General features: G+C 44.4%; 1 protein-coding gene across 1 annotated transcript; it reads right to left on the reverse strand.

The window, feature by feature from the left end:
• Nucleotides 1–44,511: 44,511 nt before the first annotated feature.
• On the reverse strand, nucleotides 44,512–45,645 carry LOC136472454 (expansin-A6-like). Its single transcript, XM_066470156.1, has 2 exons — nucleotides 45,444–45,645; nucleotides 44,512–45,322 (listed from the first exon to the last, which is right to left on the reverse strand). The coding sequence occupies exons 1-2, from the start codon at nucleotides 45,610–45,612 to the stop codon at nucleotides 44,694–44,696; spliced, it is 798 nt and encodes a 265-aa protein (XP_066326253.1). The 5' UTR covers nucleotides 45,613–45,645; the 3' UTR covers nucleotides 44,512–44,693.
• Between the last annotated feature and the right edge of the window lie 26,444 nt (nucleotides 45,646–72,089).

Here is a 72,089-nt window from a genome sequence, read left to right on the forward strand (position 1 = left end):
GGGAACCCTGAATCATCCACGATTTCCGAGCAGGATCCCATTATAGAGTTATTGCAGTATTACAACATTTATTCAAATATCTACATCAGAGTAAAATAGTGGAAGTCTTACAATAACTTAGTTTACAAAACAGTAGTTTCAAACCTTACAAACTAAGTTCAATAATTATTACAAACCATAATAGAGGAGTGGCATTAGTAACATAATACAAACACACAATATAAGTACCCTGCCCAAGGGTCACACATTTACTCGGCATCATCGATCTGACAACAGTCATGCAACATGGTCCAAGACAGACCTGTGCATGAGGCTCACCTGCAATAAGGGTCAACGAACCTTGAGTACAAAAGTACTCAACAAGACTTAACCAGAATAAAAACTGATAAGACTCAGGAATGTAGGCTCAGGGATTCAAGGTATGGCTTTAGCAATAAACAAGGTTCTTTTGTGTAAAAGCTTTCTAACAAGATTCTTTTATTCAACATGTAAATCTATCTCAAAATCATATATGAATCTGCCATGATCCGTAATGAGATCATGAACTTCATATCAAACCTTTCTCAAAACTTCCTCAAGTTCCAGTTATTAACTACGATGATGAATAGTGAGTTGAGTCTCCATAACCAAGGAGCAATGACGATTCAAACTGATTATAACCCAGCTAGGGATTCCCAACCACACGACATATGCAGGTCCTCGACCTACATATACCAACCTGCCCTCAGATCCTCTAAAACAAGAATGGGTCTGCACCACCCGAGAATACAGTACTCCACCAATCCAGCCCATTGCCACGTGGGTACATGCTACTCTCGCCATCTCTCCACTCCCAGTGCGTGAGTAGCCATTCTCGTAATAGAATAGCCAAGTTAAGGCTTACCGGAGTATGTGATCGGTACTACAAAGTCTCACCTCATGCAATTCAACAACGGACATGTCTTAATCGACATAGGCGGAAAGAACCTACTCACAAGACCTCCATGTCTTGTGGCTCCCATACACCAAGTCCGCCCGGTCTAGATTTATTACTCCACATGCTCATATCTCATGACCACATAAATAACTAGTCATATCCAAGAAACCATTTATATCTCGCAGGTGACCGGTAATCACCCGACTTTTATCGTTCTAAGCATGGCTAAGCATAAATAAGCATTCTCGGATTGAAACAGGTAACAAGGTTGATATTGAAAAATAAGGTTGGTAATGCACCAATTAGGTTTTCACTCAACTCCTAATCACTTAATGCAGTATTGAAAAGCAAAAGCGATATAAATTTTTAAAACACAAGGTAGGTTTAAATGCATCCGGGGCTTGCCTTGGTTGACGGAAAGGTCAGGTTTCGGAGACGTTCCACAATTATCAAACCCGACCTCAACAGACGGATTAACCTCCTCCTCAACTTGATTGACTACTACGTGCTCACTTTTGTTCACTACACATAGTAACAATGCTATGTTTAATATGATGCGAGATATAAAATATGATGCTTGATGATGGGTACAAAATTAATAACTCGAATACAACTTTTCTTCGCGGTACAGTTATAAGCCAACAACTACTTAAACCATTTTGTAAATTCACACACATACTATAAGTACCAAGGATCATCTTATACTAATGACCCAAGGTCATCACTCAATCAAAAAATTCAAACAAAAACCTAAATTATTAAGGTTTACTATTTGCTTTTATGAATTAATTATTTAATTAAAAGATATGAAATAAATCAACTTTCTCCAAATGAGCTGAAAATTTTTATGAAGGCTTATCACATGATAACTAAGTGGTAAAACAATTTTCATAATTCTTGGATAAATAATAAAGCCTAGAAAAATCATGGAAGCTCATTTATTAATTAATTAGAGAAATTTTTATCACATTCAAAATATACTGGAAATCAACATTTAATATTTTTCCTAAATATTTTACTTCACAGAGAGGTCACACAAAAAAATTCATAATTTTAGGAGGTCTAATTAATTTTATACAAAAATAACAAATCACAACACTATTCATTCAATTCAGCAAAATAGAAAAATCCATTTTCAAACATAGAGTCACTGACAAGGTGACCCCATCTGTCAGCGTCTTCCTCCTATGCTCATCAGCGACGACCGTGCTTTGACCGGCGATTTCTCACCGTCGGTGAGGTCTTCGACCATGGCCAATGCACTACTACGTTCCCCACATCACAGCGCGTCGATTGGTGGCACTAACAAGACTAATCACGGCGAGGTTTGAGCTTGACGCCGGCCATGGTGACCATGACGGTGCGGCTACACTATGTCGGTGAAACAAGGCTGGTAGAGGTTAATTGAAAGGTCCAGAAAGCACCAGGAGCTCACCTCGAACGCGTTGGAGTCGATGGCCGAGCCGGAGGAGCAACAGAAAGGCGGGTCGGCGAGCAGAGCAGACACGGCGGAGCAGGCTGTCGTCGACGGTGATGTTCCGATGGCTGCGGTGGATGAAATGATCAAGCAACGAGGCACAAAGCACCATGGTAACATGGAGAAAATGGAACACCATTATGCAAGGACAGAGGCTCACCATGGAGCTCCGGCCACGGTGGAGCGGGATCACCAGTGACGCTACCGGCCGCGAGGAAGAAAGGCACCGAGCAACGTTTCCCGGTGAAGTCAAGCTACAAGGGTGGGTTAGCTGGGTGTGTGAGGAGCAAGCAGAGCTATGACGGCTTTGCTGCGACTGGAACGGCGCTACGGCGACGGCACGAGCTCGATGGAGCTATGGCGGCGGCGTCGGGAAAAATAGAGGAGAGGAAAAGCGAAGAACGGCGACGGCACAAGCTTTGTAGAGCGACCAGGAAGCAAGGAGATGACACGCAGCAGCTTGCTCATGCCAGCACGAAGCCGGAGAAGGCCACGAGCGCAACTGGAAGCCAGAAGAAGGTCGCCGGCGGTGAGGTGTCGCCCGCGGGTACTGTTCACCAAAATTACAGAATTGCCACTCACCTAATTTTCCAAATTACTCCCAAATTTGTATGGTAACTCAAAAATATCCAAAAATAAAAGTTGTTCCAAATTCAAAGTTCTACAACTTTGCTTTAATAACCATACTCTAATTCGGCTTACATTTTGAAATGCAAGTTTAAATTCAAAAGGGGACACTTTAAGTACAACCTTTTCAAATTACTTCAAATTTTATATAACAACTTTAAAAACTCCAAAAACAAACTTTGTACAACTAGACAAGCTCTACACTTTTGCTTTTAGGCTCAACCCCAAAATGTGCTTAGATTTTGAATTAGGTTTTTAGGGTAGAATTTAAATACTAAAAATCAGGGTTTTTCGGAAATTCCAAAGCAATACAAAGATTTTTAACTTGATTCAAACCATACAAGTCAACACATATACATAAAGGTAAACTTGTTTTAGTGTATGCATATCAAAATTTTTACTAACACCAAAATGATGTGCAATGCATATGATGACATGGCAAGTTTTAGTATTTAAACACACGAGGTGTTACAATCCTTCCCTCTAAAAGAAATCTCGTCCCGAGATTTAAAGTCCAAGGGTAAGTAATAGAAAAGGAAATATGTCGAGCGAACACATACAAAACCTGTCCATAAAACAGTTAGGGTCCTTTTACAAAACACGATTTGTAACGACAGAGCACAACTAACATTATTCTATATTGACACAAGAAACTCCAAAAACTTTTCTAGCAAGTAATCTTCGGATTCCCAAGTAGCTCCTTCTTCGGAATGTTGATTCCATTGTATCTTGTAGAACTTGATTGTTCTCCTTTGTGTGACATGGTCTCTCTGATCCAAAACTCAGATAGGATATTCAGAATAGGTCAAATCAGGTTCAAGTTCCACTCCTTCAACCTCAACATTTTGTTCAGGCACTCGAAGACACTTCTTTAATTGAGAAACATGGAACACATCATGTATAGCTGAGAGATGTTCTGGTAACTTCAAGCGATATGCCACCTTTCCATACCTCTCTAAAATTTGAAATGGTCCAATATAACGAGGTGCCAACTTGCCTTTAACACCAAAACAAGTAACTCCCTTCATTGGTGATACCTTCAGATATACAAAATCTCCTTTGTTAAACACCAATGACCTACGTCATCTATCTGCATAACTCTTTTATCGGGACTGAGCTATCTTCAAATTACTTTGTATCTGCCTAACCTTCTCTTCTGTTTCTTTCATAAGGTCAACTCCAAAGAACCATCTTTCCCCGGGTTCAGACCAATTTTGCGATGTTCTGCATCTATGACCATAGAGTGCTTCAAACGGAGCCATTCTAATGCTCTCTTGATAACTATTATTATATGAGAACTCAGCCAAAGGCAAATATCCATCCCACTTATTGGAATAGTTAAGAACACAACATTTTAACATATCTTCAAGTACTTGATTTACCCTTTCTATCTGACCATCAGTCTGTGGATGATAAGCTATACTATACAGAAGTTTGGTACCCAATGAAGCATGTAATTGTTTCCAAAAGTTGGAGACAAACTGTGTACCCCTATCTGACACTATGGTCTTTGGTACTCCATGTAGGCTCACGATTCTTGCTAAATACATCTTGGCATATTGGATAGTAGGATATATACTCTTGACTAGAAGAAAATGCGCTGACTTAGCTAGTCGATCTACAATAACCCATATTGAGTCAAAACCTTTAGATGTCTTAGGTAGACCAACTATAAAATCCATACTGATATCCTCCCACTTCCAAGCTAGAATAGGCAATGGCTGTAACTCTCCAGTGGACCTCAAATGTTTGGCTTTTACCTTTTGACAAGTATCACACTTTGCTATATTTTGAGCAATCTCTATCTTCATCTTGGTCCACCAAAATCTCTGTTTCAAGTCATGGTACATTTTATTACTTCCAGGATGAATAGATAACCTGGTGGTATGTACCTCTTCAAGAATTGACTATCTCAACTCAGAAACCTTTGGTACCACAAGGCGATCCTTGAACCATAACACATCTGCATCATCTATCCTAAAGCATACTGCTTTTCCCTTCCTGACTCTTTCTTTGATATATGCTATACCCTTGTTTTCTTTTTTAGCGGCAATAATCTGGTTTCGAATAGTTGATTCAACAGTTATATTGGTCAAACTACCTTGTTGAATTATCTCTACATTCAACTTCTCCATCTCTTGACTTAAAGTCAGATCCATTGTTTTTACTGCTAGACAATTGCAATGACTCTTACGACTGAGGGCATCTACAACCACATTTGCCTTACCAGGATGGTAATGCACCTCCAAGTCATAATCTTTAATCAATTCTAACCATCTTCTTTGGCGCATATTCAACTCTGATTGAGTAAAGATATATTTTAAACTTTTGTGATCTGTATAAATATGGCATGTATTATCAAGCAGGTAATGCCGCCAAATTTTCAAAGCATGGACAACTGCTGCTAACTCTAGATCATGAGTTGGATAATGTTCTTCATGTTGCTTAAGTTGTCTAGAAGCATAGGCAATGACTTGGCCTTCCTGCATCAATACACATCCAATACCAATACCCGAAGCATCACAATAAATGTCGAACGACTTCTCAATACCTAGTTGTGCTAACACTGGTGCAGTAGTTAACAATCTCTTCAAAGTCTGGAAAGCTTCTTCACAATCAGATGACCAGACAAACTTGGCTTGGTTCTTCAACAATCCAGTGATGGACTTGGATATTCTAGAGAAATCTAGAATAAAGCGACGGTAATAACCCGCCATTCCCAGAAAACTCTGAACCTGATGAACAGTAGTTGGTGGTTTCCAATCTAGTACATCCTTAATTTTGCTTGGATCCACAGCAACTCCTTCAGCTGACAACACATGTCCTAAAAACTATACTTCCTTTAGTCAAAAGTCACACTTACTGAACTTGGCATACAACTGATGTTCTCTTAGGCGTGTCAGAACAATTCTAAGATGTTTTGCATGTTCTTTCTTGTTCTTAGAATATACTAAGATGTCATCAATAAACACCACTACAAACTTATCTAGCTCAGGCATGAATACTGAATTCATCAGATACATGAAATGAGCTGGGGCATTCGTCAAACCAAAAGACATTACTAGGTATTCATATAATCCATATCTGGTGGTAAATGCCGTTTTGGGAATATCTTCAGGCTTAATTTTGATTTGGTGGTAATCTGACCTCAAATCAATCTTGGAGAAAACTTTAGCTCCAGCCAACTGATCAAAAAGTAAATCTATCTGAGGTAAGGGATATTTATTCTTAATGGTTACTTCATTCAATGGACGATAGTCGACACATAACCTTAGAGTCTCATCTTTCTTCTTCACAAAAATTACAGGACATCCCCAAGGTGATGAACTAGGTTGGATAAATCCTTTATCAATCAACTCTTGCAACTGAGTCTTCAATTCAGCTAATTCCTTGGGAGGCATCCTATAAGCTCTCTGAGAGATCGGAGCTGTTCTAGGCTTTAGATCTATGTTGAACTGAACATCCCTATTAGGTGGTAGATCGGGTAAATCTTCAGGAAAAACATCAGGGAATTCACAAACTACTAGGATATCTCTAACCTCCTTGACAAAAATTGCACAAACTTTTTCCACTGATCTCCTTAAGGTTGGAAGTTGGATAAGAAGCTAAGAATTACTATCTGGCAAACTCAACCTTATAGTCCTATTCAAAACATCTATAACAGCCTTATGCTGATACATCCAATTCATTCCCAAGATCACATCTATATCCTGATCCTTGAGAATAATCATGGTAGTGGGAAAAATATGCCCACCTAGGTTTATGGGTACCTGGTACACCATTTTCTTAGTACACAGACATCCCTCATGTGACTGTATAAAGAAATTTTCCTTTGTTGCCCTAATTGGAATTTCATACTTTATGACAAAGGTTCTATTGATGAATGTATGAGATGCACCAGAATCAAAAAGCATAACTGCAGGATGATCGGCGATAGGAAACATACCTAGCATCATGGGCTCCCCTTTTGGAATCTCCCCGGCCTAAATATAGAAAACCCATCCTGTCTTCTTTTCATCTTTGCCCTTTTGAGCATTTTGGTTGTTGTTCTTATTCTGGGCTTGACCTTGTTGTTGATTTCTAGGAGCCTTTTGAAAATTTGGATTATATTGCTTAGGATATGGACATTCCCTGGAGAAATGACTAGACTTCCCACAATTGAAACATGGGTAATAGTGGCCTTAGGGTGTTGGAGCACGAACACTAGGAACATTTGACTGTTGAGAGTTCTGGTTAGTTGTAGCAGGACTAACATTTTGTCTTTGACCAGCTTGGAACTGTGGCGGATGATAAGGAGGATGATAGTGATTCACTGGATGATAGATTATTTTCTATCTCTTTTGATTACCATCGAAAGATCCAGATGGCACACTCTTTTTCTTTTTAATCTCCTTATGCTGCCGATGTTTCTCCTCGGACACAATGGCAATGTTGACTGCCTCATGATATGTGACATTGGTGCAGGTAGTCATCATTGTTTGAAGTTTGGTATTTAGACCTCGCATGAACCACTTCTTCTTCTTGACATCTGTGTTAACATGTTCAGGTGCGTACTGTGAAAGGTGATTGAACTTGCCCACATACTGCATGACTATTTGATCACCTTGCTTCAAAGTAAGAAACTCATCAAGCTTCATGGCCATAACTCTCTTTGGAATATAATGGGCACGGAAAGCAGTGCAGAATTCTGCCCAAGTTAACTGAACACCGGTTGGTTGCATAGCCACAAGATTTTCCCACCAAGCACCTGCTGCACCTCTAAGCTATTGAGCAACAAAAACAGGCTTCTAGAACTCCGTGCATGGAATGAGGTCAAACTTCTACTCCATGGTACGAAGCCAATCATGAGCTTCTAGTGGTTCATCAGCCTTGGTGAACACTGGTGGTCTTGTATCGGTGAAATCAACATACGTAACTTCTTGCCTGTGATGATTGCAACCATGGTTCCCTTGCATCATGTTCTGATTACTTTGAGCTAACTCCCGAAGTAATCGAGCATTCTCCATAGTCACATTGACTAGTGCTGTGATAGCATCAGCCAAATTTAGTGGAACTAGTGGTGGATCAAAAATACCATCCTCATCTTGTGAAGAACCAGGATTAGTCGAACCCCGAGTACAACGCATCTGTTCATGACAAACCAAACTTTACTCACAAGTCTTTATTGAACTTATTAAAAGAGCTGACTACAAACACATTACACTGGTAACACTTATTTAAACACAAGTTCGAACTTAAGCTAGACTACCCAACTAAACTAGAACTCAATATATTACAACTCTACTCTTCTCCTCGATCACCTCAAACCTCGTGATCGGTGTCCATTCTGGAAACATCTTTTGCCTTCATTATCACTTTCATCGACCATCACTAATTCTTCTGGGTCCTCTTCTTCTTCCTCTTCAAGTTCATCATCATCTGCAATGATGACACCTGGGTCCATTGCATCTGCTTGAGGCTCATGATTTGGATCCAAAAGATTGTTCAACCTATGGACTTCTTCATGCAGATTGGTAGAATATTCTTCTAAGTCTTCTACATAGAACTCTAACTCATGAGCTCGGGCTCTAGCTACATCTTCTCTATGCCAAGCTTCATTTCTTCCTTCCACCATATGAACTAACATACGCTCGTAGTTCTTATGAGCAGTGGTGCAACACTTCAGTTGATCCTTTAACTTGCCCACCTGTATGGCATCCAAGGCCCTATCTCTAGTAGCCTGTGCTAACTCTGCTAAAAGCCTTTGTATCTCTACTTGGGGATCAGGCCTAAAGCTGCTACTGCTAGCACCATCACTCCTAGGGGCAAGCTAGTGACGAGGAACTCCTTTGGGTCCAACGGACTTATAGGGTGTTACCTTGGTACGAGCCATACTGTAGAAAGCAAGATTTCCAAAATAGTAAGATGATCTCATAACAGTCTCAAGAGCAGTAAGGATGGATTACACAACTCACCTAGACTCACTACCCAACCTAGACTCAGAGGTAAAGGAAGTAACAAGTGGATTAATCATGATGCATGAATCGTTCTTACGAACAAAAACATCAAAACTTATAAACAATAGTTGTTATTATATAGGGCATAATAAGATTACTACTCCACCACATAAAGCCTTTTTAATCAAATAAGGAATGGCGAGAATGAAATAAGATAAGTCAGAAGCAATTTGGACCAAATTAATAGGTTAAATTTATTTGTCCCAAATCATTTTGAAGTTTTTGTACAACAATACAACAAAGACTTTGTAACGATCGCTCTGATAACACGGTCCAAGACAGACCTATGCATGAGTCTCACCTATAATGACGATTCAAACCGATTATAACCCAGCTGGGGATTCTCAACCACACAACATATGTAGGTCCTCGACCTACATATACCAACCTGCCCTCAGATCCTCTAAAACAAGAACGGGTCCGCGCCACCCGAGAATACAGTACTCCACCAATCCAGCCCATTGCCACATGGGTACACGCTACTCTCGCCATCTCTCCATTCCTAGTGCGCGAGTAGCCATTCTCATACTAGAAGAGCCAAGTTAAGGCTTACCGGAGTATGTGATCGGTACTACAAAGTCTCACCTCATGCAATTCAACAACGGACATGTCTTAATCAACACAGGCGGAAAGAACCCGCTGACAAGACCTCCATGTCTTGTGGCTCCCATACACCGAGTCCCCCTGGTCTAGATTTATTACTCCACATGCTCATATCTCATGACCACATAAATAACCAGTCGTATCCAAGAAACCATTTATATCTCGCAGGTGATCGGTAATCACCCGACTTTTATCGTTCTAAGCATGGCTAAGCATAAATAAGCATTCTCGGATTGAAACGGGTAACAAGGTTGATATTGAAAAACAAGGTTGGTAATGCACCAATTAGGTTTTTACTCAACTCCTAATCACTTAATGCAGTACTAAAAAGCAAAAGCGATATAAATTTATAAAACACAAGGTAGGTTTAAATGCATCCGGGGCTTGCCTTGGTTGACGGAAAGGTCAGGTTCCGAAGACGTTCCACAATTATCAAACCCGACCTCAACAGACGGATTAACCTCCTCCTCAACTTGATTGACTACTATGTGCTCACTTTCATTCACTACACATAGTAACAATGCCATGTTTAATATGATGCGAGACATAAAACATGATGCTTCATGATGGGTACAAAATTAATAACTCGAATACAACTTTCCTTCGCGGTACAGTTATAAGCCAACAACTACTTAAACCATTTCATAAATTCACACACATACTTTAAGTACCAAGGATCATCATATACTAATGATCCAAGGTCATCACTCAATCCAAAAATTCAAACAAAAACCTAAATTATTAAGGTTTACTATTTGCTTTTATGAATTAATTATTTAATTAAAAGATATGAAATAAATCAGCTTTCTCCAAATGAGCTCAAAATTTTTATGAAGGCTTATCACATGATATCTAAGTGTCAAAACAATTTTCATAATTTTTGGATAAATAATAAAGCCTAGAAAAATCATGGAATCTCATTTATTAATTAATTAGACCAATTTTATCACATTCAAAATGTACTAAAAATCAACATTTAATATTTTTCCTAAATAGTTTACATCACAGAGAGGTCACACAAAAAATGTCATAATTTTTGGAGCTCTAATTAATTTTATACAAAAATAACAAACCACAACACTATTCATTCAATTCAGCAAAATAGAAACATCCATTTTCAAACACAGAGTCACTGACAAGGTGACCCCACCTGTCAGCGTCTTCCTCCCGCGCTCATCAGCGATGACCGTGCTTTGACCAGCAATTTCTCGCCACTGGTGAGGTCTTCGACCATGGCCAATGCACTACTACGTTCCCCACATCATAGCGCGTCGATTGGTGGCACTAACGAGACTAATCACGACGAGGTTCGAGCTTGACGCCGGCCATGGTGGCCATGAGGGCGCTGCTATGCTACGCTGGCGAAACAAGGCCGATAAAGGTTAATTGAAAGGTCTAGGAAGCACCAGGAGCTCACCCCGAACGCGTTGGAGTCGATGGCCGAGCCGGAGGAGCAACAGAAAGGCGGGTTGGTGAGCAGAGCAGACACGGCGGAGCATGCTGTCGTCGACGGCGATGTTCTAGTGGCTGTGGTGGATGAAATGATCAAGCAACGAGGCACAAAGCACCATGGCAACATGGAGAAAATGGAACAACACTACGCAAGGACAGAGGCTCACCATGGAGCTCCGACCACGGCGAAGCGGGATCACTAGTGACGCTGCCGGTCGCGAGGAAGAAAGGCACCGAGCGATGTTTCCCGGCGAAGTCAAGCTACAAGGGTGGGTTAGCTAGGTGCGCGAGGAGCAAGCGGAGCTATGACGGCTTTGCTATGACTGGAACGGCGCTACGGCGACGGCGCGAGCTCGACGGAGCAATGGCGGCGGCGGCGGGAAAAACAGAGGAGAGGAAAAGAGAAGAACGGCGACGGCACAAGCTTTGTAGAGCGACCAGGAAGCAAGGAGATGACACGCAGCAGCTTGCTCGTGCTAGCGCGAAGCCGAAGAAGGCCACGAGCACGACTGGAAGCCAGAAGAAGGTCACCGGCGGTGAGGTGTCGTCTGTGGATACTGTTCACCAAAATTACAGAATTGCCACTCACCTAATTTCACAAATTACTCCCAAATTTGTATGGTAACTCAAAAATCTCCAAAAATAAAAGTTGTTCCAAATTCAAAGTTCTACAACTTTTCTTTAATAACCATACTCTAATTCGGCCTACATTTTGAAATGCAAGTTTAAATTCAAAAGGGGATACTTTAAGTACATTTCGCCTTTTCAAATTACTTCAAATTTTATATAACAACTTTGAAAACTCCAAAAACAAACTTTGTAGAACTAGACAAGCTATACAGTTTTGCTTTTAGGCTCAACCCCAAAATGTGCTTAGATTTTGAATTAGGTTTTCAGGGTAGAATTTAAATACTAAAAATCAGGGTTTTTCGGAAATTCCAAAGCAATACAAAGATTTTTAACTTGATTCAAACCATACAAGTCAACACATATACATAAAGGTAAACTTGTTTTAGTGTATGCATATCAAAATTTTTACTAACACCAAAATGATGTGCAATGCATATGATGACATGGTAGGTTTTAGTATTTAAACACCTGAGGTGTTACAATCCGCTGCCGTGTCTCGGTGTCCTTCTAGAGCAGCTCATCCAGCTCCTTCCTGACCTTGGTGGCCTCCTCATCATCCCTCCATGACATCACCAATAGGGCCTTGAACACCTTCTTGGCCTCATCAAGGTCCCAATGGGCCTCGGCCACCCGCGACCAAAGACTGTCTTCTTCCTCAGTGAGGGGAGTCAGCTCAGCCACCCTCTACTGGGTGTCAACAAGCTTTGCGATCACCTCCCCTCATAGCTGCACCTCCTCAATGAGGCGGTCCTAGGTTTCCTTCTATTCACAAAGGAACCGAGACTTCCCCTGGCTGTGAGCGATGAGGGACTGAAGGGAGACGATGGCCAGGATACAAAAAATATATAGAGAAAGAAAAGGGTGAGAGGCAGGATCAAGCAAATACCTGGCCGGAGGGTACGACAACGTCACGTAAGGCACCCCTGGCATGGTCCAGGGCTTCCAGCATGGATGCAATCCCCACATCGAGGCTCTCCCGCTCCATGCTCTCGGCAGCATCATCGAGGGTGAAGAGCATCGATGTCGGATCCTACGGATTCATCCACCGGAGTAGGGGCTCACCCCACGTAGGTGAGTTGCTGCCTATCGAAGTCAACGCCAAGGATGGCTCCCCGCCGGCTCCAAGCGCCGCCAACCCTTCTCGCCGTGACATCCACGCCAGGACACTCCCTCCGGCGACGGAAGGGGTCAACGGTATGGACACCGACCCCTCTCCTAGCACCATGACATCCGGGGACCCCTCGGCCACGTCCCCCTCCATCCGGTCCATGCCAGGCGCCGTCGCTTGGGCCACCGATGGTGCGGGTCGTGCCGGTGCCTCCGGCACTGCCATGGTTGCGTCCAGTTGTGGCCCACCTATCACAGCCATGGCTATGTCATGCCCACCACGGTCAGCGCCATGAGCATGGTCGGTAGCCCCATCTGCCCCATCGTCGGCTACGGTATCGCCGCCATCGCCGACTGCTCTATGACCTCCAAAGGTGCCCCTTGAGCCCCTGCACCCGCCCATCTCGCCTAGGGTATGGGTGTCACCGTGGGCGGTGCCTGTCCAGCCAAAGACGTAGTCGCACTGGCACTGCTCCCGCCCAAAATAGGCGTGGCGCTAGCCGACAGCTGCCGCCTCGCCTGAAGGGCGATGTTTTTCTTTGGTGCCAGTGCCAAAGGATTCCGCTACCTGCCGACGCTGCAAGGGACCAAAAACATAAGTCGCGATGAAATCTGACCCGAACAGGGAAAAACAGAGGAGCTGATAACTCACCTCCGCGCTGTCAGGTGGCAGATATGTTTGGGGGGCGAACCCCCTGACCTCTGCTCTACCTCATTGGGGCGAGCCCATTTTGAGCCCTCCCTGCTCCTGGACAGAGGGGCTCGCTTCCCTTGACTCTTGGGGCATGATGGTGGAGTCGCTCGCCTCCATCGACATCTCAGGCATGGTAGAAGAGCCACCCGCCCCCATTGACTCCTAAGGGAGGCCGACAGTACGTCCCACCTCCATTGGCTCCCCGGACATACCTGACTCCTGCAAGGACGAACCGATACCTGTTAGCGCATTCTCTTTCTCTAGGATGTCCCACTCAACATCGTCAGCTACCTCATCATCATCGCAATCATCATCATCTTCGTCGCTGTCGGTGTCCACCCCCTGTTCCCATGCCTATAGCTCCACTGCCTCTTCCTCTTCTTGTCCTCCTTTGCCTTCCTCAGCCGCTCACCCTTGGCGTGATTCACCACCCTCATGGAAGAATCCCTCAACAACAGCGCCGGGTGATCCATGAAGATGAGGTCCCTCAGCTAGTCCCACCCCTCTCAAAGTTAGTATCAAGAGGTTGGGAAATCAATTGAAGAGAAGGCAAGAGAAGGGGAAACTTACGAAGACAACGTGGCCTAGTTCCGGCCGCATCGGAGGATGTCCTGGCACCGAGAAGACAAAATCAAGGGGGGCACCCGCATCCTCCCACGTGGGCTCCATGGCCTCCTTAATGCGTTGCATGATCTCGGAGTTGGGGAGCACCCCTTGGCGAGCGCCGTTCCATCAAACGACGCCTCGGATGCCATCGCGTATAGCAGGAGCGCACGCGTCATCAACGGTGCCACCCTCCTTGCGTGGTAGGTCCCAATGACGACTGACCCCTTTAGACCGTTCTCCTTGAGGATGTGAGTGGCGGCCATATGGTCCTGGATCTTCTTCTTGTCCTTCTCCGGGATGCCCCACTTCCTCCACAACTCTGGGGCCTCTTCGATCAGGCGCTCGGTAAACTTCGGCAGAGGGGCGGTGGTGTTGTTCTTGAGGTAGAACCACTACGAGTGCCACCCCTTGTTGGACATCGAGAGACGCATGGGCAGGTACTCGCCGACTGATTGTTCTAGAGCTAGATGTCGGTGCACCCCATCGGCATATGCAGCTCCTGCCTACTGCTCTTCACCCTCTTCTTCTAGAGGGTGACAGTGAAGAAGTACCTCCACAGATTGAAGTGGGGGCTGATACTTAGGAACCCCTCACACAGGGCAACAAATGCCGCCATGTGCTAGATCCCATTGGGGTTGAGATGCGGCAGCTCGATCTTGTAATAATGCAGCAGCCCCTGAAGAAATTTGTGGGCTGGGGTCATGAACCAACGCTCATGGAAGTGGGTGAATGACACCACATAGCCATTGGGCGGCGACGACAAATCCTCCTCGCCGGGCAGCAGCCACTCCTCGATCGAGGTCCGCGCGTGCAGAAGACCACGACAGACGAGGCCTTCCATGCGTTGGAAGGTGATATCAGAGCGGCACCACGGATCCATTAGAGGTGGGGGCAGACAGATGCGAGCTCGACAATGATGGGGATGCAGAGGTAGGAAGCCTAAGTGATTGGCGGCGGTGATCGTGGTTGTGGAGGCAAGGATGCAAGGTATGGAATTCTAGGGGTGAACCCTTTGGTTTTATAGGGGCGATGGGTGCGAGGAAACCAACCTTCCACCTAGATCTCCGTGGCTGCCATGATCTGCCACCACATCTCGCCGCGGGACGCGCGCATGCAATCTCCGTCTGTTCCCTCAGAAAAATCGTCGAACGTTTCGCCTCTCCGGATGGGCCACGACTCATCACGAGTAAGAGAAATACAGATCTAAAAGCACCTCTACGGCCCGACTAGGCCCAAGAGTTCGCAGGTTGGCCCATCGCCGGGTTTGACAAACCGCTCTAGGCACCTTTAGGTTAAGAGGTGGAAAGGGATGGGCCCGCTAGCGGCTAGTACCCGGGCGCACGAGCGCCATGGGCATCCCGGCCCACGTTTGAGTCTCGGTCGGTTACGATCCATGGTTTTTTTCGAAGAAAGGTACTTTGCCCTCGGGATCGGTCGAACGGACCCGAGAACTATATGGATTGACCCATTAACAGCTCACCGCGTGCCATAATTCGTCCTTAAAGGAAAATCGTGGCACGGCTCAGCCCTCCATTTTTATAGGAAAAAATGCTTGAGGGAAGACAGTCACAAAGATGAACCAATCCTTGACCGGTCCCCTGCTACGGGAGAGGGCTCGAGGAAAGGAAATCACCGCCCCCAGGTCATGCCATGAGCAACAAATGAAGGTTGAGGCCTTCAGAGTCCTCCCATTTGGAAATGCCTCTGAAGGAGTATTCTACTCCTCCGTAGGCTCGGGGGCTAATGTTGGGTGCAATACTAGGGTACCCGAAGAGGAGGAACTAATAACCATCAACATTGATTCATCTGAGTAGACAAGAGCGCGACTACAGCTCCAACCGACCCCAAGGTACGCAAACTCTGCCTCGCTCGACCTCTGGGAGCGGGCTCTGCCTCGCCCGACCTCTGAGGGTGGGCTCTGCCTCGCCCAACACCGAGGTCGTGGGCTCCGCCTCTCTCGACCTCTGAGGACGGGTTTCGCCTCGCCCGACACCGAGGTTGTGGGCTCTGCCTCGCTCGACCTCTAAGGACTGGCTCCGCCTCGCCTGGCCTCTAGGGGCGGGCTCCGCCTTGCCCAACACCGGGGCCGTGAGGTTCGCCTCACCCGGCATCTAGGGGCGGGCTCCGCCTCGCCTGACCCTTAGGGTTTGCGCTCCGCCTCGCCCAGCCTCTAGGGGGACTTTGCCTCGACCGACCCCATGGCCGAGGGATCCGTCTCGCCCTACGGAGACCCATACCACCGCCAACCACTCTAGATCCAGGAGAATGGGTCTGGGTCAAAGCTCTGACACAAGGGAGGTGACCGACACGCCCTAATATAAACCGAGGCCGTGATAGGCCATACCTGGGGATTCACATCAGGAACAGCGTCGGGCATATCGGTGCTGTTCTACCTAACCCTCGTACGAGGACTGACAGGCGCGTCAGTTCACCACGACGTCCGCCAGGATGGAGTGGAGCGCCACGATCGGGAGACGACGCCTGCACATGGCGCCAGTGACGGATAGGACCGCGACGTGGAGCTGTCCCTGTTGACGTCTATAGGGTCGGCGGAACCCGCGTGAAGGAAAAGAAGGACCCGACAATCCGAGAGAGCTTCTTCTCCTTCTCCTTCTCCTCTTTTCCCTCCACTGTAACCCGTGCTTTCCCATAGCCTATAAAAGGAAAGTAGGGCGTCCCATAAGGGGCATCGCAAGACATCACATCAATTGGGGCTCGAATCCATCGAACCCGAACCAACCAGAACACACAAGCACACAGCCGGGAAGCGACCGAGCTCTCAGCACCCGTTCGCTCCTCTCACCAGAGTCTTGGGACTTGTTCTTCTCTCGACCGTTTATAACCCCTACTATGAACTTTCAGTGCTAGTAACACGAGCAGCAGCAATGAACTGGACGTAGGGATATTTTGCCCAAAACAGTGTAAACCTCATGTCCTCTTAGCACGTCATCAGAGCCAGACACACAATATTAGAAATTTACTAGTCGGTGACAACTTAAAACACCGACACCCAATAAAAAGCCCATTTTACTTCATACCTGTTGTACCAACCTCTATTTTTCATTAGTGGTTTAAACAAGATTCACTGTCTTTCTTATTCTACCCTTTCACAAACGGATCCAAACTTACTTGTTTATATCTTATATCCCATTCATTCAAATGAACATATTATTATAGTATAGGCAAGTAATCCCTATTATTAAGTAAGCCATTCACAATCCATATCATTATCCTGACATTTACTAAGTCCAATTTTAGAAGACTTTTTCCTTTTTTGATCCCTTTAATTGACATAGATATACATACTCTACGTTGCTTCAGCTCCTCACTACGGCGACGCAGACCGTCGACTGGAAGTTCGTCCGCGACCAGAAGCTGGCCTGGGACGGACATCCTGCTGGACTTCGTGGTTTCTCTGCTGAAGGCCGACCCTACCAGCTCAGTCGGGGGGCGCCTGCTCACCCACTATAGCTGGTCCCTCCGCAGGTTGGGACGCAAGGTGGACGGGGTCAACAGCCCCTTCACCGTCGCCGCAAAGGATTCGAACTTCCTCCGCCGCCACGCTAGCCACCTTGACCATGAGACCAAAGGGCTACAGTGCTGATCGACAACGTCGATAAAATCGAGAAGCGGAGCGTACGGTGGTGAAGATCCCCGAGGTCGGCGAGCCGGGTGGCGCTGACGCGGACGTCGTCGACGACGACGACGGCGGCGGCGGCTGCGATGGCATGTAAGCGCCGATCGGCCTGGCAACACCCGTCTTGGGATCGAATCGAAAGCTATGTTCGCGTTTCCTCTCCCTTCTGTTGAATATTGATAGGAGTACCCGTACCAGTAATATGCATCAGTTTTAGTATACATACAGTAGTAGCGGAGGAGGTGTCGCCGGAATCAGAACCGTTGTGATCATCAGTAGTATCAGTATAAGTAGCAGTATATACTTATGATTTTGTCCAATTAGAATCAGTATGGATACGAGGTAATGGTTGGACTGACAACGAATACAGTAGTTACTGGAGAGAAGGGGAATAGTGATCGGTGGGTGAAGGGGAGTATAGAAAAGTTTGGACTTTGTGTAAGAAGAATGCTCTTCCTGTTCGGCTCTTAAGCTTGTTCTCAACTTGGAATAAATCAAATCAATCAGGATCTATGTGGTTTGTTATTGTTGCCTGCCTTTGTTCACGAGATTGCTCATGATTACCTGCTAATCTCGCTGGTGGACACAGATTTGGTTTTGCATCTGCCAGAGTGAATGATTTTGTTCGTTACGATATGAGATTGAGTTTGTCTGACAATAATGTCTTGGTATATTCAGTCAATCTCATCATTTTTTCCCCATTAGGTGTAAGTAGTTGCAGCCTTTGTTACTGTATGTGCTGTGTGGTTTCAGTACAGGTCTGGATGGAATTGGCCTGACGCCTTTGCACAAATTTGGATCTACTTGACGCGTCACCATCCGCTGCGCAGGTCTGAATCTAAAAGAACTCGGCGCATCGCCGTCAGACACACATCACGGTTTCAGAGTGAATGATTTTGTTCATTGGGATTATTATGAAGTAGAACTTATGGGTCACATGGAAACATTTTTTTTTGTTTGGTTCAATCAATCTGGAGCCGGCATAACTAACCATGGTTGCTTCTAAAATCTGCCTTATTAATTAAATTGATAGCATGTCAGCGTTGGTCTGAAAGTGTTACAGTTAAAACACTTTAGCACAAAACATAAGCACATAAGTACAACTTGTACAACCAGATAGTTCACCACCACATAGTGCGAAGATAGACATGTCACTTAAACACTAATCCATATAGTAGTAGTGTAGTACTATTCGAAGAACACCCTGCAAAAAATATAGAGTAAACCATCAATTAGATGTAAAAGCAACAGTAAGAACACCAAAACCTTACTGATGAATGTGCATTGTCAGAGTATAGCCGTAAATTGCTGGAATGGAATAATGTGATTGCATCTACTGCGAATGTAAATCTACAAGCAGGGAAGGATACTATCACATGGACCTTAAGTACAAGTGGTAATTTTACGGTTAGGTCGATGTATAGATAACTAATCACTAATGACATCAAGGTAACACAGGAAATTTGGCGTGTAAAGCCGCCACTTAAAATTAAGATATTTCTTTCGTTCCTAAAAAAGGGTGTAATACTAACTAAAGACAACCTAGCTAAAAGAAATTGGCAAGGAAGCAAATATTGCTGCTTTTGCAGTAATTTTGAGACTATTCAACATCTGTCTTCTGAGTATAAATATGCTAAATTTCTTTGGTGTGCATTGCATATGGTGTTTTGTATTACCCCACCATGAACTGTAGCAAACCTTTTTGGGAATTGGTATAAGCAATGTGGAAAAAATCAAGCTTGTTATTACTAGCATGGGCGCGGCTGCCTTCTGTTGGACCTTATGGTTCACTAGAAATGATAGCGTTTTTGACAAATGTGTCATAAAACATTTTTGCAGGTCTTATTCAGAGGAATGCATTGGTTCCGGTTTTGGGGTCAGTTGCAGCTAAGTGAAGAAAAGAAAGAATGTATCTACAAGGCTTGTCAAACCCTGGAGACATCGGCTTTAGCATTTTTTCCTCTTATGGGGGAGGATTGCGAACTGATTTTTGTCTTTTTTGTGAGTATACTTTAAACATAAGTGTGAGAGTTTCTTTGTAATAATGTGGTCTGATTCCTCACTTATGAGCGAGGATGCAGCCGGATGTTTATTCCATTATCTAAAAAAAAGCAGAAAGTCCCGCAAAGTAGACGTAGAAAATTCAGTGCAAAGATATCGAATGGCCTGTGCAGAAAATTGGGAGCAAAGATCCTAGGTAGCCCGAAAACTCAAACCCATCCTCTATGTAATCAGACCATCAGAGTGGGTAGTTCTAAGTTCTAATTACCATATCTTAACTTGCAGTACCCAAGTACCCAACCACAAATTTGTAGGTTCACAACGAAGATAAGCAGAGAATGGGTGAAGTCACAGAGCCGGCAATGAGTGTTGTCTCGCTGATAGAGATGAAGCGTCGCCGGGATGGGGACCAACAACTCGTCGTCCTCGCAGTCAGTCCCGAGACGATGGAATGGGCCCTAAGGATTACGCCTCCCCTGCTTCCCATCACCTGTAATTAGACCCCACGTAACCTCATAAAGGCCACAAGCGACATGGTGAATTCGTAAGTATGAGCAAGTGGAGAGCCCTCCTCACCTGTAAGGCCGAGCATATGGACCTTGCTAGTGGCAATGGCGGGAACCTTGGCCCTGTTTTGGAACGTGGGAATTTTTTTTCTTCCTGTTACTGTAAAAATGAACTGATTCGTACGAAATTCGTGCGTTCGAAACAGACGGTGGTCAGAGTGGGACGGGGGAGCGCCTGGCCCGTGCTTCTTCGTGCCGTGCCAGTGCCGGGCCAAATATACCGCAGGTAGCGACTGGATGGGAATGGGAGGTTGCTGGCCAGGCTGCAGAGAGGGAAGGCTGCAGTAAAGACGGATAGCACGGCGAGGAGCAAATCATTTTTCAGTTTCATGATAATGAACGGACGATGGAAGCTGCGGGAAGCGCCAGCTGCGAGCTTGTGACGGTGGCAAGCGGAGCTAGAGAAGGTGACGGTGAAGTGGGCCAGAGCGGAGAAGAGGAGACGAGACGTGGGAACTGGGAAGGTGTGATGACGCCGTTGTATTCGGGAGTGACGGGTGAAGCCCCGTCTCCATGTAAACAAACAACGCGTAGGGCCAACGCGGAAGACCCTGATGACCTGTTTTCCACCCGTGTAACACACAAACGCAAAAAGCTACAGCGTTCCCTGGGCGCGTATTCTCCCGCCGGTAGAGATCGCTGAATTGCGTATTATTCTTAACCAATGACAAAAAGAAATAATATAAGCCCGGTTAGGTCATGTAGTAGGAGTACTAGTGTAGCTGAAAAAAATATCATAGTACTTACTACTAGTACAACATTCCTACGTGAATAAAGGTGGTTCTTGTCTTTTATCACAAATTAAAGTAGTAAATACGGCACAATCGTGCTTGGGAAATTGCGCTGTCATCTCATCCATTATAAAAAAAAAGGATGGTACACAGCGTGAACATCCGTCGGTCAATCACTTAACATCAGTATTGCCAGTGTAATTTTGGAGAGAATAATTCAGTTTGAAAATGGCACCTATGTATGCAACAGTACCACTACCCTATCCATCGTCTTTGTAATTTCGGAGAGAATAATTTCAGTTAAAAAATGGCACGTCATGCATGCAACAGTACCCCCTACCCCTTTCATTCATCTCCTGAAACCAGGTTATCTATATCATACAGTAGAAAGTAGAATTAGATGTGAAAATTAGTTAAGGATTAAAAGCGTATATTACCTTAGGCAACGGCGAGCAACGGAAGGGCATGGACTCCTTGTTTGCACTTGTGTCTTGGCAGATTTGGAAAAGAACGCAGTGCAAGATGCTTCAGAGGAGCGGAAACCGGAATCAGTGACCTCTCGCGGCTCATCGAAGCGGAAGCAGACAGATGGATCGAGGCGGCGGGGGCAAGAGGGCTGGGAGCGCTAGCTGGCAGGGCAGCAGGCTGAGCTGATGCAGTGCTGGGCTCACTTCCGATCCGTTGTTCAGTTTAAAAAATGTAGCACAAGTAGGCTCCCGGCAAGGCCGGCATTTTCTGTAATATGAAAACTCTCTTAATGAAGATGAATCGCAATTCTCTTACGTTTTTGAGAAAAAAAAGCGTATATTACCTTGCCAAGTGTAGACTTGGTTTTCTTGAAATCCGCTTTAGATTAGCTTCCTTTACATACGATGCGCATTTCGGCTTTCATTCCATCATCACACAACTTAATTGGTGGTGCGCTCGTCACACAGCTGTTTCAAAAAAAAAAAAAAAAAAAAAAAAAAAAAAAAAAAAAACTCGTCACACAGCTCATCGTTGGACGAATCGGACGGAAGGCCCTTGGGCTGCTACTGCCTCCAGTTACCATTGCGAAACAAGTAGCTTCCACTACTCTGGGAGCACTTGGGTCCGCGCCCCATGATGTGTCCTCCTGTGACGATACAGGCACGCTGTTCATCGTCATGGCCATAACACACCACGTTTCCCTCATGTGGCCATGTACTCGGACGGACGATGAATCCATGTCTCTGAACTGAATTTCATTGAGAGCAAACAAGGATTTTTGAATGAATTCCATGTTCATGTATTTTGCCATATATATATAAGGGTAAAGTCCAATTTACACCCTCCAACTTTCGCCAAAGTCCGGATTTCAACCTCGAACTTCAAAACCGGATAACTTTGGCCCTCCAACTCTTGAAAAAGTTCAACTTTCAACCTTCTGTGCGGTTTCGTTCATGAACAGTAACTTTTGATATTTTTGGAGGCACCGAAATTTTATATTATTTTTTAAGCATCTTAACGTCCTCAAATGAAAAAACTCAAAACTACAAAGTTGTAGATCTCATTGAGAGCTACAACTTTGGTATAAAAAGTATTTTCATTTAACTCCATACAAATAATATATTAGTGCTCTAATGCGGCAAGCGCTATTATGATGCTGAAATTTTATATTATTTTTTCGAGCATCTTACTGTCCTCAAATGAAAAAAAAATTAAAACTATAAAGTTGTAGATCTCATCGAGGTCTACAATTTACATATAAAAATTATCTTCATCCGACATCGTATTGAAGGGTTTTCTATTTTTTGAAATTTGAGTCTCATCAATTTTATCGCGTGATGAGACTCAAATTTCAAAAAATAGAAAACCCTTCAATACGATGTCGGATGAAGATAATTTTTATATGTAAATTGTAGACCTCGATAAGATCTACAACGTTATAATTTTATTTTTTTTATTTGAGGACAGTAAGATGCTCGAAAAAATAATATAAAATTTCAGCACCATAATAGCGCTTGCCGCATTAGAGCACTAATATATTATTTGTATGAAGTTAAATGAAAATACTTTTTATACAAAAGTTGTAGCTCTCAATGAGATCTACAACTTTGTAGTTTTGAGTTTTTTCATTTGAGGACGTTAAGATGCTTAAAAAATAATATAAAATTTCGGCACCTCCAAAAAAATCAAAAGTTACTGTTCACTGACGAAACCGCTCAAAAGATTGAAAGTCGAACTTTTTCAAGAGTTGGAGGACCAAAGTTATCCGGTTTTGAAATTCGAGGTTAAAATCTGAACTTTGGCGAAAGTTGGAGGGTGTAAATTAGACTTTACCCTATATATAATAGCTTTCTTGTTCTTCTGCCACGCGCTCCTTGCCGTCACCTCGTCTACATCCAGGACCGCGTACGTCAGCCGGAGGGCCTATAGCATCGTCTCCGTCGGTGCCCCGGGAACCCCGATCGTGCACAGCTGCACATCATGCAGGTCTGTTTCCTCAAAAAAAAAAAAAAAAAAAAAAAAAACCTGCAGGTCCTCGTTGCTGCCACCCTGAAGGGAAACATCAAGCAGCCGCTCACGAGTCACGACCTCTGCGCTCTACGAGGACCACGTCTGTCTCCTTCAACGTAAAAACGGAGCAGCCTTAAAAGAGAAGGAAGAGTTCGCTACGAGGACCACGTCTGTCTCCTTCAACGTAAAAACGGAGCAGCCTTAAAAGAGAAGGAAGAGTTCGCTACGCCAGATTTATATATCACTGTCGACATTATCACCATTGGATTTATGAGAACCGACAGTGATATATTTTCACTGTCGGTTATGAGCTTAAAAATAAAATAATGATTGGAGCTGTGCTAAAATCAACAGTGAAGGACCACATCACTGTCGGTTTGTGGCTTGAACTGGCAGTATTTTGACGGCCACACATCACTGTCGGTTTAAGCCAAGAGCCGACAGTGATTGGGCTCTATCACTGTCGGTTCTCACTAAGAGTCAACGGTGATAAGCCGACAACACAAAAATGTTGTAGCCGTCCTCTCCTTCCTCCTCTCTTCCATCCCGAGAACAGAGGCCCGCGTTTGGATCTTTCCCTCTATTGTTGTGGCTGCTCTTTACCATGAAGCTAATGCTTGGATTTTAAATAATGGCTTGACCTTTTTGCTTTAAGGTTAGTAACAAACATCCACTCCTTTGATTTTGTTGCTTAATTAGTTTCGTTTTGATGGCTACATTGCTTGATTCTTATTTTAGTTCTTTCTCCATTCTAGAGAGCACTTTTCCAATTGAATGTTTGTGCAAGGCTCAAATTATGGTGAATCTATCGTCCAAACGGTTGGTGTCTATGAACACATTTAAATTCCTAGCTAATTATTCCATGGTGGTCAAGATCATCATTGTTAGTATGTGATGCTATAATTAGTTCTTAGAAGTATAGTAGAATATATGTTCTTCATTATTGCGCAATAATTGTTTTTTACTACGATTTTCAATTTACAGGGCCGGGAACACCAATTTCAATTTTCCAATAATTAGTGTACAATAATATTTTCGAAAAATGGTACTTTCGAGCTACAATTGTTGTTCATGAAGCTCGATTTCTTATTAATTCTTTGTAATTATTGTCTCAGTATTTTTGTGCAGAGATGGATCAAGAGTGGATGCGTCTATCTTGAACGGACAAGCGGTACATGTATGGCGTCAGCAAGTTTATATGAACTTTCGTCAAATTGAGTCTATACGATCGCACTTGATTACCAGAGAGTTCATGCCAAACTATACGATATAAACTATGCATGGTGAGGTTGGTGTGAATGTTTTGCAGGAAAACGATGCCTAACGTGGACATGCCTGACGTAGCCATCCACATGCTAACAAGGAACCCGATGTCAATCCGGAACCTATGGCCACAATTAATAATATGTTTAGGAACATGCTAGCTGACGACACCGAGGATAACGGTGGCATTTCTCAGCTGCTACGTAATGTAGAGACCGGATGTCTTAGTGAAAGACAACTGAGAAAGCTAGAGAAAATAAGACAAGATGGCAAAACACCATTATATAGGAATTATCCAATGAGCAAACTAGACGCCGACATCATGTTGTTAGAGTTCAAATCAACAAACGGATTGAGCGATAAAGGCTTCAATCAGTTGTTAGGTATAATAAGGAAAATGCTCCTAGAAAAAAATGAGTTGTCAGAAAAGACATACTTGGCTAAGCAAATGATCTGCCCCATCGGCCTTGAGGTTGAAAAAATCCACGCGTGTTCCAATGATTGTATATTATACCGTGAAGAAAAATACAAAGACTTGGACAAGTGCCCCAAGTGTGAAGCTCCATGGTACAAGGAAGGGTTGTCAGATGAGGGTACCAAGACCAGAGGAGGTCCCGTAAAGGTCATTTGGTATTTCCCTATAGCTCCCCAGGTGCATAGGTTGTTTGTATGTGCAAAGTCAGCCATGCTATTGCGCTGGCATGGCGAAGAGCGTAAGAAAGATACAATAATGAGGCACCCTGTCGATGGGCATGACTGGAGGACTATCAATATTATATTCTATAAGGACATCGGTGGAGAGGTAAGACACCTTTGGTTTGCTTTGAGCATAGATGGGATGAATCCTTTCGACCTGGTTAGAAGCAATCATAGCACCTAACCAGTGACGCTCTATATATACAACCTTCCACCTTAGGTCTGTATGAAGCGGTCGTACATCCAGATGCCACTACTGATCCAAGGGCCAAGACAACCTGAGAATGACATCGATGTGTTTCTAGAACCAGTGATCGATGAACTAGTGGAGATATTTGAAAATGGTGTGCTGGATGTTTGAGATGAGTACAAAAAGGAGAATGTCACAATCAAGGGAGTACTTATCGCTACAATCACTGACCTGTCAGGTCGAGGTTCATTGTCCGAAGAGAAGACAAAAGGCTATACCGGGTGTGTCGAGTGCTTGGACGACACCAATACGGTAAATCTGCCAAATAACTCAAAGATAGTTTATATGGGACACCGTAGGTTCCTATCTAAGGATCACCCTTACCGCAGGAACAGAAAAGATTTCAATGGTACTATTGAGAAACGCTTAGCTCCAAAATATCGAGACAGGCCTACGATACTTCGAGAACTCAACAAACTGGAGGTTGTCCTTGGGAAGGGGAACAATACAGTAGTAGCGCCTGATGGGAGCGTTTGGAAGAAAAAATCGGTTTTCTGAAAACTACCTTACTGGGCATTTCTGAGTATACGCCACTGTCTTGATCCCATGCACATCACTAAAATCATGTGCGCTAACACTCTTAACACCTTGATAGACATCGGAGGGACATCGAAGGATTCACTAGCCACACGCCTGGACATGCAACACTTAGGAATCAGGAAGAAGCTGCATCCCGTGGAGCTAGAGAATGGCTAGTTCGAACTTCCGGTTGTGTCATGGACATTGAAGAAGGATGAAAAACGTGCGCTTATTTCTTTCTTCAATGAACTCAAAGTCCCGATGGGCTACTGTGCGAACCTGAAGAGGCTAGTGAACATGAGAGAACTCAAGTTCAACTATGGCCCTATGAAGGCCCATGACTATCATGTCATTATGACTCAGCTGCTTCCTATTGCCCTGCGTGGTATCGTCCCCCCAAAGGTCCGTGCTCCAATCATAAAGCTTTGCTCGTTCTTCAACGTAATCTCAAAAAAGGTCATTGATGTGTCCACGCTAGAGCAGCTGCAGCGGGATATAGCCAAAACTCTTGTTACGCTTGAGATACATTTTCCGCCAACTTACTTTGATATCTCATTGCATCTGTTCATTCATCTTGTTGACCAAATTAGAGCCCTTAGCCCAATGTACCTGCATCAGATGTTCCCTTTTAAAAGATTGATGAAAGTTTTTAGGAGGTATGTTAGGAACAGATTCAGGCCAGAAGGAGGCATGGTTGAAGGATTGTCAACGGAGGAGGCCATTGAGTTCTGCACATATTATCTAGACATCAAAAGGGTTGGAGTTCTAGAATCTCATCACGAGGGAAGACTACGTGGCAAAGGAACGATTAGGGAGAAATCTGTTACAGTAGACGGCCCTATTTCTTTCAGACAGGCACAGTTCGCTGTTCTCCAGCAAGCCAAGGGTGTGATGCCATACATTGATGAGCATAGGAAGTCGTTGCAAACTCTGTATCCGAGCCGGTCACATGCTTGGCTGGATAAAAAACATAAGGAGGAATTTATCAACTGGTTGCGACATCGCTTGCTTGGAATAAAGTTGGGTAATCAACTGGATGTCTTAGCCAAGGGACCTTCAAGTACATATCTTAAGTACCAAGGGTATGAGATTAATAGATTGACATTTTACACAAAAAAGCAAGATGGAAAGAGCACATACCAAAATTATGGTGTTTGTTTTGATGCTCACGACGAAAACAACAACTTGTAGGTGACATACTATGGTTTCATAGAGGAGATATGGGAGCTAGCCTATGGTCCATTAAAGGCAGCTCTTTTTCGCTGCCAATGGGTCCGACTCGAGGAAATCAATACTAACAGCGAAGGGTTCACTACTGTTGATCTCACTAAGACCACATACAGAGATGACCCCTTCGTCCTTGCAAGAGATGTTATGCAAGTCTTCTATGCAAGGGACAACAAGACAAAAGGAAGGCTAAAAGTAGTTCTAGAAGGGAAAAGGAAGATTATCGGTGTCGATGGAGTGATGGACAAAGAAGACTACAGGGGCTATCAGGAAGTGCCTCCATTCAGGGCCAACGTACCCCTACCTATTCTTCAAGAGGGTGATAAACCTACTTACGTATGGCTTGATCACAATGAGGCCCTCATTTTTGATGCACATAAAGATAGTTAGATTATTGTTAACTATGTAATCATTATACACATAACCGTGAAGGATGTTTGATCCTAATGAAACTCTCATCACCTCTCTCCTCCTCGTTAATACTCTGTCAACTCAGCAAATATGCCGACGTATCATAGCAATTAATGAGAATGAAAGTTATTTAAAACTACCATTGAGACTGACCATATAACTATTCAAACACTCGATTAGACACCGGACGTAACATTTCTAAACTTTACTCTCTGAATTTAAACACTAGCTAAATATAAATATAAATATATATGTCTAGACTTCCGATAGAAGGACATTGGGGCGGCCATTCTCTTCTGAGCTACTACTAGTAGTGAGGGATCCATAGCTCCTCGATGCCACTGGTCCCCAACTAGTTTGTAGTCCCTGCTCACAATACTCGAAGGAGCCTAGCCCACAGTCAGCATTGAGCAAAGGTGTAGTAGCTCCATTCCTCCTCCAACCTTCATTGATCATTGATGTATGTGCCCCTAGAGATGTGAATGGGAATGCCTGTGGCTTGTGTGTTGATTGTTGAGTGATCCATTTACTTGATGCGTGTACTGTTCCAGTCTCCAGATCAGACCAAGATGAAGAGGAACGCTAAGAAGGCCACGAAGAAAGAAGGTGCACAAAGAAAATTCATTTAATAAATTATAATATAGAACAAAAAAATTTGGGCTGCCTGGGACTCAAACATGGGTCTCGGGGGCTAAGTTGAGGGGTCTTAACCATTGCGCCAGTAGGAGGAGTTCAAAAGAAATCTAAAAGTTATCCTACTTAACACCTAACTGCTACACCACATCACTACCGGTTTGGAGAATGGCCCGACAGTCATGTACCCCATCATTGTCGGTTTACAATAAAAACCGGCAATGGTGAGCTATTTGTGAAGTAAATTAATAATTTATTAAATAGAACAAAAAATTTTGCCGCCTGGGACTCAAACACGGGTCTTAGGGGCTAAGTTGAGGGGTCTTAACCATTGCGCCAGTAGGAGTTCGAAACAAAACGAAAAGTTATCCTACTAAACACCTAACTTAACACCTAACTGCTACACCACATCACTGTCGGTTTGGGAAATGAACCGGTAGTGATGTACCCCATTACTGTCGGTTTACAAGCAAAATCGGCAGTGATGTACCCCATTCACTGTCGGTTTTTAAACTAAAATCGACAATGATGTGTAGATGCTCCTCACATGCCAACAGTGCTCCCACTGACCACAACAGTTGGAACACTCCTCCCACCTACCCCGACAACTTTAGTTCAGAAATAAAAATGTACCATGACTGCTAGCCCCTATAAAATGGGTTTCAGACATGCCTTATCAGCCATGATATAATGTTTTCCTCGCACAACAAACCACAAATATCATTATGCGTCGTAGTCCACCAAAATGGTGCACACAAGAGGTACTAGAAGAATGCTACTGAACATAGAGCGACGTCGAAGATTGGAGATGCCACGAGGTTCACAGAGCCATCCACTGCGGTGCGCATCTGGAAAAAGGCCATGTACCGATAAGGCGGATTCATCGATGCCACCTTGTCATCTCCAACCTGTATATCTCGTAGACCACCTCGGTACAGCTGTTTGCCCCTAGTTGGTGCTAGAAGAATGCTACTGAGGTGGTTACATTACAATGTGTTAATACACATTGATTGTAACATTGACTTGTATGCACATAGGTCTTTATTATCGTATATGGAATTTTAGTGTAAGGTCTTTGTTATCGTATATGTAATTTATTTCTAATATTTTTGTTATTTTTTGATGTATTTTATTACTATCTAAATAAATATATCATTGTTATTAAAACTTTCCCACTATATTATCTAAATAAATATATCCTTTACATATATGCACCTTCACTATCGATTCTACTTAAAAACGGTAGTGATATTAACTTTCACTGTTGGTTCTATTTAAAAACCGGCAGTGATGTCCATGCCCCCCTTTATAAAAACAAACCACTGGCCACATATATCGATCCCACCCACCCACGAACTCTCACAGTCTTATTTCTCACATTTCACTCTCACTTCTCAAGAAATCCACTCTCTCTACGTGATTTGGTCATGGCTCCTGCATTTTTCAATGGTATTGATATGTTGTCTTCTCCAATATTCTATCTATATTCATTTGATCTATATTTATATTCATGTTTCTTTGCATTCTACATTTATATATATTCTTATTCCTTGCATTTGATCTATATTTAATTATGTTGCCACATTTTACTTGGAAGAATTTTTTGTGCATATATTTTATGTTCATATTTTTTTTGCATTTTATCGATTAGGTGGTATGAACAACGGACCTCCCCCACGACAAGAACTAGGTTTTCACCCTAGCGATGAGTCATTCGCTCCTAATATGGTCATTCCACAGTTCCCTATTTCAGCTATTGTATGAAATATTTTCCAATATCTTTTGTTTTTTTATGCTAACAAATAAGTGTAATTTGTTTAATATCATTGTTGCATACATATATGTCATGGACTATATCCCCAATAGATTGGCTATGAACAGTACTTAGCTGGTTCTTTATCTCAGACATTATCGAGAACACGACATCTAATGCAAGTGGTCAGCTATGGACATGTGAACTCAGTTTTTCTATCCCTTTGAGGGGTGCAAATCATCGGAACCATATCCATGATACGGGAAGACAGAGCCTGGAAGTGATAAGCGCCCAATTCAGTGCTACGCGCATCTATTTAGAGGCACTTCGACGTGTTTGCTATGATGTGCCAGATTTCTCGCACTTCAAGGCACTTGGTTTGAATGCTGGTGATATCCCCAACCCGCAAGCAAGCGAATGGTTTGCGAGCTACAACCGTGCGAATGTGGTAAAATGGTCACTTATACTTGAGTCATGGTTATTTGTTGTTTATTATTGTAATACCATTCTCTAATTTTTTTCTTTTTCTCCGCATGTAGATTGCGCTCTGGGACCTTACCTATGCTGCATGTGGCTTGTGGGCCGTTCTAAACCAAGCTACGAAGCAACTCGAGTATGATTGGGACTTCTGCAATGGTAACCTTGGCCAGCTCACTATAGAAGGACGCCAGTACTGCATAAGGATTACTAACAGGGGCAATGGTTGTTCAGTAGATTACATCTATGGCTGACCATTCTTTTGGTATTATGAGGCACGAGAGAGTGCACTCATACGGGCATTGGACTTCATCGATACAAGCGGATACATAATCCGTGACATCAATTACCATATATGGCTATAGAGGCATGTTAGTGTGCGTGACCCGATCGAACCCAGTAGTGATTTTGATAGTAATTAATGTTTATTATGTTGTTTTCAAGGTCGTAGTTTAATTGGGTTCTAATTTTAATTTGTACGGCTTTATGTGTTTAATTATTGGCATGCATGTAATTCGTGTAACATTTGTTGGGCAATAAGAAATATACATTTTGGTGTCATATTCATCTTAAACTTTTTCTTAGGCTTCCACGTGCCACGTGTGAATGAAATACCTAGTTTGGGATTTTTCGAAGATGGTTTGCTACTTTCTGAGGTTTAATTGAATTTTTATGCGACGACACCATTTAATTATAGATTAAACTGAGTCTACCCACAACAAGTCCAGAATAGTGCTAAACTTTTACACAGGCTCTAATGTGCCCTAGGGATAATAATTTTGTGAAGGTGGATGACAAAATCTATTGGGTCCAAGATGAAATTCACCCTCTTTTGTCTTATTCGGCACAGAGAAAAATATAATAAATAAAAAACTTATCAAAGAAACCTTAGATCTTGTGTGGGGTCTTAATTGGGTGTACATGCTTGCCAAAAAAATTTCAAGTCATTTCAACATAGGCGGAATATACATGCTTCACAGAAGTACATGTGCCCTTTCATCGAACCATGACTATACACATAGGTTATCAAGGTTTCCGTGGTTCATAGGCATTCTGATGTTGTATTGGTCTCAAACTTTTTCTTAGGCTTACATGTGCCATGTGTGATGGAAACATCAAGTTTGGGATTTTCTAGAGATGGTTTGCTATTTTTTAGGTTTAATTGAATTTCCACGCGACGAGACCATTTAATTATAGGTTGAACTGAGTCTACTCACGAAAAAATCCGAAATGGTGCCAAACTTTTATACAGGCTCTAATGTGTCCTAGGGATAAGAATTTTGTGGAGGTGGATGACAAAATCTATTGGGTCCAAGATGAAATTCACCCTCTTTTATCTCATTCAGCACACAGAAAAATATAATAAATAAAAAAACTGATCAGAAAAACCTAAGATCCTGTGTGTGGTCTTAATTTGGGTGTACAAGCTTGCCAAAAAAATTTCAAGTCATTTCGACATAGGAATACATATGCTTCTATTTATTCAGTATATAAAAGAAATTTTTTAATATATATAAACATCACTATCGGTTTCAAAAAACCGGTATTGATGAGAATAAACTGACAGTGATACTGGTTATCCCTGTCAATTTATTTTAAAAACCGGTAGTGATATTTAAAAAATTAAAAAAAATTGTGCCAACCCTCGGGTTTGAGCTCGGGTCTCGGGCTACAGAGTTCAGAGACTTAACCGCTGCACTAGTATATGACGTGTGCTTAGGGTTATTTACTTTTTTGTTTTGACCTTGAGGCCACTTAATAAATTATAAAATAGAACAAAAAAATTTAGACCGCCTAGGACTCGAATACGGGTCTTGGGGGCTAAGTTGAGGGGTGTTAACCGCTGCGCCAGTAGGAGGAGTTCGAAACAAAACGAAAAGTTATCCTTTTTAACACCTAACTTAACACCTAACTGCTACACCACATCACTGTCGGTTTGGAGAATGTCCCAGCAATGATGTACCCCATCACTATCGGTTTACAATCAAAATAGGCAGTGATGAGCTATTTCCCTAAGTAAATTAATAATTTATAAAAAAACAAAAAAAATTGGGTCGCTTGGGACTCAAACATGGGTCTCGGGGGCTTGGTTGAAGCGTCTTAACCGTTGAGACAGTCAAAGGAGTTCGAAACAAAATGAAAAGTTATAATACTTAAGACCTAACTGCTAAACCACATCACTGCCGGTTTGGAGAATGACTCGACAGTGATGTACACACATCACTATCGGTTTGGGGAGTTACCCGGCAATGATGTACCCCTATCACTGTCGGTTTTGACTTACAACCAGCAATGATGAGATACTGGTATAAAAGAGGCGCGGGTTGAAATTATCCAAATTGATTTCAACCCCACGCCAACCCCTCCCCTAGCGCTAGCGGAGCACCACCCCACGCTGTAGCACCGCCCCATGCCGTCCACCGCCCCACACTAGAGCATTGCCCCAGGAGCACCGCCCCACGCTGGAGCACCACCCCACGCCGTCCGTCGCCCAAAGATAGAGCACCGCGCCATCCGTGCCCTCATTCGTCATCCACGACACCGGTTGTGCCCCTCCTCCTTCCCGATGAGTGCATTCAGGAGCACTCCCACCACGAGGCCTTCAAGAGCGTGCGGATAGCTGCTTTCCCTCCCCCATGGTGAGTGTGTGGCTCACTACCCACTCTGTGTTTGATGAAATGCCCCATGGTGTTAGCGCCTCATAGTAGCGCTTCTCCCTCCTAGTTCCTACCTTCCACCACCTATGGCTAGTAACATTGCTGATTTTTTGTATCACCCACATCACATGTATAATCATGGTCATCTCAACTCCATCTTTTGTGAGTATTAGTGGTCTCCTTAGACCATGTAGGTTCAGATGCCAGGTAAAGGAAAAAAGCAGGGACCTTAGTGGCTTCGTGGATTGCTAGATAGAGCACGAGATGAGTAAAGTGATCGAGTCACAAGATGGCATAACATGGAGTGGTTGGGACAAGAAGAAAGTGACAAATATACACTATGTTAGGAAAAAATAGTTCTAATACATCCACTCCTATGTGTATTATAGTTTTTTTAAAATAGTTGATAGTGTATGCCCACATTGATGATGTTGTTAGGGTATGTTTGTTTGTTCCGGCAAGAATCCCAGGCATCCAATTTTTAAATGTCTGGAACAAAAAATAAAGAGCTGCCTTGTGACTTCGGAGAGCATTTGCTGATTTTTATGAGCTTTCTAGCATCCTTACTAAGATAGTCTTTTCTAGCAGATTTTAGATGATTACTGATGATGATGTATTGTGTGATCTTGATACAAACACTGTAGCTACGTATTTGATGTTCAAGTACAAATTTGTGTGCTCTCGCCTCTCTTTCAGTCAAGAGAAGAAATGATACATTTCAATGTCACAAACATGCACCAGCATCCTAAAAATGCATCTAGTTGATTTTTTAATTTCTTGGAAGATGTGGTTTTCTATTATTTGTTCATCAACCCTTTTACAACAAAAGCCCCATTGACATACCTACAAATATTGTTCATTAGAGCAGTGGTATCCATAGCCTCATGTTTCATGTAGATTTCGATATAACAGTGTGTGGATTACCAATGCATCAATGAGAGGTTTTTTAGATACTAATGGCAATGTAAAACATGACATAGATAGGTGACACCTGAATAAGTGGATTTTATTAAGATATGACTATATAAGTCAATTTTAGCTTCCTCCAAAATTCATAAACCAATCGGTATAATATGACTATTGGGAGCAATGAAGAATTTGGTTATTCATCTTGCACATGAGCAATACTGACAATGTATTGCCAAATAATGTTCTTACTCTTAAGCTTCCCTAGTTCAGTGAGTTACTATTACCACTTACCACATGCCTAATTTACTTAAATGTATAGACAACCATGGCATGGTATGTAGTGCATGTTGGTCACATGCCTAGGATTTATCGAACCTGGGAAGATTGCTATGCTCAAGTCAATCGCTACCCTGGTAATTTACACAAAAAGTACAACATAGAAGCTGAAGCTTTGAGGGCCTACTATAGTCATCCGGACTACCTTGCAAACCATGGGCAACCAACCTACTATGGTCAAATGAATGCAAACCATGGCCATCTGCTGGCACTGGAGATTGAAGAGAAGCCACCTGCCGGAGATATGAAGATTAGGATTGCTCCTTGGTCTTGTAAAGATGTCATGCTTTTATTTATGGCTATGGTCATTGCTTTTCTTATTTGGAAGTTGATGTAGGCTTAGTTTCGTAGAATAGTAGGTGGACTTTGTTGTATGTGGTCAATCAAACAATAAATTTGTTCTAGGTGAACATATGCTATTATTTGACTTTGTTGTATGTGGACTTATTATTAGACTTTGCATTAAACATATTATATATATGTATATATATATGAACATATGCTATTAGTAGTTGTCCACAGCCAAAACTAACCACGATCGTGTCACAGCCATGACTCATCATCGCCTGTTACCCCGTCGCCGAAGAACAGATCGACAACAAGAAGCGGCTGATATCGCTAGGATGGGAGAGCCGCATGATCCAACAAATGGTGATAGTGTCAATCAGGACGGTGAGAACGAGCAGCCATAGACCCCGTCTGGCCTGCTCGATCTAGGTCAAAATGACTAAGATGGCCAGGTAACTTTGGTATCATATGACTATGTGGCCACACACGCTAATCAATTGAGAGGGTCATAGCTTACTTGGTGTCTCTAGCAGGAGCCTCCATCGATCAAGGAGCCAGAGGGTTCGGGTAGCAGGAAGGCCAGATCCATGCGAGGCGTGTCAAAGATTCCTATTGGTAGGAATGCACACTGGCACATTACTGAGTTCGATGAATTCGGGGATCCACTCTCACCGCCTATAGCTTTGACCAAATACAATTCCTCGGGTTACTTGTTAGGGACTTCATTCCGATTAGGTACAGGGCGTGGATTGAGAAAGGTGATGACCCGTGGAGGGTTCTCGAAAGTGAGAAGGATTACATATGGGATGTCATGATCCTAGAGTATTTCACTTTCCCAAGGGAGTATGACAGGGAGTTAGTCAAGAAAAAAGCAAAAGAAATCATGGGGACACGCTTCAAGAATTTTAAGGGGACATTGTACAAGAATTTTGTCCTCTAAAATAAAGAGCTAGATTTCGATGGTAGATAGTTTAGCAAGCAGAATGACTTCTGGTAGGATTTCAAGAAATACAGGTTATCTGAGGAGTACTTAGAACTGAGCAAGAAGAATAAGGAGAACTCATAGAAAGCGACGAATCCTCATCATCTCGGCTCTCGTGGCTATGCCAAAAAGATGCTAGAATTTGAAGCAGAACTTCAAAAGATGGATCGCCTTGCTGAGGAAGGAGTTCAGGTTGAGACCACCGATTGGGAGCCCAGATCGGTAATATACTATATGGGGAGGAATGTATGGCATGCCGAGGATGGGAGCTTTAGCTCCACAAATGAACCCATGAACGAACTCATCCAGAGGATCTCCCAGGTAATAGAGGAAGTGAGGCAAGGGAATCGCACTTCTAATAGGGAGAAAGGCATGCTCACCCAAGCACTCAGAACTAGGGAGCACCCTGGTCACACTAGAGGAACCGGTGTTGTCCTTGGAAACTAGCATTCCCCCAAGAATCTAACACTTACCGAAGCCGCTCGAGGGGTAGAACAGAATAGGAGGCAGAGTATTTGAGGCGACTAAAAGAGATGGAAGACAGAATGGAAGCATGGATTAAGCCAACTGTTGAAGCATGAGTCGAGCAAATTTTGCTATCCAAGGACTTAGGAGTACCACAAAACCCTACTCCTACTGCCTTTAGCCCACAATTTAGGGGTCGCAGCAGCTGTGGATCGACCCCACTTGACGAACAAGAGATGAATGTGTCTCATCAGGTGGACGACATCACTGAACCCGTAAATGTCAAGTTGTACATCCGTTAGGAATGGACAAAGGACAAGGTGGCGCTTGGCCAGGCCTAGCCTATGGGAGACGGGACAATTAATGGCCGCCCAATTCCATAGGGGTACTAGTGGGAACAGGGATCCTGATCTTTCATCAGGTACAAGTAACTATCATTGTGGCGGAGAATGACACACCGATCTGGCTTCAGATCGAAAGATCGAACACTATAATCTTAGCACCACAACTCCTCTGGTTATCAACCGAGACACGTATTTGGTTGACCTCGCCAAGAAGGCTAATCCTTACCTACGCAACGAAGAACACAAGCAAGAACAAGAAAGAAAGCAACCAAATTGTAGATGAATGATTAATATCATGAAGTTGGGGTCTCACAAACCGATGAACGGCGAAACTATTTTTGACAGATTAATCTAAGCAAAATTCAAAACCTAATGACGGTGGCAGTGTATGATTATAAAGGTCTTAGGGTCATCGCCTACCCTAGACACGCCCTCTAATGGACCCAAACACGATACACGGTCCAACAGACCAAAAGATGGTGTCGCAGCACCCTGACAGATTCTGGACGCTGACTTGTTTTAATGATTCCTGTTATTTCTGAAGGCCTTTTGATGTGAGACCACTTGGATTGACTTCTTTATCAAATTATCTTTCCAACCATATGTGGATCATAAAAAACGGAGTCCAGATGCGTCCTAGATGACCAGTTTAAGGCAGACTGGTGCTCAAGGTCGAGACAGACTCGAAATCTTATTGGACCGAGCCTCCAGTTTTTGTTGAACGTCCTTGGTGGTCATCAATGCCTCTCATGACCCTCTCCAATGTTTCTAAGCAAGATAACATCATTAGGTAGTGGTCTATTCTCAAAAATATGAAAAGGATCGCTTAAGAACGAGCTCATCTCTAAATTGAGTTGACGCATTCGAGCTCAGGTCATTGGACCTTGCTTGATGGTTGGAGGATCAGTGGGTACATCCAAAGGAGTGATATCCTTATCAGGTATGCTCGCGTCACCATTGATAGAATACTTGATAAGAAGTATAACAAGATACCCATTGAGTACCCCGTAGCGGAAGACAGACCGAAATTTGGTCAAAACAAGGGCTCTCAAGTGGCCTGACGCAAGTGCTTCATTAAGCTTGACCATCAATTATCCTCTGATGATGAGGACGACTATGAGTCTTCGTCCACCCGTGATGATCACTCACCATCTCCCAAAAGAGATCACTCCCCTTGTCATTCGGAGCCATCACCCCCAAGAAGACAGAGGTCTCCTTCTATTCCTCCTCGTCCGACTCCATCTTCATCAGCCCTGAGAAAAGAGACTCCTCCTCCTCCATCTTCATCAGCACCGAGAAAACAAAATTCTCGTCGTCATCCTCCTCCTCCTCCACCTCAGCCCAAAACAAGATCAAAGACATCCTCACAGTCACAGAAAAGGTCCTTGGATTCGGTCGCTAATGCTCCCAAAGTGGACCAACAAAAAAGAAAAGGGTCGTTCAGTGACAGTGTTACCACCTTGATGAAAGAAAAATTTACAGCACATATCTCGAAGGAAGATTGTGTTAGTTTCTTCAATCTCTATGCCTCACTGCCTTCGTATTTGTTGAAGTCCGAATTCGAAAGGCAAACACAGAATAAATATGCTACAACAAGAGATGAAGAAATACACAATAAAGATTTAAGGAACATACAGAAGTACGTCGAAGACAACCCAGGATTAACCATGGAAGAGGCCGCGAACATCTATTATGATGTACAAGGGATGGGAACACCGGCAATGAAGTATGAAATGGGCAATCTTTTGGTTCCTGATCATAAGTATAAAAATTTGACAACATATATGCGCCAGTTACATGAATATTACATGGCTCAAGCAACAGAGACGGATGACTTTGGTTTTGAGGTTATTATCCGTTCGCCACATGTTTTCCATTATCCTAAAGAAGAGAAGTTCGATGTCGAGTGGGAGTGCTTGTTCCAGCTATACCAGAAACGCTCTCTCGATGTTCAAATATTGACGCTGTGGACTATGTAAGTACCCAACATGCACGATTTTATAATTAACTACTCTCTCGAGAGACAAATTGTTAACTTTTGAGCACTTCCCATGATTTTATGTAGGTGTATAGCAAAATTTTGTATTCTAAAAAGCGAATGGGATTACATAAGCTTCTTGGACCCCTTGCGAGTCAATGAGAAGACATGTCTAGGCCTCCATGGATGTGACATGGAAGACCTGAAACAGAGATTGATTGTTGTTTTCGATGAATTCACGATGAAGAACAAAACCCAAATATTTCTAGCCTACAACTGCGAGTACGTGTTCTTGGCTTTTAATTTTATGCTTTTTTTCGTTAAGATTATTCGATAATTAGGATTCTGTGATTGCAGCAACCATTTCATCTTTATTTGTGTTAATCTTGCTAAAAATATGATCGAGGTGTGGGACTCAAAGAAAAAACTATTTCATCATCTAGATGCACTGGTGGTAGTGCTGAATTAGTAAGCGATCCTAAGAACATATTATTTTCTAATCACACATGCCGCTTTCTAACGTTTCTCTCTTTAATGTTGCTCAGTGTTCGAAGAAGACATATTAGTGGGACGCAGGTCCCATTCAATGTTGTCGAAATAGAGGGAAAGTACCTATCACAACCGGCGGGAAACAATGAATGCGTGTTTTATGTAAGGTGGGCAATGCTTCGCTACATTGGCGGGAAATCAGAAGAAGCCGATAAGTTGGTGTGTATAATCCCCATTTTATTTATGTCTGTTAATAATTCAACAAAATGATTTACTGTTCCTCTATAGATATCATCTTTTTTGAATGACAGCGTAAGAAATATAACCGCGAAAGGCTATTAGACATGGAGATCGTCGCACTACAATCGAAGCTGACAAAATTCATCTTAGCTGAGGTATTGGAAAAAGATGGAGTACTTTCCATTGCACAATCCGTGAAGTACAAGGACTAGTATGGCCTAGAGCAGCTCGCTAGATTATTGTAATAAGTCCGAGAGAAGCATTGCACAATCTGTGAAGTCTGAGAATATTTCTTTTTTATTTTGAGATATTGAGATCTGGATAAGAATATTTGAATTGTAACCGTAACATTTATAATGTTTAATATTAATGGACATGTCATCTACGTAGCGTATATAAAGCGAAACCCGATTCCACGAAAAAAATATAAATTAAAATAAATTATAAAACAATAAAATACGAACGGGCCCTCACTGCCGGTTAGCAACAAACCGACAGTTTTGTCGTAACTATCACTGTCGGTTAGCAACAAACCGACATTGTTATCGTAACCATCACTGCCGGTTAGCAACAAACCGACAGTGTTGACTTGCTCAACACTGCCGGCTTGAGCCATGAACCGACAGTGATGGTTACGACAACACTACCGGTTTGAGCCATAAACCGACAGTATAGGCTTACTCAACACTGCTGGCTTGAACCAAGAACCGACACTCTTGATGCAAACTTTACTATCGGTTGGGACTACAAATCGGTAGTGTTATTTAACTAGATACTGCTGGGTGGACCTAGGAACCGACACTGTTGCCTATAGATCAGTGTCGGTTTTTAAGAACCGACAGTGATGTCACCCCATCACTGCCGGTATGCCACTGTCGGTTCAAAATCTGACAGTGAAAGGAGTTTTTGAACAAACAGTGATGTCCATATCTGGGGCAGTGGTTGCTATGCTAGTGATTCAAAATAAATTTATGTATGCAGTTTATCCAGCACTACGGGAATCAGGATATTTGCCGAGTGCCTAAAAAACACTCGGTAAAGGGTTTGCCGAGTGTCGACACTCGGCAAACGACACTCGGCGAATTTTAGTCGGCAAACAGACTTTGCCGAGTATTTTTTATCGGGCACTCGGCAAAGCCTTTGCCGAGTGCCGGAAAAGCACTCGGCAAAATAAAAATACGAAAAAACCCAAAAATAATAGCAAAAATTTGTTTTTCGAGGGAGGCCGCCGCCGGCCAGCGCCCGCCCGTCTCCATCGAAGTCGCTGCATTTTTTGCGCTAAATTCGCAGTTAAGGACCTCTCCCTCGCGTGTCTGCTGCTCTACCACTGCACTACACTATCACTTGACTAGATTCCATTATCTATCCTCATATATTATACTAAACCGAGAGTAAATTGCTTGTTTGAGGCCCTAAACGAATTCAAATCAAAAAGTGATCAACTACAAAGTTTCATAACTTTTCGAGATCTACAATTTTCATTTAGGAAGTTTTTCCATCCGAGATCGTTTGAAAAATTCGAATTTCAAATTTGAGAGATTCAAACGTAGTTTTGCATGATAAGATGATTTCAAATCAAAAAGTTGTCAACTACATAGTTTCATAACTTTTGGAGATCTACAATTTTCATTTAGGAAGTTTTCCCATCAGAGGTCTTTTGAAAAATTCAAATTTTCAAATTCAAACGTCGTTTTTGCATGACAAGATGATTTCAAATCAAAATGTTGCCAACTACAAAATTTCATAACTTCTCAAGATCTACAAAGTTTATTTTGGTCATTTGTTCATCCGATATAGTGGTAGTAACATTATTCACAAATCTTATATATCTTTCTTCTACTTTTATGAAACTAATGAGAGATATGAGATATGTAGATTTTATGAACAACGTTATTGTCGCTTTGTTAAATGAAGAAATTACCAAAATGAACTTTGTAGATCTTGATAAGATATACAACTTTGTATTTGAAAAGTTTTTCATTTGAATTCATTTAGGGCCTCAAAAATTGCTTTGAAAAACTGATTTGCCGAGTGCCAAAAAAAAATACACACGGCAAAATACCTCTTTGCCGAGTGTCAAAACAAAGGCACTCGGCAAAATACATCTTTGCCGAGTGCCAGAAAAAAGGCACTCGGCAAAGACGCATTTTGCCGTGTGCCGAAAAATAGCACTCGGCAAATACATCTTTGCCGAGTGCTAGAAAAAAGGCACTCGGCAAAGACGCATTTTGCCGTGTGCCAAAAAATAGCACTCGGCAAAATACATCTTTGCCGAGTGCCAGAAAAAAAGCACTCGGCAAAGACGCATTTGGTCGAGTGTTTTTTTTTTTGCCGAGTGTATTTTATTTGGCACTCGGCAAAGACCGTCTTTGCCGAGTGCCCGATAAAATACACTCGGCAAAGCCTCCGGCACTCGGCAAAGTGCCGGTTTCCGGTAGTGCAGTTGTGAAATTGAAATAACAACAACTGCATCCGGAGTAATGCACACAACCAACAAAAATTGATATGAGGGCGCGCTGTCCATACTCCATACACTGGCTATAAATCAGACCCACCTAAAATTCATAGGTGAGGTTACACAAAAACAAAGTTGATTTGATTCTACAATATGTAATTATGCACGTCTAAACAAGCGAAGCAAAGAAGAAAAAAAGGGAAGATAATCTATGATTGGATGGAATTATAAATTCGATGTGTTTTGGAACGTCACTACTTCTCACCTAATAGGACAATTGTCATTAGAACTAATCCAAAAAACTGAAAAACGCCTATAGGGTACTTGGCCCACGTGTAGACCACTGTATTTTATATGGACCAAAATACCCCTGCTACTCTCCTCACTCACTGACATGTGGGTCCCACTCGCCATCCCCTTCCTCTCCTTCACTACGCGACGTCGCTGAGCCGTTGCCCACCATGCCCAGGGGAGGCTGTGTCTTGCAGTGGAGCCGCAGAAAGCATAACGGATCACACTGGTAGTACACACTGCATACACAGTGGTTGATATATACTCTCTCCGTCCCCAAATGAATAACTTCTGAAGGTTTAAAATTTTTCAAAAAAAGAAAAACAACATTATACACAAACATGGAACATTGTCTTCTAATACAAAAGCTAATCCATGAGTGCATGCAAACGATAACGGCCTAATTCAAGGGATATCATCTGGGAAATGAAAAGAGATGATGATACATGCATCTTTTGCCAGCGTCTTTATTCTGTCTGAAAATTTACAAAAAACTTATTTATTATGGGACGGAGGGAGTAAATGCATGCATGTACTGATTGGGTGATTGGGCGAATTGGTATTCCAAAAATATGCGATTACGTGGATGTGTAAAGGATGCAGGAGATGTAGGCGTAACTAATTAACTAACTGATGGGCAGCTCATCATCACTGTTTCTGTTTGGGTCAACATGCACGCATTGCATGGTCATTTTCATCATTTTTTCTTTGATGGGTCACCAAAGCAGAGCGTCGTCGTTACATTCATTTCCTCTCTGGTCGATGGAGTCATGGAGGGCAGCTCAGACTCAGACGACGACGCACACCATGGAGAGTTGGAATGGAACGGTTGTTGATGATTGCACGCAGCTACTTACATACTACACTGAACAAGAAAGTCTCTGCATGCACTGCACTACTCCTATGTGCATCTGCTGCCCATCATCATTCATCAACATCACAAGTCAAACCGTTGCGTATGAATTTTCCGTTAGTTGATTAGATCGTTAATTTAGCTAGATCAAGTAAGGCTAGGCTATCAAGATATAGGGGGTGTTTGCTTCGCACGCTGGATATCGCGCTTGAAGCAGGCAGCGATCGATGCCCATCATTGTCAACGTCTGGGGTTAGATGTGGTTGCCTGGCCGTGGCTCGCCAAATGACCTCTTATTTTGTAATCTCCTATAAGAATTGGGGCATGGAGGTCCTATGATTTGTAAATCGAGGCTCGTATAAACCCATCTAATCAACTTAATCAACATGCGAGACATTTGAGATTTGAGTTTAATTTCTTCTAGCGGCGCCCAAGGTAACAATAGCACTATGCACTAGAGTTGAAGTTTTGGGTGGGCCAAAACAGCAAGTTATTATTATTTTAATTATGATCTAGCAGTAATTTTATTGCCTGACCGCAGCTTCCAGGGAGGCTGCGAATTAAACGAGCCCATATTAAACCTATTTGTTACAGCTTATAAGCTGTTTATTATTACCAAAATAAGCTAAAACCAAACAATCAAACGGTACACGTTTTTGCAGCTTATTTGGCCGTGTTTATTGCCACAACACTCATTTGTTATAAAAAGCCAAAGCTGGATTATACCAGTCTATTTTGACCATTGCTTTTACTCTATTTGTGTAGCTTATCTGTGAAACGCTTTCTGAATAAGATATACTGAGTACTAAACAAGGCCATTATGTAATCTCCCAAGAGCTGAGTTGAGGCATGTACGTCCTATGTTTTTTTATTCAGATTGAGGCTCAAATACATCCATCAATAAACTTATCCACACGCGGCATCTGAGATTTGAGTTTTTTTTAGCTTATTTCGGCCGTGTTTATTCTCACAACACTCATTTATATACTAAAAAAGAGAAGTTGGATCAGACCAGCTTATTTTGATCGCCGATTTAATTGTATTTGTGTAGCTTATTTGGGAAACGTTTTCCGAATAAACTATACCAAACAGTTGTTTGGGCCATTATGTAATCTCCAAGAGCTGGGTTGAGGCACGGACGTCCTATGTTTTTTGTTCAGATTGAGGCTCAAATAAATCCATCTAATTAACTTATCCACACGCGGCATCTGAGAAGATTTGAGTGTTTTTTGGGGGGTAAAATCTGATATTTGAGTTTAATTTCTTCACTGGCGTCTTAAAATGGAACTGGGTACTAAATTTTAATTTTTTGGTGGGCCAAAATAGCAAGTTTTTATCTTATAGTGATGGAGCACTAATTTTCTTCCATGGGGAATCGTCACTTTCGATGGAAAAAACGATATTTGATTTGCGAATTCTCAGTTACATCGCTCGTCAAAATCAGACATAATTAAATCCTTTTGCATTTCTCAGTTTGATGATTGATTTTGATTAAAAAAACACAGGCTTTGATAAACGACATTTCGGCAATTTGAACTGAACAACAGCCGCATGGACGGACGGACGCTAGCAATTGCACATCGCTTGCTGTTCACTGCAGTAGCCAGGAGTAGAGGTGCGCGATCTCGATAATCAGGGATTCCGATTCTGTCAGAATCAGAACTGGCCCCTGCCCTCGAAGCTCTGGCCGAAGGCCCACCCGGACGGCACGGCGTCGTCGAGCACGATGGCGCGTCCGTCGCTGGCGACGACGCGGAACGAGAGGCCCTCCCCGACGCTCCGTCCATCCCCGTTCGTCCAGACCTGTCCCCAGCTGCGCGCCATGTCGATCCACTGCCCGCCGTCCCGTGACCCCTTCGCGGCGACGGCCTTGACGTCCCCAGCCCCGGCGACGTTGAACACGAGCACGGCGACCCACCACCGGTTGCCCTTCAGCTCGAACCGCACGCCGCCGCGCTTGGCGCACGCCACGCGGCGGTACTGCACGGGGATGATCCCGACGTGGAAGTCGGTGACGAGGCGCAGGAACATGGGCTTGGACAGGTCGAAGTGCCGCAGCGGCGGGTTGCACCAGTTCTCGTTCGGCTTCGAGTAGTTCGCCGGGCACAGGTTCGTCGCCGTCACCGTCACCGGCGCGCCGCCGGGGGCGCAGAACGTGCTGCCCTGGCACCGTATCTCGTAGCAGCCGCCGCACGACCAGCCCTCGTTGAAGAGCGCCACGCTTAGCGCCGTCGTCTCCAGCCCGTACCCCTGCTGGAACAGATCGCCGTAGCCGCACGCGCCCTCTGCATGCATCAATGCATGCACCGATTGAGAAAAAAAAGGTTGAAACTAGACGTAGAACGTTCGTGCGTGTGCGTGTGCGTGTGCTGTGATGAACAGCAGAGCAAGCTAGAGGAATCTTACGCATGGTGTCGGCGCCGCTTTCGTCGCCGTAGAACGTGGCGTGTGCCTCCTGCCACTGCTGCCAGGCGTCGCCGCCGGCCGACGACAGCGCCGGCAGAAGCAGCAGCTGCAGCGCCGCCACCACCGCGGCTGCCGCCGCAAAGCGAGACGACGACGCACTAGTGTCCATGTAAGCCACTGACGAAACAAGCTTTTGGACTGGTGTAGCGTGTAGCCGTGTGCTGTGGTTCAGATCATTGCCAGAGCCAGGTATATATAGAGCTGGCGAGCAGCCAATGACAGCCTTTTTTAATCTGGTCTTTTTCTTTTTGCGCGTTGACGAAATACTGCAAGTTGTAAGTAGCAAGATTTCGGATTTTGCTAATTGGCAATCTGCTGTAAGCGACGAAATCCCATGGGAAGATTTTGCATTAATCACTGTTTATGAATTTCGGTTTGGAAGTATATATTTGTTGCTGGAGATAGTGTATATCTTTCACTACCGGAGACTGTGTAGTTACCGAGTGCCCAGACAATTACCGAGTGTCAAAAGTCGGGGCACTCGGAAAAAATTTATTACCGAGTGCCAACACTCGGAAACAATAAACACCCGGTAGTAGACCTCTTTACCGAGTCCGAACACTCGGTAACCTAAAACACTCGGTAGATCTACAATTTTACCGAAGGGGCGCACTCGGTAAAAAGAGACACTCGGTATTGAGCTGCCACGTCTCCAGTATACCAACCGTGCGCCAAACGGCGTCACGGCATGACATTTTGCCGAGTGTATAAGTATTTGCACTCGGTAATAATAAAGTTTTACCGAGTGTAAGTTCACAACACTCGGTAAACACTATCTTTTACCGAGTGTACTGGCGCAACACTCGGTAAAATTCAACCAAATTTCTTGTTTTTCCCTTCATTCTTTTTCCTCTATCCACATATGATATTTAGTACTCCATTCCAAAATATGGTGTTTATTTCGATTTATTTACTATATTTCACAAAATTTTCATTCTTTATGATAATTAGATACATATCGTGTAAATTTAATTGTAATAATTAAAATCGAACTCGATAAATCACGAGATTGGAAGAATTAACATTGAAGCATACATCTATATTATAGAAAAATTTTCATAACGTTTCGGAAGTATTTTTACATTCGTCGCTGCCGAACCGGTACATCTCCCAAAGAGACACTAAACATTCACAATGACGAGTAGGATTTCTATTAAGAGTGAAATTCAACATTATGATTTGAACTTAGAATTTTTTAGATAGTAAATAGATGACATGAAATAGTTAATGTGAAAGTTTGGTGAATTTTAGGATTAAATTGGCATTTTTTCATTTTTGTTTTGCATGAAATAATGTATACTTTTACCGAGTGTGACCTCAAACACTCGGTAAAGATTAGCCACGGCCCACCTGTCTCTTTACACGGCCCACCTGTCTCTTTACCGAGTGCCGTAGATCTAGGCACTCGGTAAACATTTATTGGGCTGCGGTGCTTCTGTTTACCGAGTGCCGTAGATCTGGGCACTCGGTAAACATGTACCAGGCCCACATGTAATTGGGCTGCGGTGCTTGAGTTTACCGAGTGCCGTAGATCTGGGCACTCGGTAAACATATACCAGGCCCACATGTAATTGGGCTGCGGTGCTTGAGTTTACCGAGTGCTGTATTTCTAGGCACTCGGTAAACAGAGGCATTCACTTAGTCGTTTCTCCCTCCCTCAAATCGTGCATTCACTTAGTCGTTTCTGTTTACCGCACGCCCGCGCATCCCCGCCGCAGCGCCGCCGTCCCCCGCGCCGGCGCCTCCCCGCCGTCCCCCGCACTTGCGCCCGCGCCTCCCCGCGCCCGCGCGCTCCACGCCGACGCCGGCGCCTCCCCGCCGTCGCCGGCGCCTCCCCACCGCCGCGGCCGCCTCCTCCCCTCCACGCCGTCGCAGAACCGGCGCGCGCGGTGGAAGACGAAGCAGCTGGAGAAGGGGAAAGGAAGGGCTGAAGCTCCAGCTCGACTCCTCCCCTCCACCACCGCCGCCACCGGGCGGTCCCCCACAGCCGCCGCCACCGGGAAAGGAAGGGCTGCAACCTGGGCTCCTCCTCCGGCTCCGGCTGCTCCTCCGGCTGCGGCTCCTCCTCCTCCGGCTCCGGCTCCGGCTCCTCGCGCTGGCCGTCCTGGACGCGAGCGCGCTGGACACCTGGGCGATCCACGGCGTCGTCTGACTCCGACGAGCTCCCGGCCTCCCGCTCGACACCGAGCACGCGGACGCGCAGCCCCCGGCTCCAACTCCATCCAATCGTCCACCCTTTTCTGAGGTATTCTGAGGCTCTTCATCTTCATCATCCTCGCTGTCATGAACTACCAGTGCAACCTTGGATGTGCACATTTTTTTCTTTCCCATTTGTTGTTGATGTTACAGAAACTACCAGTGCCCCCTGCATTGCATATTGCGAGTTGGAATCTAGGAAACACAATCCCAAGTTAGCTTGGGCATCATCACATGGCACCTCTTGTATAAATTTTAGTGTATAAATTTTAGTGCATTACAGAAACTACCAGTCTCGCTGTCAAATTAAGTTTAGTGTATAAATTTTACCTCTTGTAGCTTCTTATTTTTTTGTGAGAAAAGAATAGCCAGTTTCAACGTAGAAATAAGAAAGATTAAGGTGTAGCTAAATGGCTTGCTGGTTACATGGCATCACATTTGTAAACTTGTTATTGTTTAGCATATAAGCATATATATAAGGCACCAACCTTCTACAGGTCACACTGAGACACACCATACTCTATTTTTAGAGGAGGTCCTAAAATTTGTCACGCCCAACACCTGCCTCTTTAAACCTTTGGATGGAGGACTAAAGAGCCCGCCTCTGAAAATCATTCCATTTCAGAGGTGGGCCTCATAAGCAAAAGTCTCTGTAACTAATAAATTTTATAGATGCCTGCTACGTTTTTATGCACACAATACTACAGAAATAAATTTTATAGATGCCTCCACAATCCCCATGCGGCGATAACCCACCTTGAAACAAGAAGATTGTGTTGTAAGGCAGGATGCTGATCTAACTGTAACTGATGTTTGCTAGTTGGTGCTATATACACTGTTTATCATATTATTATCATTTTTCTGAGGAAAATTATCATGCATTATTTCCTGGCATAAATAGCTAAAAGATGTCCAAATCTTGTGAATGCTCACTTTTTTTATTTAAAAAACAATCAAACATTTTTAGAAAGGGGCTATGATTCTCGGTTTGATTTCAGATATAAGTCCATCTGGACTCATGCACGGGGATTAAAGTGAGTTGTGCAATGTCCCTAATTACTATCAATATAATCTTTACCATACTCCCTTAGTTAGACACATCTTTTTCCGAAACACCAGTACAAGTTCAGAAGCTCATAAACGCATGCACGCACACCCTACCCCTATGAATGCAGACCGGAACATATCTAGCTAAATAAGGACAAAACTTAAAAGAGAAAGTAAAAAAGGTGCTTGAAGTTGCTGATGGACTTATAATAGAATTACAAAGAATGCCAATTTCACATATATTCAGAACGTACAGGATGTACTATGTACTTAGGTTAATATAAATGCCTGTGCGGCAGGGATAGAAAAGAGTTATGTCCTCCTGACATGTCTGAAAGCAATTATTATTTTATATGAAGGGCAAACCAAATATTAGTGTTTTTACATAGCTCTTTCCAGCACTAGGATTATGGCCAAAAAAGAAGAAAAAGAAATCTGCATGTTATCATCGCAACAAGTGAATTCAGCGACATTCACTTACCATGCTTGATGCTTGTACCTCTCTCTTCCTCTACGAGTTGAGTTCCCCTGTTGGGTCAGCCTTCTAGCTCCTTTATAGACTATCAGAATGGCAATCTCTCCTCTAATGCTGCAAATGTCACTAGGAGGGCTCCATCTCCTCATGAACTGACTAAGATGTTCTTGAAAGTAGTTTCCAGATCTGGGCACATGTTTAGATGCTTCATGTATATAGTTGCTCACCTTTGCCTGTCGGTAGTCTTTCTTTATGCGTTGCTCTTCCTCTTCACTTACGTATTCCATGTACTGTCAATATTCTAGTTCTAATAGTGGAAGCAAATGGAGGCTTTAGAGTGACTCACAGCTGCACTGGCTTAAGGCTACAGGTCACCTGTTCTCCGTTGTGTCCTTTTTAGAGGTGCTACTATTCCATGAACTGAAGCCTTTATGCACACAATACTACAGAAATAAATTTTATAGATGCCTGCTACGTTTTTAGTGGCGATTCACTTAGCAAGTCGTTTCTAACTAGTCCTAGAAGCATGCAGTAGCTTACAAACCAGTGCAATGCAGGGGGCACTGGTAGTTTCTGTAACATCCAAGGTAGGATCACTGTTATCATCTAGCTCTAGATGCAACACAGGATAACTATCAATGTAACTAATATAGTCAGGACAAACTATAAACATGACAGGATAGCAATCATGATGATGTAAACACGGGTCAACAGCATGCATCTACATATTAGACAGCTACTAGGCTTCAGAATGAAGCCATAGATGGAACTCAATGTCATAAGAATTTACAGCATATAGATCTCCATCTGTGATGACATCTCCAACACCTGGAAATATAGCACAAGAAATTATAGTACAGACTATGATTCATTTTCACACTATCCCACCAAAGGGAGAGTTCACACTAACAGCATATATGGGTTCAAATTGACACTCACACAACTGAAATTTTAGGAAACTCACAGTTCACGTAACTGAAATTTTAGGAAAATTCACAGTTGAACTGAAAGCAGAGCAGTCTCATCAACATGTATTCCACTTGCTAAATATATCACTCTTGTTGTCCAAAATCTTTGAACAATCTATTCATTAGTAACTAGGGCTACAAAAAAATTGGTTCCATGTATTCCTCCATCTACAAGTGACATAGCGGCCTTTCAACCTTAGGTAAAATCTCATCATCCAATCTAGCAAACATCTTCTATGTGAATCGACCAAGAACATGAATGTCTCTTTATCATCTCATATGGTTTTTCTCTAGCACTACTACTCTATTGCTCTAAACTGCAATATCGTCTATATGTTAGGATGGATGACCGTCAGTGGATGTACACGGGCTATCAGAAGAGGGGTCAATACACAAATGAATGGATTGAGAAGGCCAATGATTTCATGACGAAGGCATTTGCAAACGGACGGCGACATGCCTGGTGTCCCTGTAGGAAGTGTAAGAACAAGGCAATGAAAACATATGAGGAGATGAGTAAAGATCTTGTCAACAATGGATTTGTAGAGAACTATACCCGGTGGACCATGCATGGTGAACGCCATCGTGCGAGAGAAGAGGTCGTGAGACAACGGATCGAGGAGTTTGATTCTGAAGCCGGGGTGGCAGAAATGTTAAATGACCATGACATGGCTTTCGATGAAGGAAGTGCAGAGCAGGAGCCAGAGCAAACTGCAAAGGCGTTTTACGCCATGTTGGATGCGGCACAACAACCCCTTCACGGGCGCACCAATGTTTCTAAACTGGATGCCATTGCACGTCTAATGGCTGTGAAGTCCCAGTTTAGCTGGAGTAGAGAATCCTTCGATCAACTGTTGACAGTAGTTGGCACCCTACTTCCGGATGATCACGTTCTGCCAAAGAACACATATGAGTCAAATAAAATCCTTCGTGCACTCAAGATGTCGTACGAGCAGATACATGCTTGTCCGAACGGATGCATCTTATTCAGGGGAGAACATGCTGACGATAAGTACTGTCCGAAGTGTAAGGCATCTAGGTACATTGAGTTAGAATCTGGTGATGGTCGGAAGACGCAAACAAAAGTCGGCGCAAAGATCCTGAGGTACCTTCCTTTCATACCGAGGATCCAACGGCTTTTCATGAGCGAGGAATCCGCAAAACAGATGACGTGGCACAAAACTGGACGCCGATACACTGACAAGATGATACATCCGTCTGATGGTGAATCATGGAAAAGCTTCGATCGGAAGCATACCGACAAAGCTGATGAGGCTCGTAATGTACGCATTGCACTGGCAACTGATGGGTTCAATCCTTATGGAATGGGTTCTTCACCATACACATGTTGGCCCGTATTCGTCATCCCTCTCAACCTCCCACCTGGCGTCGCCTTTCAACGGCAAAATATTTTCTTGTCACTTATAATTCCAGGACACCCGGGGGCTAATATGAGTGTGTACATGGAGCCTTTGATAGACGATTTGGTCCGTGCATGGGACGAAGGGGTAGTGACATACGACCGATTCACAAAGACAAACTTCAGAATGCATATTTGGTACCATTATTCCATGCATGACTTCCTGGCTTATGGGTTATTTTGTGGCTGGTGTGTTCACACGAAGATGCCATGCCCGATATGCAAGTCAGCTGTGGAGTTCTTTCGGTTGGAGAAGGGGGGCAAGTTTTCTTCGTTTGACAAACATCGACAATTCCTCCCTCTTGACCACCCATTCAGGAGAGACAAGAAGAACTTTCGAAAAGGTGTCACAGTGGAAGACTCTGCATCGGAAATGATGACAGGTGCCCAGGTTCTTGAGATGTTAGATGGTCTTGTGGTCGACAATGAAAAGGGGGGCTTCGTGGGATATGGAAAAGAGCATGCCTGGACACACAAGTCGTGCTTGTGGAAGCTTCCTTACTTTAAGGACCTCCTTCTTCCACATAACATTGATGTAATGCACACTGAAAAGAATTTCGCCGAGGCGGTCCTTCACACAATCATGGACTGGGAAAAGTCAAAGGACAATGTCAAGGCTAGATTGGATCAAGCAACGCTGTGCGATAGACCAAAGCTAAACATGTTGCCTCCCTTACGCGGGAAGTCATGGAAGAAGCCTAAGGCCGACTTTGTCCTAACGAGGGCCCAAAAGAAAGAAGTTCTTCAATGGTTCCAATCGTTGATGTTCCCTGACGGGTATGCAGCGAATTGGAGGAGGGGTGTGAACTTAAGTACCATGCGAATCACAGGGCTGAAGAGTCATGATTACCACATATGGATTGAGCGCCTTCTTCCGGTGATGGTTCGTGGCTATTTCCCTGATCACATCTGGCGAGTGATGGCAGAGTTGAGCATGTTCTTCCGCAAGCTATGTGCTAAGGAGATATCTCGGACCGAGATTGAAGAAATGGAAAGAATGGCCCCGGTGTTGCTCTGCAAGTTGGAGAAGATCTTTCCCCCCGGCTTCTTCAATCCGATGCAACATTTGCTCTTGCACCTACCATATGAGGCAAAAATGGGGGGCCCTGTGCATGCCCGTTGGTGCTATCCAATTGAGCGATGCCTAAAGGTTCTTAGAACAAAATGCAAAAATAAATGCAAAATTGAAGCTTCCTGTGCAGAGGCATCCATTGTGGAGGAGGTGTCATACTTCACAACAAGATACTATGCCGACAACCTTCCTAACGTGCATAATCCACCCCCTCGTTACAATGCTGCCGACAATCAGTCGACCCTCAGCCTTTTCCGAGGGCAACTCGGAAGTGCAAGTGAACCTACCTTGAAGATGTTGAGCCTAGAAGAGTGGCGCTCTATCCAGCTGTATGTGTTGCGGAACCTTGAAGAGGTTGGCCCGTACATTGCGTAAGTTTTACACAAACTTGTTTCTTTTCTTGTCAGTATTTCGCATGCACCCATCCAACCCTCTTGTTAACGGCCGTTACAGCAAATTTGTTCTCCTCTACCATCGTCCATCACGGAGGGAACCCACCGAAGCGGAAGTTGAAACCCTTCTAAGACATGGCGCGGGAGAACGAAATCCCACTTTTATTTGTTGGTTCAAGGAGGAGGTACTGTTCAATTTCATTTGTTGTTTGTACTTAACTCTCAACTTGACAAATATATAACGAATCATCCTACTTGAACTAGCAGGCCAAAACTGACGTGTCTATGAGTGCCGAGTTGAGGCAAGTTGCCAATGGATTTGAATTTAGGGTAAAGTCATTCTCTGTGTACGATGTCAATGGATATCGCTTTCACACAACTCGGCATGAGCAGCGTCGGCCAAATCGAAGAACCACAAATACCGGTGTTTTCACGCCAGGCACAGATGGGTTGGACTACTATGGAATAATTGAAGAAATATACAAACTCAAGTTTCCTGGTTGTGTACCTCTTCATCCTGTCATATTCAAATGCCATTGGTTTGATCCCAAAGAAGTGATAAAGACCCCTGAGCTTGGGTTAGTCGAAGTTCTAAAGTCATCCGTCTTGTTAGGAGACGACGTGTACATTGTGGCCCAACAGGCCACGCAAGTTTATTATCTCTCATACCCGTGCCAAACCAAAGACCGTCTTAAGGCGTATGATGTTGTGTACAAGGTATCGCCGCATGGTAAAGTACCCGTCCCAAACGATGATGATTATAACATCGATGCAAACACATATGACGGAGAGTTCTTTCAAGAAGAAGGATTAGAAGGGAGTTTTGAGATTGTCTTAGATGTAGATCTCGCAATGGAAGTAGACAATGATACGATCATTGTTGACGGGGATGATGGAGAGGAGGTTAACAACGCGAAGGACTTGTTATTACTTGAGCAACACCATTCAGGCAGTGTCGCTAGTGATGAGACTTTGAGAGACGATCATAATTACGTCGACAATAGCGATGATGAGATTTTTGGCCCACCTATCGATGATCTTGATGATTATTTCTAGTACATGTAAGATCTGTAGTACTTATGGCAATTTTATACATGTATGATACATTTACTTATTTTGCATCTCTTTTATACATGTATGATATATTTACTTATTTTGCATCTCTTTTATACATGTATGATACATTTACTTTTGTATATGCGTACTGATAGTTTATTCCTTTTGTTGCAGTTGATTGATGGTGGGCGGTGGAATCAGGAAGCTTAGGTCGGTTATGACCTTACTGGCTGGTGGCGAGGGGTCCAGCCAGGGTGGAGGAGGAGGGCGTGCACAGACTGAGGGTGGAGGGCGTGCCCAGGGAGGAGGAGGACGACGACGAGGGCGTGCCCAGGGAGGTGGAGCCCAGGATGAAGGAGGAGCCCAGGGTGGAGGAGGAGGACGGCGACGACGAGGGCGTCGAGAGCCGACACCTCCTCCACAGGACGATGACCACGAGTTCGTAGCGGCCACGGAGGAGGATGAGGAGGAGGAGGAGACCAGGGAGGAGATAGCGGAGGCGGTGGAGGAGGCACGGAGGGAGGATGCTTCCGAGCGGGTTGAGCGCGAGGAGGATGCCGACTTGGTGGCAGAGGAAAATGGGGTGCCTACGGTTTGGCTGCGAGGGTCGTCGCGCCTCCCAGACTTACCCATACAGAGACGACCAGTGATTCGACCATCCGGAACTAAGTAAGTAATTTTTGCATGTTAACACTAATTCACAGGTTTTTAAGTTATAACAGAAACTAATATTCAATCTCAATAACTTTATGCAGGGATTGGGAAATGGTGATCCCAGGGAGTCACTCTCGCCGAGTAAACGGGATCCTGGGTCTTCTGTGCAGGGCAAACTACCCCGGGATGGTGAGGATCGATGGTGTTGTGCAGCCCGCCATGAAGTGGTCCCACTGGCACGCCGCCAGCGATCAGACTGATCGAGCTGGCAGGTGTTATAACAGCAAGGCCGACCGGGTGATGAAAGAGCTGTGGGTACGTGTTCATCGCACTATGCTGATAATAACATCACATTAATTGTATATTACTGACTGTATTTGCTTGTAGGATTACTACACCTTGGCGGAAGGAGTACGTAGGGAGGACGCGGATGACGTGGTGAACAGAGTCTGTGTTCACCGAGTGCAGGACCTCTTCTACGAGACAAAGCTCCTGTGCAGAAGAATTTACTATGCCCGCAGAGGAAACAGAGTCACCAGAGCGCAGGCAGTGCACCTGCCCCTAACTAAGGAGCAATACTTGACGGTAAACATGAGATTACATCGTCTGTGATTAATTGCACTGAAATTGATTTATGATTTGTCATGTGCTCGTGTACGTGCAGGTGCCTCCTGCTTGGTGTGCGGGGATGGACAACTGCTGGGAGGCCATTGTGGACACGTGGTTGAGTGAGGAGTACGAGCAATATCACGCCGTACGCTCACGTTGCCGTGCGATGATGCAGGGTTCCTCGCACAAACAAGGGCCCACTACCCTCAAGGAATATGCAGCCAGATATGTACGCGGATTTCATTTCGTTGTTGCTACGCTAACTTCTGAATGCATAATATCTTATTGTTGTGCTTCTTACTGCAGACGCGGTTCCACCCCGGCCAGGAGTGCGCCTCGTTCAAGGCATATGCCTTGGCACACAAGGGCAAGGCAAAGGACCCCGACCTCGTCTACAACCCGGAGGACCCGCCTGAGGCATACAGTAACCTGAGCGTGCACAGTCGCCTCAGCGAGTACACGGCGATGGCGAGAGAGATCCATGGGCCAGAATTTGATCCGAGCACCGCTGACCTCGAGGGTGACATCGTCATGAGGTTGGGACCAGGTAAGCCACACGGGAGGTACTATATGGGCAACAGCACCATAGACACGGCCAACACTCAGACACTCGCCCAGATTAGAGCCCGGAGCACGAGTTCGAGCCCGGCCATACGCCCACGCTCACAGCCCCAGGTGGTAGCACTCCAGGTTAGTTCTGTTGCATTCGTTGTCCATTCATTTTCTACCCGTTCTTTATTTGCATTCTAACTATGTGATAAATAATTGTAGGCTCAGATTGAAGCCCTGCAGGAGTCACAGCAGGCCTCACAGAGCCAGTTTCAGGCCCTCCAGCTATCGCACCAGGCCGAGTTGGCACAGGAGAGGGCGCGAGTGCAGGCCCAGCTTGAGGCCTTCCAGCAGTCGCAGAAGGCCTGGTACGAGTACATGGCCAGCTTTTCTCAGAGCATGGGCCAGCCTCCACCACCTCCGCCGCCGCCGATGATACCGTTGGTGCCTCCACCTCCGCGCGACGGCACTCCTGTGAGTCACTCTTCATCTTGAAAGGCTTTTTCAGTTCAGATTGTGCTACAGTCAACACTATCATGTTAGAACCTAGAAGAGAGTAGGATACATACATGTATAAGTTAGATTATTAGTAATATTGTTCAGACCTTGAAAGGCATCATGTTAGGTTCTACATGAGTACATAGGTGTTTGCCCAATTCATGTTCAGTCTACTCGACCATGTGTGACGATATCTTGCACATAGAGGAGAACTAAACAGCAACTAACTTGATATGTGTTATCTATTATATGCCTATATATTGATGTCACTGTTAACTGGTCTTTCGAAGGAATATTTGAATTTGGCATACTACCTTATGATTAATTGACAAATATGTTTATTTTCTTTTGCTCCCTCATTCCAGGGACCTTCTACAGCTGGATCGAACAACGATCAAGACTTGGACTTGTCTCCGTTTCTCGGTAGGGCTCCGACCATGTGACAGGACCATGTTTCACTTGTTTGTATGTTGAACTTAGAAGTGGGTTGAACTTTGTGGACTTTGGACATGTTGATGGTGTTTGTGGACTTTGCATTGTGCTTGTGACATTTGTTGTAGCTATATGTTGGTTATAATGAGTGGATGTGATATTTGTGGACATATATGTGATATATATTGTCTATCTGTTGGTAACTGTGATATTCTGTTATAATTGTTGTTAATTGTGGCTGGATATGCACTGAAACAAACAAAAAAAAATACTGTGGACAGGTTTTACCGAGTGTTACACTCGTTAATGGTCATGTTTACCGAGTGTTACACTCGGTAAAAAAGAGAACAGAACCAAATTGGTTCTGATTCTGTTAATTTTGCCGAGTGTGCCATTTTTTACCGAGTGCCACGACCCCACTCGGATATATGTGCCATTTTTTACCGAGTGCCTGCGACCCCACTCGGATATATGTGCCATTTTTTACCGAGTGGAACACTCGGTAAATGAGTTACATGTTTACCGAGTGTTACCGCTACACTCGGTAAACTATATTAGGAAAAAAATATTTGCGGAATTGTTTTAATCATGAAAATGGTTATCTGTTTACCGAGTGCTATGTATAACACTCGGTAAACGACGCCGTTAACGGCAAGCTTGAGGACTGACGACCGTCACGTCGTAGTTGTTTACCGAGTGCCGGCTTAGCACTCGGTAAGATTTATTCTCCGAGTGCCCCGTTAGTTGACACTCGGTAAACTAACTTTACCGAGTCGTTGTTTACCGAGTCATGTTTACCGAGTGTGGCACTCGGTAAACAATTTACCGAGTGTTTCTCCATATTTGCCGAGTGTTTATCACACTCGGTAATTAATCAGTATCCCGTAGTGTTTGAGATTTCCATGGGCACAATATTATTCTTTAAATAATTTCTATATGTAAGCAGGTCATGACAGTTACTCACACGTATTCAACGCGCTGTTGTGGTTTGCCAAACGTCAATATGGGTCAATGCGTTACGACGGAGGAGAGATTTGCATTGTGAATTTGGCACACAACATTAGTTCTTGTATATCTTATACACTACTAGAGAACAGACTTTAGAACGATGTCCCAATTTAACATTAGCCTCGACATTTTTTTTTGCCCCCGGGACTAAAGGACCCTTTAGTCCCGGTTGGTAACCGCGGGGCAGGGATCTTTAGTCCCGGCTGTTATTACCAACCGGGACTAAAGGGTCCTTTAGTCCCGGGGGCAAAAAAACCAGGACTAAAGCTTTTAGTTCTGGTTTGGGTGATGTCCCGGGAATAAAGATTAATCTTTAGTCCTGGTTTGGCCCCCTAACCGGGACTAATTATCCCGGCCTATAATTCAGCTCATTTCTTCCTCCCCGAGCCCGAGCCATTCCATTCAAACTCACTGCCTCTGTTCTTTAGCTTGCTGTTGTTCTTGCTCTCTCCCCCTCCACTGGTGTTGCTCTTCGATTTTGGAGGTAACAAACTTAATCCTCTTATGTTTTATCAGTAGCTTATCTCATTTTGCGATGTAGATGCATGTGTAACTTTATATGTTGGACTCTATTATGATTTTATATGTCATTTTTAGCTCAAAATCACATGATGATTTGCATATATGTTTGGATAAACAAAAGTTAAATTAGTGAAAGATTTTTTTATAGATATCCAAAAGCAGAGACAAGCGAAGCTTAAGGAGAAGTCGCATTTTTACATATCACGAGATCAGCTGAGGCAGAAGGTCGAAGCTCACAAGAAAAAGATGCTTGAAGTTCGTAAACCACCGCCACTATCAGACTATGACCGCTCCCTCGTGAAGTCACATGATGCACATAAGAAAAGGAAAAGAGCATCAGGGAAGGATGTTCCATAGCTCGGACAACAGAAGCAACCAATGCAAAATCTTGTTGTTGCTAATCAATATAGTTTCAACATAGAAGTCTATCGACCAGACAACTCTGGAGAAGTGTCGGTTCAAGACCTTAATGATTTTTTGAACAAACTGGTTTAACCTTGGATCAAGTGACGGGCAAAGCTCCAATCCAGAACCTGGAAGTTGATACTTGGAAGACTTATAAATTTGGCAAAAGTCTGTACAACCCTGCGGCTCTAAATGAATTGGGTACGCAAATGTACTTGCTCAACAAGTGGTACATGCAGGCGTGTGGCAGGGGTGAGCAGTGGATCTTTGTCAGATTTAGAGACCATCATTACTTTCGTGGAGATGACATCTTACATATTAGTTTCGAAGAATTGCATCAACTATTCCACTTGGACGCTCTGGACAAATCAATCATTAGCTCCTTTTGTTTGTAAGTGATTCTTACTTTTATTTAATAAACTCACTTCTATGCGTACGTGTATATAATTATCCTCACATGTAACTTATATTTATATACAGATTCCAGATGTCAGAGCTCCAAAGAATACAAGACACCAATGTTGGCTTCATTGATCCTTATATCGTATTCAAAACCGATATTATTGTCAAGGACCACTGAGTATCTGAAGCACAGACGAATATCATGAAGTTCTTCGTGAAGCAGCACGACAAGACAACAATACTTTTCCCGTACAACTTTGAGTAAGTGTTAATAATAATGTAGTCTACACATTTTATGTAATATCAATACAACTTATATGCATGTACGTGTGTGTATAAACCAATGCAGGTTTCACTGGATACTCATTGTCGACGAAATATGGTCGGCAGTCTACCTAGGGGTATGCCCAAGGTAGTAGATTATCGGCAGACAGATGCGCAAGCTCCAAACAAGACGGTGACGCAAGATAGACACGAGGTTTTATCCAGGTTCGGCCACCAAGAAGGCGTAATACCTACGTCCTGCGTCTGATTTGTATTGCTGTATGTCAATAAGAGATGTCTTTTAGAGGGGTCCCCTGCCCGCCTTATATAGTCCGGGGGGCAGGGTTACAGATCTGGAAACTAATCCTAGTCAGTTACAATTGCCATATGTGGCCAGATAAGGATTCCTATTCTAACCGACCAGGATCCTGCTTGGTCGCCAAATCCATCTTTTCCTTGTGCGGGACTCCGATCAGGTTGACTGAGCCGCACGTCGTCTTTCGGGTGGACTGAACCCATCGATCCGGGCCAGCCCAAGCTTAGCCGTAAGGGTATAGGGGTTAATACCCCCACAGCTAGTCCCCGAGCATCATGTATTATGCTGCGACACGCCATTTTAAACTTCTCCGACAAGCGAGGCTTGAATCCTTGACGCCTCCGACCACCGTCATCACCGGAGAAGTAGGTTGTCCGAAGAATGTATGGTGCTCTTAAGAAAAAAGAAAAAGATTTCTGTCCTGAGAAGTGTGCCCACTTGTATTTCTGAAAAGAAATGTAAGTGGTCTTGAAGCATAGCGTCCTTGAACATCAGAAGCGTAGGGGTCGAAAAACAAACACATTCACCGCAAGGTGAAGTGTGCCCACTTAGTCCCCGAGCCTGGTAGTAGGTGACGTAGGCACGTGGTGCCAGGGTCTAAAAAGAATTCCCAGTTAAGTTGAGAATCCAACCATCGTACAGGCGATACAAGATGCACCGGCAGGTGCATCGTACCGATGTAGTCCCCGAGCTTGCTGGAAGGCGAGGTATGAGCCTTGTAGCAAGGTCTAAATGAGAAAGAATATCCTAACTGTATGCGAGTCGCCAGACGCATGTAGTTGAGACGCAAAGTCCCCGAGTTGTGGTCGGAGAGTAGTCGAGGCAGTCCTCGGGCATAGGTCGAGAAGCGAGCGACGAAGTCCCCGAGCTGTGGTCGGAGAGTTGATCGAGGCAGTCCCCGAGCACGGAGTGGTCTGGCCAGAAGTCCCAGAGCACGGAGTGGTCTGGCGAGTCCCCGAGGATCCCAGAGCACGCAAGGGTGGTCTGGCGAGTCCCCGAGCACAAGCGTGGTCTAGCCAGAGTCCCCGAGCACGAGCGTGGTCTAGCCAGAGTCCTCGAGCACCGTAGTGGTCTTGGCGAACCCTGAAGCATGAGCTCGCTGACCGAACTGTGTTCCTGAAAAATAAACACGGAGAGCGGTAGTACATGATGGTGTACGAAATATATTGACCTCTCTATAGGAGGTGAAGTAAACACTTGGTGTTCGGTTGGCGACGAATTATACTTGGTGTAATATTCGAAAAATAACATTAGCTGTTTTTAGCCCTTTTGTTATGTAGAGGTGTAGCGCGATGTATTAACCTGTCCTGAAGAATGCGCCAGCCCTGGGCTGACCAACATCTCGTAGCGCGAGGTACGGAACGCTGCCGTGCGTAGAGTGCCAGTGTTACCAGGGAGCGACTGCCGACTACCCGTAGCGCAGAGGGCGGACTCTCATGCACGCGTGGGGTGGAGCCGGAGACAGTGCCGGCTCTGGGATTCTCAAGCAGGAAGGAAAACGTATCGGCGAACCATTGTAAAAACTTATACATGTTTTGGACTGTATGTATGGAGAAAATTCGACGCGGAGCGCACCCTAAGGGTGGTCGGCGGAGGTGTACGATGATCGAAGAAATTTTCAATTAAAAATAATACTTAGCTTTATTGACGGCCGGTGGGTGTAGTCGGTGTGTTGCGATGTTCGAGAGATGGCTTGACGTGTCGTTGGCGATGAAGTTGTCCAGTCCTCGAGCTTTCTGACTTGTTGCCACGATGATGGTCGCGGTTGTCGTAGCGCCGTTCTTCGCGGCGATCTTCATTGCGACGTGGTCTGGTGGTCGATGTGGTCGGAGCTCGGCGGAGCCGCTCGGGACGTGGTCGACGTGGTCCGTGGTCGACGTGGTCGGAGCTCGGCGGAGCTGCTTGGGACGTGGTCGACGTGGTCCGTGGTCGACGTAGTCGGAGATCTTCCTTGCTTGCGTGAAGATTACGGAGTAGCCTGATGAAGTCCACCACGTGGGGAGAGGTACATGCAGATGTTTGCATGCCTGATAGATGCATCCTTGCATGTATACATGTATATAAGCCTCAACGTTTAATTAGCTTGCATGATCCTGTAGTTCCAATAATTCACCGCGAGCAAGGAAGATATGGTCAGAGCTCGGCGGAGCCGTTTGGCGTGGCTCGCTAGTCGGCTCGGCGTGGTCGACGTGGCTCGCTTGACGGCTCGGCGTGGTCGACGTGGCTCGCTTGTGGCTCGGCGTGGCTCGCTTGACGGCTCGACGTGTTCTGCATGGTGTCCATGTAGATGAACAGCTAGAACGGCCGGTGCATGCTCACGTGAGCTCCAAAATCTCGATTATTTCTGGACGGACACGTTGATTGGTGTTGATTCAGTAACTTCCTTTATTTGCACGCAGCCAAGATGCACGTACAGATGCAAATCCGATCTAATCTGGTACAGATGCAAATCCGTCGGATTAAGCACACATGCGGTGCCCAGCTTATGCTCGTCAGCTCTGCGACTGGGAACGAAGAACAGAGGCAGCGGCACAGCGCAGAAGATAGCAGTGCCGACCCCTGCGCAGCCTTGTCCTTCACGCCTGTCGTTGAGCGGATCGGGACCGGCGCCGGCTCTTGCTTGCTTATAGTTGCAACTTCCCAACGACAAGTCGTACGAGCAATTGGATGCACGGAACCTTATCGTCGAGAACGTGCTGTTGATGTTGAAGTCCATCTGCTTCACCACGGATCAGCGCGCACGACCCCTAAAGGGGGCCCCTACCTGGCGCGCCACTGTCGACGAAATATGGTCGGCAGTCTACCTAGGGGTATGCCCAAGGTAGTAGATTATCGGCAGACAGATGCGCAAGCTCCAAACAAGACGGTGACACAAGACAGACACGAGGTTTTATCCAGGTTCGGCCGCCAAGAAGGCGTAATACCTACGTCCTGCGTCTGATTTGTATTGCTGTATGTCAATAAGAGATGTCTTTTAGAGGGGTCCCCTGCCCGCCTTATATAGTCCGGGGGGCAGGGTTACAGATCTGGAAACTAATCCTAGTCAGTTACAATTGCCATATGTGGCCAGATAAGGATTCCTATTCTAACCGACCAGGATCCTGCTTGGTCGCCAAATCCATCTTTTCCTTGTGCGGGACTCCGATCAGGTTGACTGAGCCGCACGTCGTCTTTCGGGTGGACTGAACCCATCGATCCGGGCCAGCCCAAGCTTAGCCGTAAGGGTATAGGGGTTAATACCCCCACACTCATTGTCATTGAGTTAAACTCAAGTCAGTTAGTAATCTTGGACTCATTGAGAAAAGAGCGAGCACAATACCAAGATATGATAGACATTATCCAGGGGTAATTTTGATCTCTCGCGCACAACTATTATTGAATAGACTTTGCCATAATTTATTAATGATCGTACATTATTGGTCGCACAGGGTTTGGAAAGAGTTTATTCGGTAACACCGCAAGGATTGCAAGGCATCACTTAATGTAGTTGAAATACCAGTAAGTAGTACTATATATACTTCCCCACGTGTTTAATTACTATATCGTACTTCAATTTATGTGTGAGATGATGAGAATAATCTTCTTCTCGTACAGTGGTGTTTGCGGCAGGAACCAGGTAATAACTTATGTGGATACTACGTTTGTGAATTTATCACTGCATACATAAGAAGAACTCCTGAAGATGTCCTCAGAGTACGTATATATCAATTTTTATTTATTTTTAAATGAATATATATATATATATATATATGTATTAATACTTTTTCTTTTATTTCAAATGCAAGACTGAATGGTTGAAACGAAGGGTCATGCAAAAAGACCATCTGAAAGCAGTTCAAGAGTCAATAGCAGGATATCTTCTAGAAAAAGGGCTAAATCCCAACGGCGAGTTCTACTTTGATCTAAGGAACTAATGATATAAATTAAATATTTATTGATATCGTTATTTTCGAGAACAAGATTATGAAAGTGTTGTATATATACATATATATATATATCTATAATATATATAGTTTCATACTTTATTCGAATATAATAATGCTCGAGATGAGAATTAGATGTAATTATATGCATGCGTGTATTTATATTAGCAGCGTAGAATACGTACATAAAAACATATTATATATTAAACAAATATGTGTAACTGAACTGAAAACAAATTAAACAAAAAAAAAAGAAAAAGAAAAGGAACCTTTAGTACCGGTTTGGGTTACCAACCTTTAGTCCCGGTTGATGTTTGCGCCAGGTTTGCTCGGCTGGAGGGCCTTTAGTCCCGGTTGATAACACCAACCGGGACTAAAGGTCCCTCTTTAGTCCCGGCTCGATGACCCGGGACTGAAGGTTCCACCTTTAGTCCCGGGACCGTTGTCCCGGCGCGGTAACCAGGACTAAAGGCTGTTACCGTCTGGGACAACAAGTCCATTCTGTAGTAGTGATAATTCACCATCGGCGCACAATATTAGTTCTCCTATATCTTATTCAACGATTTGGCCAGAGATTGATTAACATGACTTGAAGTGCCACTGAAAATGGAACCTAGTATTACTTTCCCCAACGGAGGATAATAGATTGTCAATAAGGATAATATCACACTTTCTCAAGAAACACGCTAAAAAAGATAAATTCTATTTTTTAATAAAAATTATAAGGATGCTGTCACACACCAAAGCAATAGAGCACGCAGATTGCCAAATAGCACCTTGTCGCGTTGTGCGAAAACTAGCTAAGGCGGGTATACAGCTTAGTCATAAGTCATCGCTGCAACAGCTAGTGTAGCGCAACGACTCCTGTATTTACTGTTTTTGCGTGAAGGAAACAAGCAGCTGCAGTTTCTTCTAGAAGAAGGATAGCCGAGCAGGCCCATAAAATTTTGAATTACAAAAACAGTCACGTGCATTAGGGACCACAAATCCCAAAATGCATTTCTAGGCCATTCCCATACCACTTTGTTAGGAGTATTTTGCTTGCGCGGCACACCATCATGGTAGGTTTTTTTAATTAGCTCCTTCTTCCCGTTTCTTTTACAAATGGGACCTTGCTTCTCCTTCTCTTCTCTTCTCTTCTCCGGCGACTGCACAAAGCACGCCGGCCCTTTCGAACCTATGCTATGGCTAGGCCACACCAACAGTCGCTCAAGCTCGTGCCCACGTATGCTAGGGGTCTAGCTCACGCTCATGCCCGTGCCCGTGCAACACCTACAGCCGAGCTTGTGCCCGTGTGTGGCAACTCGCTTGCAATAGCGTGCGCCGGCAGTCGAGCTCGCGCCCGCGCGTCGCGGGTGGATGAGGAAACCGGGCACGAGCTCGCCAAATAACCGCTGTCCCTGTGCAGCCAGATCTCGCTAGCATGGGAATGACATCGAGCTTTGCTGGCCATGGCAGTATGAAAAGGAAATTAGCTGGCTAATGTCTACAAATTCCGTTTGAGGGCGGGAAACTTACCGGGCGTGCGTGCACCTGCACTCGCCCCCAATCTCACCGGGTGTGCGAGCTCCTCCCTCTTGGTCGCGCACGACCTCGCTCCTGTGTGGTACATTATGACAAGTTATTGGACCATTGGTGCATTTAACTCTAGAAAAAATAATAATCAATTTTAAAAAATTAAAAGTATACTATTTTAAAATAAATGTGACAATCGATATTTTGAAATCAAAAGTATACTGCTGATACTTCATATTTTAAAATTAAAATGAAAGTATATGTGTTGACGTGGCAAACTTATACTAACCTAGCAGGAGTACCCCTAGCACTCACCACTGCCTCATTCCAAAAAAACAAAAACAAATAAACATACTATAAATAAGAGGCCCGCTGCGATCAAAATAAGGCCCACTAAGCAAAGTCACTTAGAAATTCACTGTCCTATAATTGAATTGCTCAAGCACAAGAAAAAATATGGGCCGAAGAATAACAGCTAGATGGGCCAAATCACAAATGAAAGCCCAGTGAAGCAGATAAATCCGGGGCGGAGGTAAAAACCAAAGGCTATCTGATGAATTAAGGGCCTGATTGGACCGCAGGAATTTTATAGGAATTTCACAGAAATCAGTTCAATTTCACAGAAAAAATACAGGAACAGAAATTTTCCCCGCAATCGAAACAGGCCCTAAGCCAATGAAACAAAGGAAAAACAGACCACGGCAGCAGCGCGGAAGGAAAGTTGCAACATTTGCACGAATCCTGAAGTGATTAGATTGCCAGAAGCTTGACTTGCGAATGAAAAGGAAATTAGCTGGCTAATGTCTACAAATTCCGTTTGAGGGTACGGAACTGCGCTAGTATCCGGACGCTCACCCTAGCTACGCCTACCCTCGCGTCCACCCGCACGTCTTCACATGGAGGCCCACGTCGCTCCATTTCTCATGCATGCGCACGCCCACGCGGGGCCATGTCTCGATCTGCACCTGCTCTCGTTTCCCACGCCTGCCGCTCGTGCTCCTCCGCTCCCACACGCATGCACGCGGGCCCAGCAGGCGCAAGCAGGTGGCTGTGGTAGGTGGGTCCCACTACAACATTCAAACATCATATTTACTTTTACAACATCCAGATGAAACCTTTGCAACAAACGTCTAAAACAGATGAAATATTTGTAACATACAGTTGAAACACCATTGCATGCAACACATGCTACATCATGATCTACTTTTGAATCGTCCAGATGCAACACTTCAACATACAAAAGAAGACAGATGAAACACTTGAGACATGCGTCTGAAACACTTGCAACACACATGTTCAAAAAATAGATGAAACATTGGGGATAGATGCTTGCAACATATGTGTACTACCATTGCAACATATGCAACATCACGACCAAGTTTTGCAACATCCGCATGAAATATTTGAAACATACATCTGAAACAACTGAAACACTTAAAACATAGGCTTGCAACATGTCCGAAAAACGTCTAGAAACACTTGAAACATAGCATCGTAGCGTGGCCATGACCTACCTGATGGGGAACTGTGGTGGCGCAAGCCTCCCTTCTTGCCAACGACACGAAGTGGACGGGGGCGCAGGCGCAGGCCTCCCCTGCTTACCCTTCCGCGATGGGCGAGGTGGATCGGCGCGGCGCTGGACGGTGGCCCTCCCGATCTCATGCTGACGCGAGTTGTCACTGCTCCGGTGGAGAAGGCCATGGCGGGTCTGACACGAGCTGTCGCTGCTCCGATGGAGAAGGCAGACGGTGAGTTGGAGAAGGTCGCAATGGGCCGGAGGCGCGGTGGAGAGGAAGGAAGGCGGGCAGTTGGGAGGTGCGATGGAGGGGGATCAAGGCGTGCAGCCGCGCTCACGCACGCGATGGAGATGCTGGCTGTCGGGCCCTCGGTTGCCGTGGAGAACGCCGGGGCGGCGCGGCGAAGCGCGGTCGCAGCGGAGCGCGCCCGCTCGAGTTGCGGTGATTTTTTCTGGAGAATGGAAACAACAGGCTACGATTAGGGACTTGTAGACGAGAGGCTACGAGTATTAGGTCATTGGGCTGGTGTTGTAGGCCGCGAATGGGAGCGTCCGGAGGATCGGAAGTCCTTAACGTAGGGTATATATATCACGGTTTTGCCATTCTACTTTCCTAACATTCTGGTTCTTTCAGTAGCAGTTATATGGTTCTGTTGCGAAACTCATATACATGATAAAAAACGCTAATAATACACCTATGAGTGAATCGTGAAAATTTTGAAACAAATGCAAGCAGCCTTGAATTATACACCTAGCTAGGTTATTCAGGCCCTGTTGGTTTCGCTGAAAAAACGAGCCGACACACTGTTCTCGTCGATTTGTTGTGAGAGAAAAACACTGTTCCGGCTAAAAAAACAAGTTGAAAAGTACGAATTATAAGAGAAGCGAACAGGGCCTCAGTCGCACTTCTACTTGGACTGTGCAGACATAACACCATTCTCTCTTTTGTTTTCTGAATCAAGGAAGGTAGAGGAGCTCTGCCATTCATCAAAGAAAGAGAGATATAATTTATAGGGCACCAAAATAATCCTGCATAGGCATGCCACCGAATCGACTAATCATGTGCTACTATACAAGCATAGTGTACGCACCTTTTACACTGTTCTTAGCTGATTATTAAGCGTCACTACTCTCAGCTAGAATTAATAAAGCTTGGCAAGGCACTAGCATGACGTACGCTTGGCCACTTTTCAGAGACTGTGCTCCCATCTGAATTTACTGTTCCAAAAACTAACACGTTCGCTTGTTGGTGTTTTCCTCTCACAACAAATCAGTACCTGTCGAGCTTATCAGCTCAGAAACCATCCGGCGAGCAGGCCGACTCAAAGATGAACTAGATCCCATTTGGGATTTGGCCGGGAACCACTACACTGACAGGACCCCCCAAGATCACAGTACAGCACGGAGAGTGTCAGAGTGTGGAACAATCACGTACTGTACATGCAAACAAGTAAAGATGAGCGAGCTTCACGTTCAGGGAGCAAGCAGGATGATGATTGCACTGGCTACCGACAACACGCGAGGACGGGCAAGAGGGCAGGATTAGGATTAGGATTAGGATCAGAGCACCTCGACCAGATGTCACTTTATTAGCTCCCCAAGTCAATACAGGGAAACTAAAGCCGACGATGGCGATCAATGATGATCATGAGGGGTCGCTCTGGACTGTGCATGCTAGAGACTAGCTAGAGACCTCTCTAGCTGCATGGGCACGCAAGCTAAGCGAATAGGAGCCGGCGGTCAGCACGCACGAGCGCGTGCAGTGCAGCTTCGTTCTGCCATAGGTTAGCTGGGTAGTAGGGAGATGGTTCGCTAGCTAGCTATCGCTAGGCTCCGACATGCACGAGCCCTAGCCGGCGGGCGACAGAGGGTTTGTTCATCTGCCATTTCTGCTAGCCCTTTTGTGCCCTGCCCGGCCTGTGGATTCAGTCACCGCTTATTAGTAGGTCGTCGCCGCCGCTGTTCATCCGTGTGCTTTCTGTTTTTTCAGATAATGGAATAGGAACCACCTATTGTTAACTGTTGAAATTTTACGTGCTGTCCCTGTTCGTTTCTGCTCTGAATATGATCTATCTATATATAGTTTATCTTCCATTGTATGCTATGTTAGGTAAAAGGAATGGATCGAAGCATACATGTGTATGTCGGTCATGCATCACGCATGGCCCTGTGTTGTGCGTATATATCTTACCCATGTTAGCTTGGTGGTTATGGAATAGATTAGCAACCGGAAACCAGTGGTCACGAACTTTCGTTATATACCTTATTAGGTGCTGTGAGTGACCGGGCAAGGTCGTGCTTTTTCTTGTTAAGCTAGCGCACTACTGATTGGGTTTAATTAATTACTAGCTAAATCGATGTTTAATCGTTAGCATCAACAACCATCCTAAGGAAATTAAATAACCTACACATATATATGAAAACATATAAACTGGTCTAGCTATCTGAGCCAAGTAAACTTTGTGAGATCAGCCAGATACGAGGACTCCATGGCCAATGTCGACCATTAACCTGACAAAAAAATGAAGAATATAAGCACATCGATTAGGTTTAGTTCAATAATGGCAGTGTTTATTAGAGGTGCCCTTTGGCACAAAAAAAACTGTTTTTTTTTCAAATATACCTCAAGTGCTGCAACCCTACTAAAATAGTGGAGTTCTCTTAGTGTTTTTAAGTAGTATTAAAACACTACCACTATTCATAGCACATGAGAATCCTCATTAGCTAGGAGGCATTTGGTAGGAAAAGTTTATACTAAATGTTGAATGCTAAAACACTAGGAGAACCTCACATCACTAGAAGAAGTTGCATATTCTGGTTGTACTGGTATATAAGACGGTTTCTTATATACTTGGCTCAGGTAGATCAATTTGATTATAACTTTTCATATATGTGTATGTTCTCTCAATAGGGGGTTCACCATTTGGCACGCAACATTAGTTTTCGCATATCCTATAATTCACCATTGGCATACAACATCAGTTCTCATATATCTTATAGTAATTCACCATTGCCATACAACATTAGTTATTGTACATCCTGTAATTCACCATTTTGCACACAACATTAGCTCTTTATAATTCACCATTTGCACACAACATTAGTTCTCTTATATCTTATCCAATTCAACGATTTGACTAGAGATTGATTAACAGACTTGAACTGCCACAAAAAAATTAATGTTGATGCATCTTTTCACAAGGTAACTAGCAGGCCCTGAATGAAAAAAAAGGAAATGTGCTGCTGGCTTCACCAAACGTTCAATTTGTCTGTTTTAATGAGTAGGAGGCTGAATTTCTTGCTTGTAACTCCTACCTAGCACGTCAACTGTCGATAATTCGCAACGTCGACTAGTGGATTTATACTCGGATGGCTTGACACTCGGAGACTTATGGATTGTACTGGTTCAGACGACCGTGCCCTACATCCAGTTAGGGGTGTTTGATCGTGTTCCTGAACACCAAGGGCTCAAAAAGGTTTGCAGCAGAGGTTATAAACGGAAATGCGAGAGACGTCTAGGAGCTACGAAGGTTGAAGATTTTGGGATGAGTTTGAAGAAGTTGAAGAAAGTCAAAGAAGAAAAAAGGGAGTCCCAACCCCGTCTTATATATCCAAGGGGGTTGGGTTACAGAGAACAATGGGATTCCACATGTTGGTCGATCTTGACAGAGGGCCTCTCTACTGATGCCAGATGCTCCCTCTTCTGCTACTATCGTTGTCCCATCAAGGGTTGTGACAGAAGAAGTGGATAGCGACGGCCATGCCTGCCCGCGCCCATGTCACAGTTGTGCACATGACTACAACTATATAGGGTGTCTTGTGCCCTGTCCATGTACTTCAAGTATGGTCATAGCCCTATGAAGTGTAGCACACTACTACAGAAAAACTTTAACTTTTTCGTGGCGTTTGGCTTTGTAGCTCTGAGGTGGGTGGGCTGGTTGCCCTCCTCCATTAATCAGTGGCAGGGCCGCCGGCCAAGCGCCCGCCTTGGTAAATCATTAACGGAGGCGGGCCACCCACTACTACAGAAATCTTATTGGAGGCAGGCGTTTTTGATTTCTAGAGGCGGGCATTGCAACCGCCTCCAATCAAAGGTCACGGTTAATCCATGACATACGGAGGCAGTTGCTTTGCCCGCCTCCATAAATCAAACATGAAAAACAAAAAAAGAAAAACCCACGAACAGGCCCGCCAAGACCATCCACGCGCCGCCACCGCTGTTAGCTAGATTTGCGCGTTGTCACCGTCGTCGTCCCTAGATTCGGTCGGGTCCGCCCTCAATCCATCGCCGGAGGACGGGCACGCCCTGGATCTGCCGTCGGGGGATGCCACCACCCTCGATCCGCTGCCAAAGGATGGCCACGCCCTAGATCCACCACTGGTGAGCGTGCCCACCCCTGGATCCGCCACCGGGGAGCGCCACAAGCCTCCTCGCACGTGGATCTCGTCGGCCTCTGCCTCCTCGTGCCGGATCTCATGAAGCTGCCGGATTTGGATCTCGTTGGGGCTACGAGGTCATTGGAGAAGTGCCTGTAGGGTCGAGATGGCGGACTAGGGGGGGGTGAATAGTCCTTTCTAAAATTAATCATGTTGTCTAACCGAAACAAGTGCGGAATTAGAACTATCGGTCTAGCCAAGACTACACCCCTCTATCTATGTTCTCTAGCACCTTGGAAAGATCCTAATTAAGTAACAAAGGTACCAGGCTAGCTAGAGCTTAGCTAACCAAATCTAGAAGCAAGGTCACACAAACCTATGCCACTAGTACTTCAAGCAACGAGGGAGCTCCTACACATGCTAGTAAGCAAAAGCACAAAGCCACCTAAGCTCACTAGCAATGCTCAATAATAAGGCTACACAAGCCAAATTATAGAGCGCAAATTACTTAGCTACACAAACTAAGCAATGTGACTAATAAGGTTACACAAACCCAATTAGCCACGCAAGGGAGCTACTTCTATGCTACATGTGCAAGAAGATAATTAGCAAGCTACATAAGCTAACTAATTACAAGAGTAACTACACAAGCTCAATGCATATGAAAGTAATTGCAAGCTTGTGTAAGGGGATTGCAAACCAATGGGAAGAACAAGGTTGACACGGTGATTTTCTCCCGAGGTTCACGTGCTTGCCAACACGCTATGTCCCCGTTGTGTCAACCGCTCACTTGGTGGTTCGGCGGCTAATTGGCATCACCCGCCAAGCCCGCATGTCGGGCACCGCAAGAATCTACCCCAAAAGTGAGGGTAGCTCAATGACACGCTCAACTAGAGTTACTCTTCGCGGCTCCCGTGGAGTGAGCACAATGCCCCTCACAAAGCTCTTCTCTAGAGCACCGCACAAGCTT

This window comes from Miscanthus floridulus, chromosome 8, assembly GCF_019320115.1.
Source record: "Miscanthus floridulus cultivar M001 chromosome 8, ASM1932011v1, whole genome shotgun sequence".
Classification (NCBI taxonomy): domain Eukaryota; kingdom Viridiplantae; phylum Streptophyta; class Magnoliopsida; order Poales; family Poaceae; genus Miscanthus; species Miscanthus floridulus.

Excerpts from the sequence above, each read along its gene's own strand:
- LOC136472454 (XM_066470156.1), bottom strand. The coding sequence starts at position 45,612 with ATGGACACTAGTGCGTCGTCGTCTCGCTTTGCGGCGGCAGCCGCGGTG. Across the intron at positions 45,323-45,443 it reads AAGCGGCGCCGACACCATGC|AGGGCGCGTGCGGCTACGGC; the intron begins GTAAGATTCCTC and ends TGATGCATGCAG.